Source organism: Mercenaria mercenaria, chromosome 1, assembly GCF_021730395.1.
Source record: "Mercenaria mercenaria strain notata chromosome 1, MADL_Memer_1, whole genome shotgun sequence".
Classification (NCBI taxonomy): Eukaryota; Metazoa; Mollusca; class Bivalvia; order Venerida; family Veneridae; genus Mercenaria; species Mercenaria mercenaria.
Window position 1 is genome coordinate 96998394 of NC_069361.1, and position 72089 is coordinate 97070482.

The 72089-nt window shown below is 35.6% G+C and overlaps 2 protein-coding genes across 2 annotated transcripts; both read right to left on the reverse strand.

Moving 5' to 3' along the window:
* Positions 1-31777: 31777 nt before the first annotated feature.
* On the reverse strand, positions 31778-35012 carry LOC123545380 (uncharacterized). The gene is made up of 2 exons (XM_045331701.2): positions 34898-35012; positions 31778-34533 (listed from the first exon to the last, which is right to left on the reverse strand). Exon 2 carries the CDS (start codon positions 32979-32981, stop codon positions 32187-32189), a length of 795 nt encoding a protein of 264 aa, XP_045187636.1. The 5' UTR covers positions 32982-34533; positions 34898-35012; the 3' UTR covers positions 31778-32186.
* A 1357-nt stretch (positions 35013-36369) lies between these two features.
* On the reverse strand, positions 36370-38001 carry LOC123564125 (uncharacterized). The gene is made up of 3 exons (XM_045357469.2): positions 37770-38001; positions 37040-37238; positions 36370-36869 (listed from the first exon to the last, which is right to left on the reverse strand). The coding sequence occupies exons 1-3, from the start codon at positions 37999-38001 to the stop codon at positions 36737-36739; spliced, it is 564 nt and encodes a 187-aa protein (XP_045213404.1). The 3' UTR covers positions 36370-36736.
* Between the last annotated feature and the right edge of the window lie 34088 nt (positions 38002-72089).

Here is a 72089-nt window from a genome sequence, read left to right on the forward strand (position 1 = left end):
CAATTGTTGAGTGAGGTTGGGTGCGCACCATAAACATGTTTAAGCTCCCCAGTGGTGTTTTTGCCACTGACCGTTCCAAGGCGGTGCCCCACTGTGTTCCTTTGTTTGTTCGTTTTGTCCTCTTGTGTAGGCTTTATGTGTGTGCGCGTGTATGTGTGTGTGTTCCTTTGTTTGTTCGTTTTGTCCTCGTGTGTTGGCTTTGTGTGTGTGCACGTGTATGTGTGTGTGTGTTTGTGGTGTGCACGTCTGCAGGCTGTAGGTTTCGTTTTGGGGAGGCTGCGATTTTGGTACGTGGCATTCCCTGTTTGATATTTGTCTTTGTTTTTGTAGTGCTCCAATCCTATCTATAGTGTGAGTAGGTAGGTAGGGATTTTTAAACAAAACTGTGTTTTTGTGTGCATACATGTAAACTTAGTATATTGCAACTCTATTGTTAGCATGTATCTGTGATACGTACCCATTGGCTGATAGCACTCCTCTGCATTATGCTAACCTGCTTTGTAACATATTTGATGGGTTGTGGTCTTCACATTACCATTTCAGACATTACCCGGACAAACACATTAAAATGGATCCAGGGGTTCAGGTTAGACACAGATAAGGCACTTTTAAAATACAATAAATACAAATTTAAAGGAACTCTCTTTTAATCACTATAGAAGCTAAAACTGTAACATAATTTTATGTAGCACTTTAAATACTATTAAAATAACTATCTTTTATTTTCACTGTTGAAGCTTAAATTGTAATATTTCTTCAGTTCAGAACTTCTATGACAACCAAAGTCACATTTATGTAGTGTCTTTGTAGGAAAAAGCTCTTTGGAAATAAAGAGTATTCTAAAAGAACTTTAACAATATGTCAAACTGTTCCAAAATCATCTGTAATATACAAAGACAAATCAATTTTTTCTTGGAAGCCTTTTTATAATTGGCTGCTTATCTGCATCCCTGCAACTAGCAATAAAACTCTGTGGGTCTTTTTGGTCTCTCTCTCTCTCTCTCTCTCTCTCTCTCTCTCTCAGCATCCTGTTCTCTTGCACTGCAACAACACATATCCTTTCCTCGCTACATGACTGGAAGCGTAATAGGTCACTTCGACTGGGCTGAAGCCTTACAAAGAATACACACTGGAGAGTATCACCTGAAAAACATTTAAGCAGAGAACATAAGTAATGCAATTTTCACTGTTTGCTTTGTTCTCGGTGCTTCCGAGGGATCTACTTTTCATATTTTATCTATATGTCATTATTGCAAAGTATTGACAAATGTTCAGTGTATTAATAACTACTTTCACATATTTTTGAGAGCATTACATGGAACCTTATCCGACAAGACTACCAGACTTATTCAACAGGATATAAAAATTACAACAATATTTAATACTTTTAGGCCTAAATCTTGCAAGTTGAAGTACAGATATTTTAGTTATTTTTCATCAGCAAAATATGAACAAGCTCAGTGTTTTGACTCAACTATTGAAAACATTTCAAATCATTTTACCGTCAGGAGTAATAACAGATCCACAAGTGTAACTGTACTTTTCTAACAACCTACGTAATGCTTTCTCATCCCTTAAAGACAGAGACTTCTTGCTGTATAATCATCGTGGTGTTTCACTTTCTTCAAAGGTCGCTGTGGCCCTTTCTGGGCGAGGAGTAGTCGATTTGGGCAACCCTGAAATTGGAAATCACTTGAAAATTTAAAAAAAAAAATGAACACATGTACCACATATCGTAAAACCTACATTTCATACACTGCCAGAAGGTATACTTAGTATGTGATTTTCTTACTTGTTTTCATTATATACCTGAATGTACCCGGCAAACTTAAAATTTCAAACTTCTAGAAATGTAAATTAAAGAGACCTTTTAAAATAGTTTATGTATTAAACTTGAATATTAATAAAGGTCCACGTTAGATCCATGAAACACCCTTTCAAATTCTAGGTAATATCCGACTCAGTCATGAAATATAATAACACTTTAGACCATGACTTTTGAATAATACTTTTGATGTGTCGAGGCATGTTTAAAACTCTTTTGTACTTTTTCATACCTGTTGTTCTTCAGCTACTTTGCTCAACGATGCAGTCTTCTGATGGCATATCACGCCGAGTTGTATTTGTATCGAGAGAATCTTCAAACAAAACTACAAACTTATTAAAGACTGAGATTTTAAACATGCATGTTTTTATGATAATTTTGTGGACATCTACTATTAGTCGCAATTCTTTCTGTCTGGCAAGAAGGAAGAATCAATTATGGGGTTAGCAAACTATAATATTCTGCCACCTTCACAAAAAATACTTACATTCCTTTAAAGTTCCTGTGAGTAATCAAGCATAATTCCTTTAATTTTAAATACTTTGTGTATAAATTTGATTTAATAAAGTACTATAATTTATATTATGAATTAATTAAGAATCTGAAAGAGAGAATCAGACATTCAAAGGTGTTGACATCAATTTTAAAATATGAAATGAATATAATGTACACAAATCTAACCAATTTTACACATACTTTAATAATGAGAAACATTAAAAAATGAGGGCAGTCAGTTTTGTATATTCTCTCATCTTTATAAATTAACGTAAATTCTATACTGTTTTATATATTTAACAGTTTGGTTCCACTTATAATACAGTATTAAAATAATGATTATCCAAGACTTTATACCTGGAAAATATAGTTCCTCTCACGACAATGTGTGTCTATGAAATTCTTGTACATATCATTACACTTCAGGTTATTCTTTGTATACTTCCCACGTGTTATATCTACGTGCGTTTGACTCATTTTCCCTTTAGCTGTACACGTTCAGTCCTTTCATTTAGTATATTTATTATTGGGTCTACAGCTTTCAACCAAGAATCGTCAAGATTTGATATTTTTTCTGCCTTTTTTCCTCATGTAACTCATAGAATTACAAGCTTTAAGTATTTATTCATAATGACTTTGGATTTCAGATCAATAAAACGCTACATTCTGGTAGATGGACGGACCAACTGAGAGATTTCTCACATATCTTAGACAAGGAAGAGATAAAACAGTTAACTAGGAGTCAAAAAATACTCTAAAAACACGGAAGAATATCCAACAGGGAAAGCCACGTTCTAAAAACGCAGCCTCCCCAAACGCACACCACGCACACGATAAACACACGCACACCACACACACAAAGCAAACACACAAGGACAAAATAAACAAATAAAGGAACACAATGGGGCACCGCCTTGGAACGTTCAGTGGCAAAACAACCACCACTGGGGAGCTTAAAACGGTTTATGGTGCACCTAACCTCACTCTTACCTCCACCATGTTCCAAAATCACAGGACAGTGCAAATAAAAGTTATCTAAGCCTAAACCAACATCAAATATGCTGGCCAGGCACTATCTACACTCATTTGTAACAACAGCCGTGGCCTTTAACTAAAACTCTAGGTTTTTACACTCCATAATTAAGGTGCCTAGGTAGTTCTAGAGAACCATAATCAGCTTTTAGAGAAAGTTTTGACGAGCTCTTCAATGAGAAATGGACCATTCAGTGGTTAATTATATGGCAAATCTTTGAATATATGTGGTCTATAAAATCTAGCTTTACACTTGCTGTGATCACGGGAAGATGCAATGTATTCATGATTTTCTCATTATATCCCCACATACTAGTATCCTTGGGCTATACTGGATTCCGGTCCATCCGTCAGTCCGTCGGTCCGAGCCCACATTTGGATACTTGGGTGGATATAGGAACAATAGGTAACTACTTTTTCTTTGATATCATTCATTCCGTAAGCTTTTATTTGGCTATTTTTCTTTTATGTGGCAAAAAGAACAATAGAGAGAACAAAAGAGTAGCCACTTAAATACCCATATATAGGACCGTCCATATGTAGAAGGAATTTGTCTGCGCTATTTCTCAGCATTTATTTGCCAGATTTCCATCAAACCTTATAATTATTATCAGTATCAAGCCTAGTTGTATATGTGCGACGAGAGACCCATTTGGATAATATTTCACTTAGCTATGACCCTTTATTAATTTTTTCTTTACATGTACGTATATGGAAAAAAAACACAAATGTCCGCGCTATTTCTCGGCCCTTATAGGCCAGACATTTTATCAAACCTTGTAATTATCATTGGTACCTAATCAAGTTGCGCATGTGCGAAGCGGGTTCCATTTGGATGTTTTGTCACTTAGTTATGGCCCTTTATTATTTTTTCTTTATATGTATATGGAAAAAATTGTCCGCTCTATTTCTCGGTCCTTATATGCCAGACTTTTATCAAACCTTGTAATTATCATTGGTACCAAGTCAAGTTGTGCATGTGCAAAACGCGTTCCATTTGAATGATTTTTCATATAGTTATGGAGCTTTATTATTTTTTTTTCTAAATACAGTCAAACTTGTGTTAAAGACCACCTCTGAACAGATACCACCTGACTCTAAAGACCGCATGTTTTGTTTCCCATTATAACATTTACAGTGTATTTTAACCTGTGAATAAAGACCCCATTTTTCTCTCCCAAGGGTGGTCTTTATAGACAGGTTTGACTGTATTTATATGAAAATATCAGTCCGCACTATTTCTCAGTCATTGTATGCCAGACTTTGTTGTCATCATCATCGGTACCAACTGTAGTGCGAAGTACTTTCAATTTGATGATTTTTCACGAAGTTATTATTGGTCACTGTTAAATCGTAACGGTCCTTTAAGTGTACAATAAAAGTGTTATCGCCGTCTCCCTTTATCACATTACCTGGCGTACCTGGTTTGTGCATTTGGTCACTCTGCTTCAGCCCTCGTTGACTCAGCTGATACTTTGATTCCATATGCCCAAGAATTCATGCCAGTTCTGTTCCTGTTCCACCTTTAGCGAAGAAGTTTTCATTTATGCTACTATGAGCTTTTGTTTTTTGTTTTGTTTTTTTAAATAAGATTACAAAATAATTAACCAACAAGGAAAATGGATACACAAAAAAAAACCTGTACATTGTGCATGATTAATTGAAATGCAATGTTATGAAAAATCTAAACGACGATGTTGAAAAGGAATGTCGAAACAACGATGTTGAACTATTGAAACAACGATGCTGCGACAGGAGACATATTTCTGTACACCAGCTATACTCTGGAGATTGTTTATAATTTAACAATAGATTTAATCAGAAGAAATCGTAGGAATTCTCTCCTTCCGTGCCATCAGTCTGTTTCATTGTGTGGTCATTTGTGTTTTTGTTTTTCATGGGGAACATGTGTAAATAGAACGGATACTATAGATACATGAGTAGCCGGTCAATGGTAAAAACTATGACCCTATGTCCAGTTGACCTGTCGGTCAATAGTCAAAATTGTTGCCCAAGTACTAAGCCATTCAATTAATCTATAATAACAAGTACAGACAAATATCTGTATGAGTGGATGCGATTTTTTTGTTGAAAGATGTAATTTTTTCTGTTTTTACTAAAACAATGTGTTGCTGTTACAGTAAGTCTCTAGAAACAAGGGAATACATTGCGATTAACCCTACTAAAAGGTACTTTCTCTAACTTAATTGTAGGTAAAATGATACGAAAATGTCTAAAACACATGGAATATGACAATGTAAATAATTGTATAAACTGATGGTGCTCGATAATAAAGACTATCTTTATGGACATAGGATACAACCAAACTATAATACAATAACATTTGTTTTATCTTTTCTCGATGGAAATTGAATTTAACCTCCGAGCACTGGCAGTAGATCTCGATCAAACATAATTTTCTAGTACTTAAGAATATATACTTAGCAGTGGGGCGGAGTCAATTAAATGTTTCCTACAGTGTAGTATTTGATTAACCCTAATTGTTTACAACTTCAGAATATACTAAGAAAATTCGGCAAATTAAAAGGAAAGGGGCGTGTGCTTGATTTTTTTTTGCTAGACTGTCCTGAAAAAATTTGGATCTCGATCTCGTACAAAGTTTCATAAAGTGCTCTACAGGATAATCACAATTGTTTGCGAACAGAAATTTTCTATAATTTAGATTATAAAGGTGAATAAATGTATGGTTAGCAATTAAGTGTATAGGTCCATAAGCTTCGCTTTGAGATATGTGCCCATCATCTATACATTATCGCTGATTTTAAGACATAATTTGGTATTACTGATCGTGTCAAACGTTTTAGAATTATAATTCATCTTTACAGAGATGATAATGTTGCCGTTTTCAATAAAATTACTCACGGGTTGCCATAAGTTCATAAAACGATTTTCATAACCGTATATTGAGACCTGGCTTTACTCTATGATGAGCAGTTTTTAAATCCTACCAGGACTGAACTGTTTTGATATTTGTCTTCTGACCTGTTTCGTCGGGCCCTTAAGGGTGTTTCTCTTGTTGCTCTGTCTTCTGAAAAGGCATTGAGTACATACGTTTTTGGTTCTTAAGGTTTGCTTTTGATATATTTATACACGAGCATTTTTGTGTTTTACATGCCATGCCTTTTTGTTTCCATTACGTGTGTTAGAGATTCACCTGGAGGGGATTACTTTTATTTACACTGTCCCATGTCTTTGGAACATGGTGTGGGTAAGAGTGAGGTTGGGTGCGCACCATAAACCAGTTTAAGCTCCCCAGTGGTGTTTTTGCCACTGACCGTTCCAAGGCGGTGCCCCACTGTGTTCCTTTGTTTGTTCGTTTTGTCCTTGTGTGTTGACCTTGTGTGCGCGCGTGTGTGTATGCTTATTGTTCGTCTTGTCCTTATGTGTTGGCTTTGAGTGTGTGTGTGTGTGTGTGTTGTTCGTTTTGTCCTGAGGTTTAAGCTTTGAGTGTGTGTGTGTGTGGTGCACGCGTTTGCGTGCTGGGGGGTTCGTTTTGAGGAGGCTGCGCTTTTGGTGCGTGGCATTCCCTGTTTGATATTTCTCTTTGTTTTTATTTTACCTTATCAGAATAAATGATGTTACGCCATTATTTCCGGTTCATTAAGCGTGCCAAAACTACCTTAATAGTAACTTGCATTCATTCAGGTTGATCTTACATCAGATAATCAGGAGTCAGATGGGTTTGGCCCGTCGTGCGTCGTCCGTCAACATTTGCCTTGTGAACACTCTAGAGGCTACAGCTGTGACCAATTATTAATGAAACTTGGTCCAAATGTTTGTCTTGATGATCTCTACTGGGTCATGTGGGGTCAAAAACTAGGTCAGTAGGCCAGATCATAGGAAAAGCTTGTGAACACTCTAGAGGCGACAGTTGTGAGATAATATTTATAAAACTTGGCCAGAATGTTTGTCTTGATGATCTCTAGGTCAAATTTGAATCTGGGTTATGTGGGGTATAAAACTAGGTCACCCGGTCAAATTAAATGAAAGGCTTGTGAACACTGTAGAGGCCAGTTGTTATCCAATTTTTATGAAACTTTGTCAGAATGTTTGTCTTGATGATGTCTAGGTCAATTTTGAAACTGGGTTATGTGGGTCACAAACTAGGTCACTAGACTAGATCAAAGGAAAATCTTGTTAACACTCTAGAGACCACAAATTAAGTTTGAAACTCATTAGAATTAGTCAGAATGTTTGTCTTGATGATCTCTAGGTCATGTTTGAATCTGGGTCATGTTGGTATAAAAACTATGCCACATAGTCAAATCAAAGGAACAGATTGTGAACACTATGGAGGCCACAGTTGTGAACCTATCTTTATGAAACTTTGTCAGAATGTTTGTCTTGATTATCTTTAGGTCAGCTTTAAAACTGGGTAATGTGGGATCAAAAACTAGGTGAAAAGGTCAGATCAAAGAAAAATCTTGTGAACACTCTAGAGGCCACATTTGTGACTCAATCTTTATGAAACTTGGTCAGAATGTTTGTCTTGATGATCTATAGGTCAAGTTCGAATCTGGGTTATGCAGGGTCTAAAACTAGGTCACCCGGTCAAGTCAAAGGAAAATCTGGTGAATACTGTAGAGACCACCACTGTTGTGACTCAATTTTTATGAAACTTGGTTGGTGCGTGGCACTCCCTGTTTGATATTTTTCTTTGTTTTTTTTTTTGGTTAGAATGTTTGTCTTGATGATCTCTATGTCAAGTTTGAAATTGGGTCTTGTGGAGTCACAAGCTAGGTCACTATACCAGATCAAAGGAACACTTTGTTAACACTCTAGAAACCACAGTTTAAGATGAAACTCATGAGAATTAGTCAGAATGTTTGTTTTGATGATCTCTAGGTCACGTTTGAATCTGGGTTATGTAGGGTCAAAACCTAGGTCACCCAGGCAAATCAAAAGAAAATATTGTGAACACTAGAGACCACAGTTGTGACCCTGTCTATATGAAACTTTGTCAGAATGTATGTATTGATGGTCTCTAGGTCAAGTTCGAAACTTGGTCATGTGGCATCAAAAACTAGGTCAGTAGGTAAGATCAAATGAAAATCTTGTGAACACAAGAGGCCACAGTTGTGACTCAATCATTATGAAACTTGGTCAGAATGTTTATCTTGATCTCTAGGTCAAGTTTAAATCTGGGTCATGTGGGATCAAAAATTAGGTCACCCAGTCAAATCAAAGGAAAATCTTGTGAACACTGTAGAGGCCATAACTCAGATTTAATCTTTATAAAATGTTTGTCTTGTTGATCTCTAGATCAAGTTCGAAACTGGGTCATGTGGATTCACAAACTAGGTCACTAGTTAACACTCTAGAGACCAAAATCTAAGTTTGAAACTCATGAGAATTAGTCAGAATGTTTGTCTTGATGATCTCTAGGTCAAGTTAATGGCTGGGGTAAAACACTAGGTCACCCAGTCAAGCCAAAGGAAAATCTTTTGAACACTCCAGAGGCCACAGTTGTGACTAGTGACTCAATCTTTATGAAACTTTGTCAGAATGTTTGTCTTGATGATCTCTAGGTCAAGATTGAAACTGGGTCATGTGGGGTCAAAAACTAGGTCAGTAGGCCAGATCAAGGGAAAATCTTGTTTACACGGTTTAAGTTTGAAACTCATGAGTATTGGTCAGAATGTTTGTCTTGATGACCCTTACTGGGTCACGTGGGGTCAAAAACTAGGCCAGTAGGCAGATCCAAGGAAAAGTTTGTGAACACTGTAGAGGCGACAGTTGTGACTTAATCTTTATCAAACTTAGTCAGAATGGTTGGCTTGATGATTTCTATGTCAACTTTTAATCTGGGTCATGTGTGGTCAAAAACAAATCAAAGGAAAAACTTGTTAACACTCTAGAGGCCACAGTTGTGACCCTATCTTTATGAATCTTAGTTAGAATGTTTGTCTTGATAATCTCTAGGTCAAGTTTGAAACTGGGTCATGTGGGATCAAAACTTGGTCAGTAGGCCAGATCAACTCTGGTGAGCAATAAAGGGCCATCATGGCCCTCTTGTTCTAGATGTGTGTTCATTTTTATCTGAAATCAGTTCATCTAAATGGGGATCTAAATAACCTTTTATACTGCTCTGTCAATCATCCATATGTTTATCAGATGTTAAAACGCTCTTTCCTTCCTGTGACACTCGCGTTCACAAGAGAGACACTGATTCTTACAAAATGCACATTTGTTAATGTAAATTTGCCCAATTAAGGCATAATCGGCACACTTCTAAAAATGAGAACATAACTTTCACACTTCAAAAAGAGCGAAATCGAAATCTGCACGCACTATTCCAATTTGTTGCTAGGCATTGTCATAAAACCCTTTTAAGACAAGAGGAAAAATCTGAATACAAGATAAGTTGTTTGATAAATGAAATAAGCATTTAAAAAGGAAAAGTTCATGCTTCATTCATGTTTGTCTCTCGATGCCAAGTGTTATTCCTAACGAACGTCTTCGGTGGAAGACAAATGTTTACTTCGGGGAGGGGTGGGGGGAGGCTCCGTGGCCGAGTGGTTAATGTCGTCCGACTTGGAATGAATTGCCAATCAGCAATGTTGGGGTTAAATTGTTTATTTAAGGAAGCCAGTTGACCGGTTGTCGGTGGTTCAACCCAGGTGCCAGCTCGTGATGAAATGATGCACGGATGGGCACCTCTACCATCAAAGCTTGAAAGTCACCATATGACTTATACTTGTGTCGGTGCGACGTTAAACCCGTCAAAAATGTTTACCTACAAAAAACATCATTAGCTCTTTAAAATGAAGAACACGCTTGTCATGAAACTTCCCCCAGTTATTAAATACATATCATCATTAGATACTCAGTATTGCTGTATTTTCTTGTTCTGTCGGATAACGGAGTATATTCAGTTATGCTATGAGGTGTGAGGTTTATTGCACATTTCATTATCTCTCATGAATAGACTCAGTCAAATTAATATTGCTATTGTTTGCTTACTTTTGTCCTATGCTTCTGAAGTACACTGTACAGCTGATTGTGGTATAAGTTCTAGTTCTAGTGTTCATTAGAGGTAGTGAGTTGAGCAACACCCTCGCGCCCCACTAGCCCCGGCTTAAGCGGCTTCTATGTAGGTAAATGAATGATCTGTGATCCAACAAGACCAGAAAATATAACAGTCAAGCAATATAATTTCTGCCGTTGGGCTGTATAGTAACTTTTTAGCAGAGATGCAGCGTCGGTAAAAAAGGCAGAAAAATAATATAATCTTTGTTTTGCCCCTTCAACTTATAAACAGTGCTCTTATTTGTCCACATTATATATATTATTTAGGGTAAAATGGGGTAACTGGGACACTTAAAGAATCACTGTTGAGTAATATTTTAGAAAGACAAAATATATACTTGATTTATTGATATTTCAGTATGCGCAACCTATATAATATATGACGAATATAAACTTTTTCAAATACCTGATAACCTGTGATTAACTATAAATTAATTAAACATTGGTCAAGTGTCCCAAGTTACCCCACCCAGTTGGGGTAACTTGGGACATTTTAGTTTTATTAGAATTTATGTATATTACAGTCGCATTTATGACAAATGAAACCATTCATGTCCACAGATCAAAAACGAATTCTAAACTGAAAATATAGCTCCGTATTAATTACAATTTATGACTGTTTTGTAAAACAAGGATGCATAAAGAAATCAATATGTCCAAGTTTTGCCTAAATTATGTCATTATTTGTTTCAATATATGCTTATTATATAAATCGTTTAAAATAGAAAAATGTTATAAGTGTAAATAACTATGTATGAATTAAACATAAACTTGACATAATCCATTATGTACTTATATATGTGATTTTTACACTTGAAACTGATCAAAATTTTAAACAGTCTTAAAACATAGATTTTATCAAATATTAACGGGACAATTAAAATGTGTGTCTTTTTTCACAAAGAAATAAGGACATTAACTAGCTTTTTGCATACAGGAAGACTCGGGGAGGAGGGGATGAAATGTGAGGGGAATGAAGGCAGGGTTAAGGAGATCTAGACGGACACATGGGCATACGCTCTCGGAAACTATTGGCAACTGTACCTAAAATGTGTTGTCTGGCCATTTAGCCTGAATATTTGACACAACGTCATCTTTTAAAGGAGTAATTAACTAAAAGAACTACTATGTTGGCTTGACTGTCTGTTGGTTCCTGTGCTTCACCTAGTATAAATACTACTTATTAATATAAGATTTGCCGACAGTTTCTTTAAACATGAAAGAAATATCAGTATTAGCCTATTAGACTATCAAAAATTCTAAACTCACCAGATTTTACGCGGAATGAGTGGGAGGGGTTCACGGAACGATATCCCTTTAAATAAACGTATGTGACTAAACAGTGACTTAGATCATGTTAACTTGGTATCGGGTAGAAAATTTAGTAGTTGCACCAGAGTTAAGCTAATATATATTATGACCACGCATGTGAACTAGTGGTATACTTACAAAACATCAGAGTTTCGTCATTACTAGACTTTCTTTCCTATTTTCATTTCATTTGTGGAAAAAGATTAAAAGTTGACAATTTATAGTGGTTATGTCCAGTTATGTACAACATTTTATGTACTGTCCATTGGAGCATATCCCCATTTTCTTCCAGCATCCAGTTCGTTCAAAAATAAAATCATGGAGAACTTTGTTCTTAACGACAGTGTCCAACTCGCCCCACTACATTAGGGTAAGTGGGACTCTTTTGAAAAGGAACGTTTAAAAATAAAGTATGTTGTAATTTCTCAAAAACAAATCCCATTGTATGAAATAGTAATGTGATACCTACAGTTTTGCAACTCTTCCCATAACTGAAGGTATCAACACATACTAATATAAATATTTTGGACATGCCATATTTCACAAACAAGCACCTGTTTTATAACGTCGTTGTCTGACGTCAACGCAACGGTTCATGACAGGCCACTTTATTATTCAAAATGAAAGTCAATAAAACAAAATCATTATACTTTTTTATAGAATTTTAAAAAAATAATGCCATGTCCTTGATTTGCAATGATACATAATACGCTTCAATATTTCAAACAAGTTAAATGCGATATTTTGTGTATACGAGAACCAGCTTCTTGCATCAAAATTGACGTCACATTTATGATCAAGCCGTTACGGTACCGAAATTAAATATCTTTAAGATCTTATTGATATACCGACCACATATAAGCAAATACATCTATAAAGTCAGACGACTATTTCTACTGTGCGTTTCACTTGACAGGAACATAACGAGAATATTTTAATGCACCATCTGAAAAAATAGGCATAATTATTTACAGCGTGTAATTTTATGTTTTCTTATTTTTATTTAATTAGTAATACTCTCGACATATGTCTAAGAAAATCGATTCTTAAAATATTTTCCAATCCATCGGCAGAAAAGTTTTGTCACATTAGGCTTCAACACTGAATGTCCTTTTTCAACATATGATCTTATTTAGGGAACGTAACCAATATTTACCCCAATTTACTGAAAAGTGTAAAGTGTCCCAGTTTCCCCATTGTCCCAGTTACCCCATTTTACCCTATAATTACTTACAGTATGATTGTCACATAATCTGAGCTTATTATTTTTAAATTGTAAGTCTTCATTGTCGGGAAACATTCAGGGCAAGCATGACATCTTTTCTGTGCTATTAGTTACTTTTACACAAAGCATCAAGAACTTATAGATTAGATTTCTGGTCGTATTTAACCAATAGACATGACACTGAGTCTGTAACATGCAAGTAATGTATTATGTATGTATGAACAAGCTGTTCGAAGACTGCTTTAAAGTGAATAATCGTAATAAACGTACATTCTGGTGCATGTTACATTTGTATACGCTGCAAGTAACTGGTGAGAATAATTATTTTTCTAAATGTAAATTTCGGTAATTAGAATAGATGTTTCATTTCTTCCACAATTATTGAAGTATAGATTCCCCCTCGTCCCCCACCCCCTTCGACGGAGGGGTATATTGTTTTGCAGATGTCGGTCGGTCGGTCCGTAGACCAATTGGTTTCCGGATGATAACTCAAGACCACTTGTACCTAGGATCGTGGGAGGTTGGTCATGACCAGTAAATGACTCTATTGATTTTGAGATCAGTAAGTCAAAGGTCAAGGTCGGTCACAGTGACCTGGAACAGTTAAACGGTTTCGGGATGATAACTCAAGAACGCTTGGGCCTAGGATCATGAAAATTGATAGAGTGCTTTGTCATGACCAGCAGATGAACCCTATTGATTTTGAGGTCAGTAGGACAAAGGTCAAATTCACTGTGACCCAGAACAGTAAAATGCTTTCCGGATGTTTACCCAAGAATGCTTGGGCCTATGATCATGAAAAATGACAGATAGGTTGGTCATGACTAGCAAATGATCCCTATTGATTTTGAGTCAGTAGGTCAAAGGTCAAGGTCATAGTGACCTGGAACAGTTAAACGGTTTCCAGATGATAACTCAAGAACGCTTGGGCCTAGGATCATAAAAGTTGAGGGAGGTTGGTCATGACCAGCAAATGACCCCTATTTATTTTGAGGTCAGTGGGTCAAAGGTCAAGGTCACAGTGACCGGGAACAGTTAAACCATTTCCAGACCATAACTTGAGAACGCTTGGGCCTAGGATCACGAAACTTAATAGGGAGGTTGAACATGACCAGCAGCTGACCTATATTGATTTTGAGGTCAGAGGTCAAGGCCACAGTGACATGGAACAGTTAAACGGTTTTCGGATGATAACTTGAGAACGCTTTAGCCTAGAATCATTGTACTTAATAGGGAGATTGATCATGACCAGCAGATGACCCTTGTTGATTTTGAGGTCAATAGGTCAAAGGTCAAGGTCACATTGACCCAGACAATTAAACAGTTTCTGGACGATAACTTGAGAACGTTTGGGCCTAGGATCACGAAACTTAATAGGGAGGTTGATCATGATTAGCAGATGACCACTGTTGATTTTGAGGTCAAAGGTCAAGGTCACATTGACCCAGAACAGTAGAACTTTTTTTGCCAAATAATTAGAGAATGCTTTGGTTTAAGATCACATTTAATACGGAGGTCACTTATGACTGGTAAATGACCCATGTGAGGTCAGTATGTCAATCATCCAAATAATTTCTGTTCTTTGTCCAGTTACTGAATGCATCAAGGGGGCATTTCGTGTTCTATGAGCTCTTGCTTCTGGTCCTTTTTTATCAAAGAGTCCATTCAATATCTATGTAATAGAATCCGCTTAAGCCGGTGCTTGGGGCGCACATTCCATTGCCTCTCACGAATAGATTCATTGAAACCGTGTCTGCTTTTATGTTTGCTTGGTTTTATTATATGCTTCCAAAGGATCTTCTCACAAATTCTATTCTTTGCAATATATGTGCTTAGTCAATAACTTTTGACTCGGCAGAAAATATATTGTTTTATTTGGCAACTGTAATGTTTTGTTGCTGAAGATGGCTGATTGCAGAATAGTCTGCCTTTAAAGTCTTTCGAGCCGTCAGTATAACTTGTGAGCCGATTTGATGTCATTTTATTTGGATTTTGATATTTCAGGGGCCGTTTCCGACTTTTTAAAGTCATTGACCTCCATATCGTACAACAACAAAAACAAAAAAAGAGTTTTAAAATCATTGCTAAATATATTTTTAAGAAGAACTTGAAACTATGTTACTGACATAAATAGTTATGGAAACACATAAGGGTTAATTGTTTTTTTACAATTTTTTCCATACAAAATTGAAAACCATTTGTAACGGGGTAACGGAGGTAAACTGCCTTAAATTATAAAGCTTAATATTGAACAACCGATAAGTACTTATTCCTCCATGGTGTACAGGAAAATGTTTATTGCTACGGCAACACGGGTTGATTCCCGACTAGGGCATGTTTTTTTTCTTGATTTGGCATTTTAAGATAGTTTAGAAACAAAACCTCATATTTCAATTTTGATAATATGACCAAACCTTGATTTTAGCCAGTTTTGGAGTTCAGAGCCTGCTCTCATTTACAAAATAATTGTAGGAAAGGTAAGGGTTCATGGTGGTGTATACAGAGTTAATTTTATTATTATGGAATTCAAAGTCAGTTTTATTCACTAAAGATTTAATGCGAAAACGAAATGGTTTGCTTGTTTTGTTATTGCTAAAAGATAATTTCATGAGCAGAATAACAAGGGTTTGCAGCTACCATCAAAATATACAGCAATAAGAGTTTTTTTTCTCTCGGCGTGTTAGAGAAGTTTGTTTGCTTCAAAATACAACTTTCAACTGACGATGTTCTAAATGTACCAAGAGCAATACGAAGACCTTGATTATTGATGGTCTCTAACATTTGGAACTACGATGTTTTGCTGAATCAGATACAAAACAGCTGCAACCTAGCTTGAAACTTATCAAAGCACTTAAGAATCTGAATAAAACCATTTAAAGTTTCAATGGCATAATCATTTGGCTTTCAGACATTTCATATGTAGTATAACAAATCGCTGCCGAATAGGTCAAACATGTTTGACTCATTCTGATCGTCTGAATAAAGACATTCAACCTGAATGTGTACAACATCAAGAATTACTTACTATTCAACATATTCTAATTCATAGTGTGGACTTCGCTCCACAGCACAGTACATACTTTGACGTAGTTGTTTGAAACAGTTTCTATCAACAATAGTTTATCCTTTTCAAAACAGACATGCCTCAATAATTAAATCTGAAAATGATCTTTTATTCACAGCTATTGCGATATTACTATGGTTGCAATTGATATTTATAACATTGTATTATGTTTTACATAAATATTTTTAGGGATGATTTACAGTTTACATTTCTAATATAACTTCTCAGCGATATCTTTTGGCAACTCATCATTACAATGTATTAAAAGGCTGAAAATTCCACCCGGCCTTAAAAACAAAACTGCAGGTTTAACTTTACCTGTAACTGATCATGAAACGTTCCCTAAGCGAATACATTGTTTTGTTTTATAAATGAAGTGTTAGATTCGGTTACAATGAAATATTGCGTGTTTGACATTTATACCCGAGATGGTTTTGGTATGAAAAGTTCGTTTCCAATTAAAGGTTGATGTTCAGACAAAGGGAATCAAATACGACAAAAGTGTCAACAAGATTTGGCGCTTAATTTTATTTCAGAATATAATGAAGAAAAGTTTATCATCTTTTCCGACTCACTTTCTGTATTACAATCAATACACAACCGTCATACAGAAAATCCTCTCATTCAAAATATTCTTGTCAAGGTTCATGAACTATCTTTTAAGAAGTCCATCATATTCTGTTGGATTCCTAGTCATGTTGGTATTCATGGAAATGAGGATGCTGATACCGCAGCAAAGAAATCACTTTCATTAAATCAATCTAAATTGAAATGACTATATACTGATTTTAGGTCAAATATCAACAAATATATTTTAACTAAATTGCAGTCTTCATGGAACAATGCTTCGTTCAATAAACTTCGTGAAATTAAACCTACTTTAGGTGAATGGCACCAGGGAAATAGATCTGTTCGCAGGGAGGAAGTTGTTCTTTCTCGTTGTCGAATAGGTCATAGTCGGTTAACTCATTCGTATCTTTTGAACAATGAAGATCAACCTGAATGTGTACCATGTCAAACACCGCTTTCTATTAAACATATTTTAATCAACTGTGTTGACTTCGATCCACAGCGCAATTCATACTTTAATGTAGAATCGTTAAAAGAGTTGTTTGAACAAAATCCTGAAGACAAAATTTTGCAATTTTTGAAAGAAATAGGCATATATCATAAAATCTGAACTTTATTTGATTTTTATTTACATGTTTTACATTTTTATGTCTGCAATTGTCTTTTTACGCTATATATGTATATACCTTTTTACTTTAATAGTTTTATAGATGCTTTACAATTAACGTAATTCATTTAACTTTTTCTCGGCGATATATGACCTTTTTGTGTCGATTCGCCGTAAAACCCAACTCATTCATTCATTCATTAGATAATGGTCTGTATAGCATATAACATGAACAGTGAGTGAGCGAGTTGGATTTTACGGAGAATCAACACCAAAAAGGTCCTCTATCGCCGAGAACCTAAATTGTAAAGTTTCTCTTAAAACATATATGTAAAAACGTTTATACATATAAAGGGTTAGAAATATCAGTTGCAAACAATAATATTGCAAAATATGTGACTAAAATATTTTATGTTCAGAATTTGTGATAAATGTCTTTCTGCTTTAAAAAGGATAAAATATTGTCGACTGAAACTTTTTCATAATAGAACGTCGTAGTATGTACTGCGCTGGGGAGCGAAGTCCACTGTCGATTAATAAAATTTGTAAAAAATCCTTTGAAAGCAAAGAATGCAACCAAGCAGCTCGGTTTGATTGAGCCTGCTCATGAGAGGTAATGAAAAATGCATCACCTCTCACGCCCCCTAGCACCGGCTTCAGCAAACTCTATTACACAATAATTAAGCGGAACTCTATGATTCCAAAGGACCAGAAAATATAACAACACTGAATCCAAGTACGGCGAGACTTTACAGTCGCCACACGGCACTTAAAGATTGCTGTTGTGATAGTTAATAAAATTTGTAAAAAGATCCTTTAGCAAAGATGCAGTCAAGCGTATTAGCAGACTCGGTAGCAGACGATCCCCGACCGCGTCATAACAAAGACGTGAAAATGGTACCAGTAGCTCCCTTGCTTGGCGCTGAGCATTAAAAGGGAAACTGGCCTCTTCTCTCATACCCTCGTGGCGATGGATTCCATCAGGAATGAGGTGTCGAGAGTGATTAATATAAGTTGTAGAACTTGCTTCACAATCGACCTAAAATAAATTATGTATAAACTAAAGCAGACTCGGTTTGATTGAGTCTGTTCATGAGAGGTAATGAAAAATGCAACACCTCTCACGCCCCCAAGCACCGGCTTCAGCAAACTCTATTACACATTAATTGAATGGATTCCATGATCCCAAAGGACCAGAAAATATAACAACACTGAATCCAAGAGAGACTTTTTACAGCCGCCCCACGGCACTTAAAGATTGATGTTTTGATAGTTAATAAAATTTGTAAAAAGATCCTTTGGAAGCAAAGAATGCAACCAAGCAGAATAATATCCGACTCGGTTTAATTGAGTCAGTTCATGAAAAGTAATGAAATATAAAACACGTTTAATAGTAAGTAGTGTTTGACATGGTACACATTCAGGTTGATCTTTATTCAGAAGATAAGAATGAGTCAAACGGGTATGAGCTACTCCACAACCAAAATGAACAACTTCCTCTCTGCGAACAGATCTGTTCCTTTGGTGCAATTCACCTAAGGTTTTATTAATGGCTGTTGAATTTCGATCTCCTCAGATCGTCCAGCACGACTTTTATGTCGTGTTATTGGTACTGTTTAGTTTCTAAGCTTGAACATTTGGGCCAGCGTCGTTCCAATATTCCCGCTTTCGTAGCTTTGGGTATTGTATAATCACCCCTTGGATACGGTGCCTGCTTTTTAATTACGTCTTTTGCCTGCTTTTTAGTTTTGACTTTTGGCAGTTCCTATGATATGAACGCTCCATAACCTCAGATCCGCTTTCTAAATTCCACTTTGTTTAGTACTGCCCATTGTTTTCTCGTTTAGGGCAAAGTCATTATTTTAACTGGCGACCATCTCTCACGGCCAGTAATTTATAAGTAAACGATCAGTAACTATTTTTCCATGACGATTGCCATTTTGATAAAATATATTTTAAAATCAGTATAATGGTAATTTCAAATTAGATTGTGGCAATGAACGTGATTTCTTTGATGCAGTATCTGCATCCTCGTTTTCATTAATACCAACATGATTTGGAATCCAACAAAATATGATAGACTTTGAAAGAGTGCATGAACCCTGAGAAGAATATTTTGAATCAAAGTATTAAAAAATACTCAAGAACAATATCATGCTGGTAATGATCAACTGCGTATTTGATTAAACGACACAATTTTTGAAAGCATGATGAATGCTGGCTTTACTTTGGCTTCTTGAAGTTAATTATACTGCAGGAAAAAATGTGAAGCTGTTATTGTTGTCTACAAATAGAATGTAGTTTGAAATCAGGGCTTATACACTAGTTACAATAGTAATGAAATAGGTAAATATTTCTGAAAGTATGTATTAATGTATATTTAAGAGATTTTTTTCCAAAATACTTACTCTGTACAGTATAAATTGTTGATTGTAAAATATCTACATACGTTAGCCCGTCGCCAATGCTGGTTTGATCGTGAGCCATTTGAGAAAGTCATCTAGGCCGTGCGGAGGACCATCGTTTCTACTCAACTACTCACCCGATCCTTTGATATTTTTTCACAGCTAACGCTAATACATCACCAAGTAATTTTGACTTTGTCAGTGTAATTTAAAACAAAACTGTATAAAAACAAGATTGGTCTAGAGGAGCTTGTATCTATCTATATGACTAATGTAATTTCATTTATGCACTGTTACTGTTTACAATAACCTAAGCAACGAGTTATTTATGTTGCAATCACACTGACCATAGCTTTATCAGATCAAGTGGTTCCAACATTGTTTGAGCGGTGAATTTTACGCCGATCAGATGGAGAAATATGGCCGATACTACAAATTTCCGGAATAGTAACTATGAGTTAAAGGAATTTCTACCCGTTAGATAACGAACCAAATGAAAACGATGGGTGCACCTGGAGCGCAAATGTGTCTATATTTTAGCACATGTGTCTATTTAGCTGAGATTTGTGCCGTTTATTTAAACACTTCTGTACAGTCCGGTGGGGGAAGGAGATTTTTGACAATATCGCCTCAAATTTAGTGTTTTTCGGGAGCAAGTAACTGTTAAAACACATTTTATGTAAAGGGCTACCTCTTAAAACAAAACGTGTGTATTTTCATAGAATTTTTCAGGGTTGATTCTGAACAATCCGCCGAAAACCTAATACAACGCCGTTTCGACTGGGTCGCTATGCAACGCAATCAAGTGGATACCGTTCTGTGTCTTACTTGCGAAGTCTTATTCGTCTCAAAAACAGTCATTATTTTCAAAGCCTAACAATGAATAAATAAATTTGGAGAGTTTTACATCATCATAATGATCCCGCCATTTCTAATATATTGTACTTTTACATTTTTATGCTCACTTAAACCCCCAACTGCCATATAAAAGCCAGAAGATGGCGCTGGGGCAGGTTTTTATATAAATTATGCATGCTTCACATCAGAGAGCCCTTTTTCAAAATTTTATATAAACTACTGAATAAAAAGTTATGAAAAATTGCATAAATACACATTGAAACATTCTTTATCAATTGGTGTTTTTATTTTTTAAAACAAAAAATTGTGAAGTATAGTTTCAAAAAATTATTTAAACCTAACTGCCAAAAATTTGAATTTGCCGGGAGGAGCTAATGAGGTCATGAACCCTAGAGAAACAGAGAATGTAAACAATTCCCACGTGGTTAATTTTATTAACAAACTTGATCAGCAGAAGGCTTGATGTATCAATGGAATTAACACCTAGTGTGCATTGTAAAACTTTTCCAGAAAAGTAATTTTGAATTTTTAAACTGAATAGAATATCATATTCAATCATTTCTGCAGTTATATTTTTATGTGTTATTTAAAAAATGTTTTAAAGATATAGGGAATTAAATAACAGACATATAGAGTGATAAATTATTTCAAATAGCTTATCATTTTTATTAGACCTTATCACAGCAACACTTGCTAATTTGTGTGCATTGTGCTACATCTCAGACTTAAATAGTTTATTATTTCTGCATTTATTGCTACATTATCTCAATTAATGGACCTGCCAGCAAAAGAAAAGTTAAGAATGTTTGATTTCAAGTTTCACTGTTCAATTTACATTAATAAGAAGTTTAAAAATCAGGAATGCTAGTCTCAGTTCAATTTTTCATTACAATGATATTGATATGGATGCACAAAATATGTATAATAATAATTTGTAATCATCAAAACATGTAAGTTCATATTTCTTCTTCAACTGACCATTGTTTACATTTGCTTGTGAATCATTGAAAGTGAGCTATTTTTAGCTGACAGACAGCCTAGAGTAGCCTTGTTATTTGATAGGCTCCTCCTACAAAACTTACTGCCAGGGTAGTAAAAGTTGGGGCTTTAACATTTCACATATTTTTGCGGACATTGTCAAAAAACATCAACACATTTATAAACATAAAGCAAGGATGAACATCGAACAATATCATTAAGTAAATAATAGTATTAGTTCGTTAAAACAAGAACCAGTTCACAGATATTTTTCTCCTCCACGAATGGCACTGAACAGCATGCCGAAATCGGGTTGACTCTTTAAATCTGTATAGTTACAGTTGGTCACTTTTAATCCCTCAAAACCAATACATTGTGATTTCATTACTGATTTGTTGTGCATTTAAGCTGTTCATACAAAATAAATAAAGTTTGGTCCATGATAAAAGTATTGATCAGTTGTTTGTATATATTTTCATTCATATTCCTGGTGAAACGTTCATTTATTTTCAGAGAGATAAATCACAGAGACCGTTAAAATTGGCCAGGGAAAAGGCAAGGTTTTATTTGTCCTCCATAAAACAGAAACGATGTAATAAAACTCTATGGCCGCCGTTTAAAAATGAAAATACAAATGAAATACAGACACCAACGAAAAAAAAAAGTTTTGTTGGAGGCAGTTAAATAGTACAACTGTAACACGTCTCTCTTAGTATTGCTAGTCCGTTTATTTTCTTTCATTGGTGTCTGTATTTCATTTGTACATTTATACATTGATACCACGCCCATTAAAATCCGTTCACTTTAGCTGTGTCTATCCCTCGCTAACATTGCCTACTCGTGTATACTAATACAAAAATGGTTGGAAGAAGGTCAGCGTACGCCGTTGAAATACGGTCCTATATTAAGAATCGTTGTACTCTTGGCATAGGATGTAAAGACATTTTTGATGATATATGTTCTGTTTATGGGCATAATGAAATATCTTTTTCGACAGTTATCCGTTGGTTTAAGAAATTTAAATGTGGGTTAGTTTCAACAGAAGATGAACCACATGGCCGTCAGCCGTAAACAGCAACGTTTGCCAAGATGGTTGCTAGAGTGAAAGAAATAATTGCTACTGATGCAAGACACTCCGCTAGGCAAATAGCTAGTATGATTGGCATCTCATAAGAGCAGCTCATACAATTCTGAAACGTAATTTGAAAATGATGAAGATTCCCCATCTGTTGACAGATGAGCAGAAAAAGGCACGCGTGCAATGCGCAAACTTGTTGCTTAAATAGTTTCCAAATTACAATGCACGATCTTTCGCAAATGTCGTCACTGGTGACGAGACATGAGTTCACTTTTTCGAGCCCAAACGAAAGATTCAGAACAAAAAATATGGGCAACAAAGTCTGGCAAAAGACCATGCATTGCAAAGCGGACCATGAGTGTCAAGAATGTAATGTATGCCATATTCTTCACAACTCTGGGCCCTGCCATTCAGGTTGCTGTTCCTAAAGGCAAATCCGTAAATTCGAAGTTTAACAAGACTAAAGTTTTTCGAAAACTGAAGAAATATTTCAAAACTCGAAGATGCGCAACTGGTTTGGCCAATGTCAGATTGCTACATGAAAATGCGTCATCGCACAAGGCGTCTATTGTACAAGACTTTCTGAAGCAGGAAAAGGTTGTTGTGCTCCCTTCATCACCCTCCTTATTCGCCTGACCTTGCCCCGTGTGGGTTTTTTTTGTTCCTAAGGCTCAAGAATACCTTTCTGGTCGAAACTTTGTGCAGCGCAAACACCTCGGTTCTGCAATATTCCAGTGTCTTCATAGTATACCTAGAAAATACTACGAGAAAGGCTTCAAGGATTGGATTAGAAGACTGTAATTTTGCAAATCTGTTGGAGGTGAATACTTCGAGGGGACCAAATAAAATTTTCATTGAAATCTATCAAGGATACATTTTTATGTGCTCAGATGCATTCATATTTGAACAATCCTCATAAAGAGTCAACCCGCTTTTGGCATGCTGTTCAGTATACCATTCGTGGAGGAGATAAATGTCCTTGAACTGGTTCTTGTTTTTACAAACTATTACTATCATTTACTTAATGATATTATTCGATGTTCACCCTTGCTTTATGTTTTTGTGTTGATGTTTTTGACAATGTCCGCAAAAATATGTTAAATGTTAAGCGAGCATAAAAATGTATTATATATATTTAGTACAAGATATTAGAAATGGCAAGATCATTATAATGATATAAAACTCTCTAAATTTATTCATTGTTAGGCTTTAATGACTGTTTTTGTGACGGATAAGACTTCGCAAGTAAGACACAGAACGGTATCCACTTGATTGCGTTGCATAGCGACCCACTCGAAACGGCGTTGCATTAGGTTTTCGGCCAATTGTTCAGAAACAACCCTGAAAAATTCTATGAAAATACACACGCTTTGTTTTAAGAGGTAGCCCTTTATATAAAAAGTGTTTTAACAGTTAATTGCTCCCGATAAACACTATATTTGAGGCGATATTGTCAAAAACTGTCAAAAATCTCCTTCCCCCGCCGGACTGTACAAAACTTTTTTTTTTCGTTGGTGTCTGTATTTCATTTGTATTTTCATTTTTAAACGGCGGCCATAGAGTTTTATTACATCGTTTCTGTTTTATGGAGGACAAATAAAACCTTGCCTTTTCCCTGGCCAATTTTAACGGTCTCTGTGATTTATCTCTCTGAAAATAAATGAACGTTTCACCAGGAATATGAATGAAAATATATACAAACAACTGATCAATACTTTTATCATGGACCAAACTTTATTTATTTTGTATGAACAGCTTAAATGCACAACAAATCAGTAATGAAATCACAATGTATTGGTTTTGAGGGATTAAAAGTGACCAACTGTAACTATACAGATTTAAAGAGTCAACCCGATTTCGGCATGCTGTTCAGTGCCATTCGTGGAGGAGAAAAATATCTGTGAACTGGTTCTTGTTTTAACGAACTAATACTGTTATTTACTTAATGATATTGTTCGATGTTCATCCTTGCTTTATGTTTATAAATGTGTTGATGTTTTTTGACAATGTCCGCAAAAATATGTGAAATGTTAAAGCCCCAACTTTTACTACCTTGGCAGTAAGTTTTGTAGGAGGAGCCTATCAAATAACAAGGCTACTCTAGGCTGTCTGTCAGCTAAAAATAGCTCACTTTCAATGATTCACAAGCAAATGTAAACAATGGTCAGTTGAAGAAGAAATATGAACTTACATGTTTTGATGATTACAAATTATTATTATACATATTTTGTGCATCCATATCAATATCATTGTAATGAAAAATTGAACTGAGACTAGCATTCCTGATTTTTAAACTTCTTATTAATGTAAATTGAACAGTGAAACTTGAAATCAAACATTCTTAACTTTTCTTTTGCTGGCAGGTCCATTAATTGAGATAATGTAGCAATAAATGCAGAAATAATAAACTATTTAAGTCTGAGATGTAGCACAATGCACACAAATTAGCAAGTGTTGCTGTGATAAGGTCTAATAAAAATGATAAGCTATTTGAAATAATTTATCACTCTATATGTCTGTTATTTAGTTCCCTATATCTTTAAAACATTTTTTAAATAACACATAAAAATATAACTGCAGAAATGATTGAATATGATATTCTATTCAGTTTAAAAATTCAAAATTACTTTTCTGGAAAAGTTTTACAATGCACACTAGGTGTTAATTCCATTGATACATCATGCCTTCTGCTGATCAAGTTTGTTAATAAAATTAACCACGTGGGAATTGTTTACATTCTCTGTTTCTCTAGGGTTCATGACCTCATTAGCTCCTCCCGGCAAATTCAAATTTTTGGCAGTTAGGTTTAAATAATTTTTTGAAACTATACTTCACAATTTTTTGTTTTAAAAAATAAAAACACCAATTGATAAAGAATGTTTCAATGTGTATTTATGCAATTTTTCATAACTTTTTATTCAGTAGTTTATATAAAATTTTGAAAAAGGGCTCTCTGATGTGAAGCATGCATAATTTATATAAAAACCTGCCCCAGCGCCATCTTCTGGCTTTTATATGGCAGTTGGGGGTTTAAGTGAGCATAAAAATGTAAAAGTACAATATATTAGAAATGGCGGGATCATTATGATGATGTAAAACTCTCCAAATTTATTTATTCATTGTTAGGCTTTGAAAATAATGACTGTTTTTGAGACGAATAAGACTTCGCAAGTAAGACACAGAACGGTATCCACTTGATTGCGTTGCATAGCGACCCACTCGAAACGGCGTTGTATTAGGTTTTCGGCGGATTGTTCAGAATCAACCCTGAAAAATTCTATGAAAATACACACGTTTTGTTTTAAGAGGTAGCCCTTTACATAAAAAGTGTTTTAACAGTTACTTGCTCCCGAAAAACACTAAATTTGAGGCGATATTGTCAAAAATCTCCTTCCCCCACCGGACTGTACAGAAGTGTTTAAATAAACGGCACAAATCTCAGCTAAATAGACACATGTGCTAAAATATAGACACATTTGCGCTCCAGGTGCACCCATCGGTTTCATTTGATTCGTTATTTAACGGGTAGAAATTCCTTTAAATCATACTTACAATTCCGGAAATTTGTAGTATCGGCCATATTTCTCCATCTGATCGGCGTAAAATTCATCGCTCAAACAATGTTGGAACCACTTGATCTGATAAAGCTATGGCCAGTGTGGCAATTGACTTTTTGCATAAAGCTAAAGTCGTTGCTATAGTAGCACCGAATGAGATAATTCCGGAGTTTTACTCCTCACAAGATTACAGTCGAACTTCAAATCTTCGTAAATCCAGCATTGTATGCATTAGCACGTACGTTTTTATTAATTCTGTCATATAGCATAATTGGATGATACGGGGTTTGATCATGTCAAATCTGATTGAAACATTTTAATCACGACAGCTTTGTAATGAGATGTAGGATTGCAGTGTAAATTGTTTTGCTTTGGATTTGAAAAAAATACATGAAACGTTGTATTATAACGGTCTGTTTTATAGAACACTTATTCTGTCTTATCATTTACAGATCGTCAAACGTAGTGGGACTCAATAATCACTTGATATTTAAAAGATCTAGAGAGAACTATATAGCCAAACAAGCAAGTAATGGATTAAGATATAAGAAAGTATAACAAGAGTATCGCAATGCGGAGCAATATACGCCCGAAGGCATGACATTTGACCCCCAAGTATGGCCTTGACCTTGAAGCGAGCCATCCAAAACATGCGCCCTGCACGTCGTCTCGATGTGGTGAACATGTGTACCAAGTTTCTTTAATATCCTTCAAGCAGTTCAATAGTTACAAAGCGGACACGAAACAAATCACGTCCTTTCAGACGTATAAAACTAGATGTAACATGCACAGAGCGGTATCGTCCGTGTGTTTGTTGTTTTGTTATGTTTTGAGAGAAAAAAACAACAAAAAAACAAGAATGAATATCCAACAGGGAAAGTCACGTTCTAAAAGCGCAAACCCAGCGCGCGGACTCGCACAGAACCAACACACACACTCACACAAAGCAAACACACAAGGACAAAATGAACAAATAAAGAAAATCGTGGAGTCACATCGGCACAAGTTATTGACGGATTTCCAACTTTTGATGGTGAAGGAAAACCTACGCTCCACATGGCATTATTTCAGGTATATGCAGACACCTGTGTAGAACACTGACCATATAAACCAAAACTACACCCCGAGAGAGGTTGGATGTCCCTTTGACAGATGATTGTTATAACAATTAAATACAGTTTGAATGCTTCATACCTAAATCTGGTTCACAGCAAAAGTAAAAGCATAATATTAAATAGATATAAGATTCGCACAGAGTAATGGTTTTTCCTTTATTTTAGCAGTATGTAAATAAATATCAGTTCAAAATATCGTTCAAAACAAAAGATTAAATCGATGTATGGCTTATTGGCACAGAAGATAAGTGGATAGAAATATGATCATTTTGTGGTGATACATTTGACGGTTTGAATCTTGCATCTGTCATTTTTTTATTTCTGCAACATTACATACTTTGTGTCAGTTGTTTTTCTCCAGCTTTGTTTTATTTTGTATAAAGCCAGACGTATCTTTTACAATAATCAATATTAAACTTATGGCCACGTAATGCTATTCTAAGTGAAGAATTAAACTAATTAAAAAACTACACGAGAGCTTCAAGAAGAATACTTTATATGTAAAGCGAATTGTATTTAAACATCAATACGTGTTAATAATGACATATTAAAGAGAATTCCTATAGTTTTTTTCCTTTCATAGAATTTTTTTTAAATTCACATATATGATGGGAAAATTTGTGCTGAAAACAATGAACAAATAAAAACAATAGGTCACAAGGCTTGTTTTTGTGAAAAATTGTTTTGAACACACCCACTGTTGCTGAAACAGCCAGCGATTTTTCAACATTTTCATAATTTTCTGGTTTTTTTTATAAATACCAACCAAAATTTACATCCAGGCAGCACAATACGGTTTTTTTCTTTTTACAGATTTTATTATATACTTATTTGATATCATAGTCATATTTGTAATACTCTATCCTTACAATAATGGGTACAAATGAAAAAAAAATATTGTTTCATATTTACTTTTGTGAACTTTTTTCAATGAAAAATACCCATAGAGAAGAATATTTTTTTTTTAATTTTGAAAAAACTCTTTCATAGAATTTTTTTGTTTTCTTCTTGTATATAGATAATTGTATTGTGAGCATAAAAATACCTAAAAATGTATGGGTCACCAGGCTAGATTTTATGTTAAGACCGCTAGAATACAACACCTGTTCGGACGGAAATGGCGCGAACCTGGCCAAATTGATTACATGTATGTCTGCTAAAAGTTTAAAAAAAGTTTAAAAAATTCTTAATTCCTTCTATAATTGAATACTAAATAATCTGAAAGGTGATATTGTCTTATCAGTACTAAGTCAATTATCTTACATTATATGAACAACACTGTCTTTGTACTAAAATGCGATGTGAAAACACAACCATAAAAATAGCAAGATACCTGTCAGGCATGATACTTGTCAATACAACATAAACCAGTATCAACATTTGATTACTGATATAACTTATCAAAAATGTTATTTCATTCAAAATTCCCCATATTTAAGATTGTCTGTAACATGTTTCAACGAATGTTGACTTCAGTTCAGTTTTCCATAGAAAGTGTCGGCTGCGCAGAAAGATGCACATAAAAAACTATAGGAATTCCCTTTAAGTAGGAGAAACTAACTTGAGTTGTTGTCATTGAACTTTGCCGTAAAAAAAAGAAATTAAAATAAATTTACCTGGGAATCGAACTCAAGACAAAAAATTACGAAACGGAGAGTGGTACCGCTCGGACAACGACGAATTAGTGTTCGCATCGGAAACGTAGTATATGGACTTAAACTTATATTATTCTTTGGTCAGTTTACATTCCAAAACGCCATAATACTATGTGATACTTATAAGTATTGTCAGTGAGTATTGACCTGGCACTTATGAATATTCCGTATTCTGTCATTTAAATTTCAATGTCCGATTCTAAATGGCAATTTAACTATTGCATATATATTTCTTGACTGACAATGTCGTATGTGCAGGTAGCTGTGCAGACAAAACGATTAATCTTGCAAACGCTCGTTGTTGTGGGTTCAAGTCCGACATTTCACATTTTATCTGCAAACTTAACATGAAGGAGAATTGCCACAGTTATTTGATCACACTTATCATGATTGTTCCGGTTAATTATTATTGTTATTTCGAACTCGTAACTTGCGTGGAAGTCAGACATCTTGTCTTTACGCCACTGTGGCATCGGTTAACTATATAGGTTATTTTAGTAAATAAATATAGATATTTTAAGGATACAAGTATTGCGTAAACTAACCAAAACGCCCGAAAATATTTGTGAAGATTAATGAGTGCCATGCCAATACTTACACATATAACTTCCCACACATTTCCCTTTGTGATACAAGTATTACCTATTATCTCTCTCTCTCCTAAGTCATAAATTTACATCTCACTGACGTCAGCTTGGCTCTAGGGAACAGCATTGACCACTAATAGGTGCGTACATTTGTAATATTAAAGCCGAATTAGATTTTATGTAATATTGTTACTATATGATGAAGTGTATGTAATATCGTTAGGTTGGAGCGAGTTATACGCGTAACATTTCGTTGTACATATTATATAGACTTTCTAAGGACTGATATTAACTGTATACCCGCTAAAACGTTCGGAATAAATTTATGTCACAACTATGGAAACTGAAAGCCCTGGAGGGACAATTGATTTCCGTACTTCCCACTTCTGACTTCTAACTTTTGCACTATTCTCACTTCCAACTTCTTGACTTCCTACTTCTAACTTCTGACTTCTAACTTCCACACTTCTGACTTCCAACTTCCTGACTTCCGACTTCTGATTTCCAACTTCCACACTTCTTACTTCCGACTTCTTGACTTCCTTCTTCTAACTTACGCACTTCTGACTTCTAACCTCCGCACTTCTGACTTCCGACTTCTTACTTTTGATTTCCAACTTCCACACGTCTTACTTCCGACTTCTTACTTCTAACTATCACACTTCTAACTTCCACACTTCTGACTTCCAACTTCCCGACTTCCACACTTCTTACTTCCGACTTCCAAAGAGGGAAAGTTTGAAGTCAGAAATGCGGAAGTTGGATGTCGGAAGTCAGGAAGTTAGAAGTCAGAAGTGTTGAAGTTAGAAGTACGGAAGTTAGAAGAGGGAAGTAAGAAGTCGGAAGTAAGAAGTCGGAAGTAAGAAGTGTGGAAGTTGGAAATCAGAAGTCGAAAGTCAGAAGTGTGTAAGTTAGAAGAGGGAAGTAAGAAGTCAAAAAGTCGGAAGTAAGAAGTGTGGAAGTTGGAAATCAGAAGTCGAAAGTCAGGAAGTTAGAAGTCAGAAGTGTGGAAGTTAGAAGTAGGAAGTCAAGAAGTTGGAAGTGCAAAAGTCAGAAGTGGGAAGTACGGAAATCAATTGTCCGTCCAGGGCTTCCATACTGGAGAGACATTTGACTTCCGTACTTCCTACTTCTAATTTCTGACTTCTGCACTTCTCACTTGCAAGTTCTCGACTTTTTCCTTCCAACTTCTAACTTTCGCACTTCTAACTTCCGACTTCCAACTTCTTAATTGCTTCCAGCTTCCGCATTTCTATGTTATAACTACCTCGCTTCCAATTTCTTCACTTCTAACTTCTAAGTTGCGAACTCCTCATTTCTTACTTACAGTTTCCACACTTATTGACTTCGAAGTTCGAAGTCAGAAGTGCGGAAGTTAGAAAAAAACTAAGAAATATTTAGTAAGAAGTGCAGAAGTTAGAGGTCAAGAGTGAAGTACGGAAGTCAAGTGTCCCTCCAGGGCTTCCATACACAACTGCATCACATCACGTACATACATTGTTATTTATGATGAGGCCTAAAAAAAGTGTTTGTTTCCAGTGACATGGCAAAAAAAAAAATAGAGTAGGTAGGTAGGAAAATATTTTTTTTTAACCTTACACCATACTAGTTTCAAACAGGGAGATTATAAACCTTGTAAATATGCGTCCTATTGTTATGTTTGATTTACACCTGAATGTACAATGACTGGTGATGTTTTAGCAATATAAAATGCAATTTGATTGTGTATTTAGATATTATGAAATAAATACTTGCTTTACATGTTTGCATTTTGTTGTCTTTTTTTTTTCATTTTCAGGTTAGCCAGTCCGATTAGCTCAATAGGTAGAGCAGTCGATCTATGGATCGAGTGGTCATAGGATCGTTGTGTCCTATATCATTCATTCTGCTAATTCATGTGGAGTAGTTAAAAAATACTTGCGGAGAACAGGGTTACTACTGGTATATTCGCGTTCTTGGTCTAGTGGTTAAAGTCGCTGACTTGTAATCACTTTGCCTCTCACCTCTGGAGGGTCGTGGATTCTAGCCCCACTACCGACCATGGCCCTTTATATAAGAACACTTAGTAGTTTGTGTCGGAGGATGGGATTCTAGTACTGGTACTTTCCAGGAACGTTGGTTAGGAAACTACCCGCCTGCACATGACTTGTTGAGAACTGGGGCGTAAACACTCAAACAAACACACAAAAGTACTGGTATACTTTCAAGGAACACTGGTTTAATTAACTGCCGCCGGTACATATTAAACTGAAATACTGTTTAACATATATGCTGGGTTTCTTCACAGTACACACCAACTTCTTGTTAGTAACCAGCAACTACCCTTCTTGAATCACTTGCCTATCAAACAACTGCTGAAAACAGTTTTATCAGACTTTAATAACTGACTACTTCAGAAATTCAAAACACCAGGTCACAAAGACACAGTTCTTCATTTTTTCATAGGGTCGTAATACAATCGGCTTCAGGCCATTCAATTTACACAAGTTACATAATGGAAGGACAGTTTTATAGTTTAACTTTAGGTCTTGATCAATTTCTCCTCCACCATTCCCACACAATGCACATACATCATTTGGCCCTAATGCACTCCCGTAATATGGGATTTCTACAGGTGATGCACATTCACATGGTCTGCAACTGACTGCTAGTTTACTTGAGGGACTTGTAATCGGAGATCCACAAACAAAATCAATTTCACTCAATGCTAGAGCTAAAGACAGTTTGCTTCGTTCTGTTAGCCTTTGCTTGCTGTAGATAACACGAGGTTTTCTTCATTCCACACAAGTGACGATAGCCCGAGCATTCTGGGTTGTGTACAGAGATTTGTCCTGACTATTCCCTGGATTCTGTATGTCATGCTGAGGGGTTCCTTCAGTCTGCAATTCATCACCATGTGTGCTGTCATTCATGGTTTGTCTTTTACTTACACTGGGCCTTGTCTGTTTTGTCTGTTTGTTCAGCTTCAGTGATGGCCTGTAGGCTTCTGAGGTTTCCATTGTTTTTGCGACGTCATACTTGTAGTAATGATCACCTGTCTCATCTAACATTGGATCAGGAAGCCAAGGCATATCTTCTCCAGGAATACAGCAATCTGCATCTTCACATTTCTTTATTTGGAAGATGTAATGGCTTTGACGGCAATGTCTGGACATCCAGTCTGCATACTCTGGAACTTTACTGGTATGAACCTTTTGAAGTTTATCTGTATCCAGTGTAGGAAACAGATCCCGAAGATGCCTCTTTATTACATCGATATCTTCGTATGTCATTGGGTCCACTGCTTGAAACCGTTCATCCTTTAACTTGAGACGTAAGAATCTATTTCTGATGGTTGACTGAACAGGCTCAATTGATTCCTGCCATTGTGTTTTCACTTCTGATTTCTTTGCAGCCATTTCTCTTAGCTGTGCCATAGAATCACACTTTTGGAATTCTTTCTCGGCTTCTTCAGACATTCTCACCCTCTCCAGTGAACAGTTCTGTAGAGCTAAATTCAAAACAGACATTACTCTCTCTGCGGGATTTGTCCAACTGTGCCCAGGGGCACATCTGGCATGAATTAACATGTCTAGATAAGTTCTTTAAATATACAGATATTAGCACATTTGACTGACTCTAAGTTATTCCTTTGGTCTGTTCCTCCATCTGTATACTTCATCATGATCTTCGGCTGTTCATTTCCGAGCATTTAACTTATAGTTCCTGCATGTCTGAACGGACTTGAGGTCTGAAATACAGAGTCATTAGTGACAGTTGTAACAACACCTTGCACAAATGATTTTTCAGCACTGTCCGGAACATTGAATCTCAAATAGACAGAAGGAGTGATTGATGCTTTAGTCATGTCATGATCTAGTGTAGATAATGTTGTGTCTGTTGGTGCAATGGTCTTTTTTCCCCTAACACCTGTGGATACAGGTGCATCAGGCTCACCTACTGGCACTTTAGCCTTGTCATTACAAAATAAGACTACTGGTTTAGCTTCTTTTTGTTCAACAGCCATATGTTTGAAATACTTCAAAATTGCAGAACAGTAATGTTTGTCTTGATGGCTTATGCGGAGCTGCCTTCGCTGCACTTTATACTGAACATTTAACCTACCTGTGAAGCTGAGAGCTCTACGAGTGTATGGGTTTCTAGGAGCAAACTGTAGTCTAACAGAGCTAGGGGATGGTATCGCTGTACCTTCAGGCAACCGCTTTGGTACTCTCTATCAGTTCTTCAACAGAAATCCATTGACTAAGATGTGTTATGTTATGTCGGCGTTCATCTGCTGCTGTAACCTCCTCGATAACTTCTTCAAGTTTGTCAAAGAAAGGCTCAAAAGCCTTTGGTCTACCACTATTCAGTTGCCTTAGATCCTCAACAATTTCTGTGTTTCCCAAGGAAATTAAACGTAACCTTTCCTGCATTTCAGGGTTACTAGATGCTGACCCATCAGATGTTAAATGACTGTATATGAAGTCCCTTACAGCCGGAGTCATGGCTGTGATCAGATTAACTTTCTCCTTAAAGACTCGCTTTTGTGTTCTAGTGTGAACTTCTTCAAGTCTTGACTGAATTTTCTGTAACAAACGAGCTCCCTCTATTAATAACTGTGCTTCTGGTGGATTATTTGAATAAGCAGAAAGTTGTGATTCTTGATCCACCTGGGCAGTAACGAATTACATACACTGGAACAGTCAAATACAAGTGCTCAAAGTATCTTGCTCTCTGTTTTGAGTCTTCAAACTGATGCTCAAGATGTACAGACTCATCAAAAAATACAGGTGACAAATCATCTGCTTCCCTCATAACTTGATCAATATGTGAATATCTGCTTGCAACAAAGTCCACTTTCTTCTTGTGCTCGACAGTAGCATATTCTGATATAGGTTTACATGGGTGAGTTTGTTTCTGATTTTCTGTTTGAGTCTCCAGTTTTTTTCTTTAAGTAGTTCTTGTACGAGTCCATACAATCAGCTAAATCCTTGATGTTCATGAAGGCTTGGTTCCATGCAGGTGTACTTTTACAAACTGGTTTTAACAAAATGCTGTACAGCGCCTGACTATGACTGGCGAGATCTGACTGTGACATCTGTTGACCCTTCATTTTCTTCCTTTTTAAATCGTTGTAACCTGAAAAACAGTGCACATGCCTAAATTTTAAAGGATTACTTTAATATTAATACTATTACAAATGTACAAGCAAGCAGTTTAGAGTATACCCCTTGTGCTGTACTTAAATATATGAGTTGTCTTAGCTGAACATGTTTGTGATTAAATGGTTTTAAATGTTAGGGTCACCTGAGAGCCAAAGTCATCCAAGAATATACCACTTTAAAAATCATAAAAAGGAATATTTTGTGTGAAAATGAACTAAATCCAACAGTGACAATAGCTCTTTTTTTTCAGATAAAAAGTAGATGTAACAGAATGTGTTTCAAACTTGACAACATTTCTAGAACAAAACTTATTCAGGATACAGATTGATACAACTTACCTGAATAACAGCTGAAAACATCTGGAATGTGTTTAACGTCTTGGCTTTGGTGGGCTGTATCATTTATCACTTCATGATGACTTGTTATGTACCACAGCACATTTGTCATGACCTGTTTTTAAAAAAACATCTTTAACAAGGTGTCTGATTTCTTGTCTAGTAAATATTCAGTCCAAAGAATGATTTACAAGATTAGAATACAACTAGTATCAGTCTGACAAATATGTTAGAATAAATTCTGTTAATAGTCAAAGGTGATAACAAAAATTACAAAGGCATTTTTATATAGTGTCATGTCTTGATCACTGAAACAGATCATGAACAAGAGTGCCAAACTGTCACAAAAAAAAACGCCCGTTAAATAGCCAGATTTTACATTGTACTTATACAGTTCAAGGGCAAATAACTGTGAAACCTGTACAGGCTGTATATTTGTTTGAGGTTTTTATGCTGCTTTCAATATTATTTCAGTCATATGGCAGCAGCCTGATATGTAAACTGACGCGTTTCCTGGGTTTCTAACCGGTACACATCAACTCCTTGTTAGTATTAAACCATTGTGCATGCTGACCAGGCTCTTTGCTATTAAATTTTTATCCTGGAATTCCTCAAATAACAATGAAAAGCTCAGAAAAAGCTGTAAAGGACTAAAACGATTTTGAAAATTTAGCAGTACATTTGGTAAAGCTACTTTCCATCTAACATCTACAATCATAGCAAATGAAAGAAGAGCTGTACACCAAAACCACAGATGTTAGTGCATACTTTTAATAGTAAAACTACATTATAGCTATACAGAAATATAGAAACACCAAGGGAGTATATAGGAAGGTGTCTTAAAAGTAAGGTGAAAGAAACATCAAGGAAAGTGAAGTCCATACACCAAATTATATTAAAAGCCATCTATATGTAGTCCAACCAAATATAGTCTTATACAGTCGTTTTCAAATTAGTATATTAAATTTATGAAATGCCAAGAGTTTGTCTTTTTATTTATGTCTGACAATCGCTTGTTGTCAGCATTTGAAATAAATTCTTAATTTATTTTCAAAACAGATTAAAATTTTATACTTTCAAATATTAAATAATTCTTCCCCATGTACAGTTGTATGTAGGTTTAATTTTGAGACCTGTACGCTACATATAAAATTCTGACACTTCATGACATTCAAGATTCAGAACAGCAAGGGTTAGAGATATAATTATTTAGTTTGTGAAAATACTTAATAATGTCATGGCTCTAAAAATATCAATGAGGTGTGAATATAGTATACTTTAAAAATTAATACTAAAAACATAGGAAAGAAATTTTGCTCAAGGAGACTTGGTTTTAATATTTAATATGAAGTTTTCATCTGTGTTGGATTTTATATTTTTTATTCCTATAAAAAATCATTCCGTGTTAGACTGATTTCCTTTCAAAGTATTTTAATACCCATTTTTTGTACCAAAGTATGCCCCCAACAAAAGTATTCAAAAGCACACAAACACTACTTTGTATGATTGATTTTGTGTCACCATGAAGAGCTCAAAAGTCTCAATACACTTCTACCTGGTGACTTCAAGTGTTGTCAACTGAGGTGGTTTATGGTTTACATAAGAACTGAAGCTAAGATGATACCAGGGTGCACAGACACAGATACCAGATAAATCTGGTGGTCTCCTAGCGCAACTGCATGCATAGTTGCTTTACATCTAACTTGCAATTCACCATAAACCTACTTTAAAAGACAATGTGAAATAAAAACATCTATAAAATTGTTTCTTTTGATCGAAAAAAGTCTGACAATGAATACATTTATACCTTTTTTTCAATATTTTAAAATGTTGAACATTAGTTTATACCTGAATAAAGTAAGCTCCATCTGTGGATGCTTGATTAGCTGGCCAGTCTAGCTGTTGGTCTTGAAACTGGCCGACCAAGTCATTGAACAACTCATCCTTCCTGGACAGACCATCTTTCATACCAGAACTGTGAAAGAAGTTTAAGTTTTAATTTTACTTGAACAAATTCCTGTAGCAAAATTGAAAAAAGCTTAACAAGTATGAAGCATTTCAGTGTTGTTTTAACTACATCTGTATTAAATTGAATATAAAAAATATTTATACACTTAAATTTTACCTGTGTCAGATGAAAATTACCTTGAAGTTTTTCTTTTTGTAAACTCTCGTCTGCCACCCGCCATTAATATCTTGAAAGCATCAACTGCCTTGCGATTTGTCTCCTTCAAGATGCCCTCAGCAACACTTTTTTCATCTTCAGCATCTCCACTCGGTATACATGTGAACTCAAGGCACTTTATAGTGAAACGTTCAGTTAAGGTTCCAACAGACATTCCACCTGAAGCAAGACAGACAAAGCCTGACTGACCATATATGTACAAAACGTTTTGCGAAAAATACAGTCACTAGAATGAATTCTTGCTGTGGATTCTCCATCTATCTATCTATCTTCCGTAACCGTCAAACCCTTGGCGGGGAGATACTAGACGTTTTAAATAATACATAGTCATTTAATACCATCACCCCCTACCCCAGTCTAAAATTCTGGATTATTTATATTAAAAGCTGCAATTGGTTGTTCAATGTCTTATTTCTATAAATGCCATCAAAAAACTGACTTTTCATGACTGTCATGCACAGCAGTGTTGTGGTTGCTAATATAATTATGTGTGCGCTGTAACATTTAGTACTGCTTAGTCTAGTTGTGAGATTTAGCGGGTGGGGTATGTAGACGCTGGTGGCTGCCTTAGCTTCCGAAAAGCACATGCAATTCAATACAGATACATATCTTTCTTCAATACAATACTATTTATTAAATTCATTATTAAATATATAAATACTGTCAAATTGATATGTTTTCAATGTATACCTTGTATTTCGAAATTCTCCGTTGTATTAATGTTCGTCTTGCATTTGGCAAGAAACGTTAGAGTTTTCCGATGGTCACCCGTCGCCTGGTGTTCTTCGTGTTCTTCGTAAAAAATATCACTTAGAAGCTTGGTGTGTGGAATGCTTTTAATCACCTTTCGAGTATCCTTTATGTGACGGCATTCTCGAAACGTAACTTCTACAACAGCTGACGGAATTCGGGCCGCCGCCATATTGTTATATTTGATGTTTAGTGTGCGGATAAAGTTTAACATACGGCCCGATTTTTATTTCGCGGCGTCGCAAAAATATGCGGCCCGATTTTACCGCTAAAAAAGTTTAGAGTCGGCGGCAAAAAAATAGGGTAGATCGGGCCACCGGAAACAAACAATTTTTTTTACGCCTGAATGACCTGTGTAAGTGTAGTGAGTTTAATTAAGAATCAAGTGTTACTTCTTTTGCGTTTATACGGGTATAAACCACATTGGGACCTAATCACTCTACACAAAAATGAGTGGCTTGCTTTCCATGAGTTCCAGAAAATCGAAATGTCAGGATTACGATCTTTTTCAATATCTAAATGCAACAGCCAATGTTCAATTGTAATTGGCCTGCCGATAGAAAGACAGTTCCTGTTTTTTTTAACTGTAATATTGTTAAATCCACTATGATCAGTCGTGTCGATTCACTTTAGATCTTTACCGTCTGAAAAATAATTTAATATATAATTCAATGTTCTTAATGAAATTTTGGCGTCCAATTTTGAAACAGTTTTTCAATATAGATAGTTACACACCTCAAGTCACCCCATCACGACTCACCCACCTTTATCAATAATACTTTGAATAGTTCTGAAGTGGTGCACAAGAATAAAAGTACAAAGGATTAATTTGTGACCTTGAACTTTGACATGCTGACCAAGTTCATGTGGTATGCATGTCGTCTTATTGCCACCCACCTACATGCCAAGTTCAAAGTACAGTATGAATAACTATTAAGTTATGCTCTGGACACAAACTATGACGGAAATATTTGACCTTGCTGTAACCTTGACATTCGACGTACCAACCTGGTTCATGCGCTTGAATACTAAGACACAAAATATAAAAGCAATAAAGTGCAGCTTCCGATAAACTGAACTCGTCTTCATTGCATATATATGTAAAAAGTCAACAGTCCCAGACACTGTCAGGAATATTAGGAACTTAGCAAAAAATTTAATCCAACGTTTTCCGTAGAAATAACTACGTTTCAAGAACACAGCCTTTCCAAAAGTGTATGTATGAAGGTATAAATGACCCAGTGGTCACTATCTTTCACATGAAAGTATCATTTCACTTTATTCATAAAATACTGGGAACATAGTCGATGTAGGATGATATTGGGCCTGCGCCTGAAGATAATGCATCTGGCTCAGCACAATTATATGTCATCACAGATAATTCAATGTTAAATAGAAGACCAGATGTTGTAATGAAATTGACGAAGATAAATGCGATCATTTGATGTGGTTAATTGTTTTCCTGGACGTCACGTCGATACCGACCGACTTAATTAAAGACATTTTAACTACCAATTAACCACGTCAGCTGGACGAAAATAGATGCAAGAATATATATGATCCTGCTGATGTGTTCACGTATCAGAAGAAGGCATTTAAAAGACAAAAATAGATGCGAACGACTTGTGTGTCTAGGACAATGATGCAGCAAGTTCTATTTTGGTGACGTGACTTTATTGTCACAAATTGACATACGGGCCTTATTTTATCTGTAGTGTAAATGCAGGTATTGCATCATCTTTTTGTAAATTTTTGAGTTATTGAGGTAAATGTTAGATTTCACGCATGAAATACCTTTAATGTTTTTCTGTATTTCATAACTTAAATTTCCATGTAAATTTCATTAAATTCGGTTCAGTAATAAGAAAGTTGTAGTTAGATTCCCCGGCTATATCGTGAATCCCGTGAAAATGACAATAGTCATAGCACACGGATTATCCGTGAATCCCATGAAATTTAGTATTTGGCGGGACATTACCCTTTAAATAGACTGGACTAGATATGCCTTGCGCACACCACCTTCCGACATTATAGACGAATCTATGTCTGAATTATTTTCTTGCTAGAAATTTATGCTCGATCGAGTTTCTTCCGCCAGACGATTTTACCTGGTGATGTCATAACCCGGAAGTACAATGCCCGAGGTTCACTTGTCTTCACTCGCCTGGATGTGATATTCCCAGCGCAGAGCTTTCGTCCCATGGTTGTGCCGTAAACCGCAAAGACGATGATTTTTGTTATCCTCTGAAGTCAGCTCAGGGATGCAATCACTACCACCATAGGGAGCCAACACGGAATCAACGTATTCACGGTTTAAAGGGACTGGATTTAGAGATAGGTTTTGTTTGTGCTACTTAAAGTTCGCAATTAAATTAAAGAACTGTACCACGTCACGTTAGAATGGAACTATACGAACTTTGTATCTGGTGATACTGAACGTTTATTTTTTTTTCTTATAATCAGTTTTTTTTCTTCATATCATCTATTCATTGTAAATAATCATCTTATGTAAATAAATTTGTAAATATTGTAAAGGGTGTTGATTTGTTCTGATGGTTACTGTCGCCGGTACGGCCTTTCCTGTCACATTGGTGTCAGAATTTGGGATTGGTCGACCAGACACAGTAGCTATTCGAACAGTATTAACACCCATTTAACTGCAGCAATAATTTGTGAAGATTCCTCTTGTTTTGTTCTATTAGTACACATAATAGTTTTATTCATTTTTCAGAGTGTCGTCTTACCTCAGACAAGACAAGGACAGATCCATAGCTTCAGCTAACCAGCTTTAGTGGTCACAGACTGATAGACAGTTGCATACGACACTTGGATTCTGGGGTGAGTTCGTTCCTTTTATTTTTCTTTTGGGTTTATTTTGTGTCAATCTGTGATTAAGCCACCATATATCTGTGCTGAGAGTGACCGCCCTTGGCAAGGAGAGTTATCCTACTCACTCTTACTTGTGCGTTGCCCTACTTCTCCCAGTGATCCTATTATGTATTAGTGTACTGTATACATACTAGATACAGTATTTCTTTTTTAATTTGTGTGTGTTAGCAAGCTTTTTTACTTGCACATACTTTTACCTACTTTTAAGTTTTAGTGCTACACAGTTGTGTTATACCTATACTTTATCTTAGGATAAAACACTTTGATTTATATTTGTTTTATTTGTTACACTAAAGTGTTAACACCAGTTACCGTTGATTGATATTTGATAAGGCTAGGGTATTGTTGCAGCCTACGGTCACTGTACATTGTTGATTGTTGCCTATGCAACCTCGATTGACACATAGTACTGTTGCGCAACTTAGTGTATTATTATTTTAGTGAGGACGTTTTGTGTAGTATATACGTAGTGTATAGTACTTTGTTTTGGCTTCAGTGGTAACTGTAGAGCCTTAGTGTAAACTAGTGTAGTCTAGTATTCCCTCACGATTGTTTAACTAGTGTCTCAGGTTGTTATAGTAGCCGTTGTACTGTAGTGTTATATAGTGTTAACGTAGTGTAATCATTTAAACATGACTAGTGTAGTAGAGTTAACGAAGGTAGGAAAGGAGTTAGGTTATGAAGGAGAGGAGTTACGTAACTTTGTTAAGGAAGAGCAGGCTAGGGAATGTGAGGAAAGACATAGTAGATTAGAGGCAGAGAAAGATAGATTAGAGGCAGAGAAATTAAGAGCAGAGGCAGAGAAAGATAGGTTAGAAAGAGAAAGATAGATAAGAGTTAGAGGCTAGGTTGCAGAAAGAAAAGATAGAATATGAAAAACAAAGTAGTTTAGAAGCAGAGAGATTAAGAGTGGAAGCAGAAAAGAATAGATTAGAAGCAGATAGGGAAAGATTAGGGTTAGAGGCTAGGTTGCAGAAAGAAAAGATAGAATATGAACGACGTAGTAGTTTAGAAGCTGAAAAAGAAAGGTTAGAGTTAGAACGTAAGTTAGAGCTAGATAAGTTAGAATACGGACGTAAGTTAGAACAGGATAAGTTAGATATGGAAAAGGAGAAGTTAATGTTAGCTAGGAAGTTAGAAACAGAGAAGGAGGAAGCAGAAAGTAGGAAATTAGAAACGGAGCATAAGTTTAAGACAGACTTAGAAAAGATGAGTAAGAAAAAAGTAAAGGTTAAGATGTCTCCCTTTGATGAGAAAATTGATTCCATGGATGCGTATTTGAATGTGTACGAAACGTACGCTGTTGCGCAGGATTGGGATAAAGAGATATGGTCACTAAACTTACCGTTCCTTCTAAAGGGTACGGCAAGAGAGGTTTTTGATAGGCTTCCGTTGGAAGATAGGAAGGATTATGATAAACTAAAAGCCGCTTTGCTACGTCAGTTCGAACTCACTGACGATGGCTATAAGAAAAAGTTTAGAACTGAAAGGCCTCGTGATAATGAGACCTTTGTGATGTTTCTAGCCAGAATAAGTAGATATTTAGATAGTTGGCTTAGACCGAGTAAGGTAGAGAAAACGTACGAAGGATTATTAGATTTTATACTTAGGGACCAATATTAGATGTATGTAATAGAGAACTATACCAGAATTTGAGTAGTAAGAGGTTAGTTAAAGCTAAGGATGTAGCAGAAGATGCAGATTTGTTTGCAAAGACTCGTGGAGGTCCCAAGTATGTCGTGAATCGAACCAATAAGGACCGGAACCATAAACCATATGAAATACCTCAGAGACAGTATCCTAGTAGTCGTAATGTAGGCACTAGTAATAGAGGTAGTAGCAATGTTGCTAATAGAGGTAGAGGTTATCAACCCTTTGGTGTACTGAAGTGTACTAATTGTGGTCGTATAGGACATAGCTCATATTACTGTAGGAGTGGAAAGTACGGTAATAGTGCTAATGCAGCAGCAGAGGTAGAGGTAGAGCAGGAAAGTAGTAAAGGGGAGAATAGAAATAGTAAGGAAAATAGAAATAGAGGTAGAGGCCGTGACCGATCTAGGAGTAGAGGTAGAGGAAGAAATAGAGATAGGAGTAAGTCAAGTAGGCCAGAGAGTGGAAATAGTATTATAGAACTAAGTGATGTAGAGGAGTTAGGTATGCTTGGTGTAAGTACATGTCCTACAAAACCCGGTACTTGTAATGGTAGGGATGTAATCGCTATGCGAGATACAGGTTGTACATGTGTGATAGTGAAACGGGACTTAGTAGAAGCAAGTCAGTTTTTAGAGAAAACACGTAGATGTAAGTACATAGATGGGAGTGAACATAGGCTAGATGTAGCTAGAATAGATATTGATTGTCCGTATTTCAAGGGTACAGTAGAGGCGTTGGTTGTAGATAATCCTACCAATGATGTTATAATTGGTAATGTAGAGGGAGCTGTAGAACCTCAGTTTAGTAGCTTAGCGTCAGCAGTAGAAACTAGGGCGCAAGCCAAAGTTAAGAAGCAAGTAAAGCTAAAAGTTCCGTCTCAGATTTTAGATGTATCTAGAGAGGAATTCTTAGAAAAGCAACAGAAAGATAGCACTTTAGATTTGTGTAGAAAGAAGGCTGAGGAAGGTACGATTAAGCAGTGTAGAGGTAAAGGTTCAGTTAGGTTTGAGATTGGGAATAGATTGTTATATAGAGAGTATACCGCCCAGAATTTAGACAGAAGTAGACAGTTGATTGTACCTTAATGTCTTAGAGAAACTATGATGAAAGTTGCACATGATTCGTTACTGTCAGGCCATTTAGGTATAAGGAAAACTAGTGATAGGGTATTAGGCGAATTTTACTGGCCAGGAGTAATGGCGGAGGTTAGGAGGTACTGTCAGTCATGTAGTATTTGTCAACGTACTATAGCTAAGGGTAGAGTAAGTAAAGTTCCGTTAGGAAAAATGCCTTTGATTGATACTCCGTTTAAGAGAGTTGCCGTCGATATCGTTGGTCCGATCGAACCTATGACTGATAGGAAAAACAGATACATTTTGACTATGGTAGATTATGTTACTAGATATCCAGAAGCCATAGCACTACCTAGTATTGAAACTGAGAGAGTAGCAGAGGCATTAGTAGATATGTACAGTAGATTAGGAGTGCCAGAGGAAATGCTTACGGACTGTGGATCGCAGTTTACGTCAGACCTTATGGCAGAAGTTAGTAGATTATTGTCATTAAGGCAGTTAACTACAACACCGTATCACCCTATGTGTAATGGGTTAGTAGAGAAGTTTAACGGTAGTTTGAAGCAAATGTTGAAGCGTATGTGTAGTGAGAGACCTAGAGATTGGGATAGGTATTTGAATGCTATGTTGTTTGCTTACCGTGAAGTTCCGCAAGAAAGTTTGGGATTTTCTCCCTTTGAATTACTTTACGGTAGAACAATCCGTGGACCGATAACTGTGCTAAGAGAGTTATGGGCTGGTAAGACGGAGAATGATGAGGTTAAAACCACTTACCAGTATGTTATGGATTTGCAAGAAAAGTTGGAGGATACGTGTAAGATAGCTCAGCAACAGTTAGCAAAAAGTAGTTCTAGATACAAGAAGTATTACAATAGGAAGGCTAGAGATAGGAGGTTTAAGGCAGGTAGTAAGGTACTTGTATTGTTACCTACGAAACATAATAAGTTGTTGTTACATTGGAAGGGTCCTTACGTAGTAGTAGAGGTAGTAAATAGACTAGATTACAGGACAGATGTAGACGGAAAGTTGAAAACTTTTCACGCAAACATGCTAAAACAGTACTGTGAAAGGAAGGATGATAGTAAGTCTATACCAGATAAGGGTATATTAAGTAAGGTTGGAGCAGCTATTGTAGAGGAGGATCAGAGAGATTATGACAAATTAGATCCGAATGAAAGTAGTGACGAGTTTTCGAGTAGAGTAGAAAAGGATATAGTTTTGTGTCCTATAAAGTAGGGTACAGAAACGTACAAAGATGTAGAGATAAATCCGGAGTTACCAGTAGAATATAAGCAGGAAGTAGTAGGCTTGTTAGAAAATTTCTCAGATGTACTGACAGATATTCCTGAAAATACTAACTTAGTTGAACATGATATTCAGTTGTCAACTACAGATCCGATAAGAGTAAAGGGTTATCCTATTCCTTTTCATTCGCAGCCAGTTGTGAAAGAGGAAGTAGATAAAATGTTGGAGTTGGGAGTAATCGAACCATCAAATGCTCCATTTTCCTCACCTATTGTCCTCATAAGGAAAAAAGATAATAGTATAAGGTTCTGTATAGATTTTCGCCAGGTCAACAAACTGACGGTTTTCGATGCGGAACCTATACCAAACATGGAGGAGATGTTTTCAAAGCTATCTAAGTATAGATATTATTCTAAACTAGACTTGAGCAAAGGTTACTGGCAGGTTCCTTTGTCTGAAAAGGCTAAACCCATGACTGCTTTTGAAACCCCGAAAGGTTTGTTTCAATTCCGTAAGATGCCCTTTGGATTAGTTAACGCACCAGCAACGTTTTGTAGACTGATGCGGAAGGTTTTGAAGGACCTTGGGCACTCAGATAGCTTCATTGATGATATCCTGGTGTATACAATCACATGGCCAGAACATGTAATAGCTCTTTCTGAGTTGTTAACCAGACTAAGAGAAGCTAAGTTAACCGCAAAACCGACTAAGTGTTTTATAGGTTTTCAGAAGTTAGAATGTTTAGGGCACATGATAGGAGATGTCCAGACCCTTGAAGCAGTTCCAAATAAGGTACAGGCCATACAGAATGCCGAAAACCAAGAAGGCAATACGTTCATTCTTAGGTGTAGTTGGATTTTACAGAAAGTTTATCCCCTATTTTGCCGCCATTGCAGTTCCACTCACAGATTTGACGAAAAAGGGTCAGCCAAATCTTGTAGAGTGGGGTGAAAGTCAAGAAAAGGCTTTCCAGACTTTGAAGGCTAGCTTAATGGGTCCGCCTATTTTGAAGTTGCCAGATTTAGATCAGACTTTTATATTGAGAGTAGCTGCTTCAGATTTAGGTTTAGGCTCAGTATTGCTTCAGGAAAGTGATGGAGAGAAATTACCTGTAGCGTATGCTAGTAGAAAATTGCTACCTAGGGAACAAAAGTACTCAGTGATACAGAAGGAATGTTTAGCGATAGTATGGGCAGTAGCTAAGTTTCACCGGTATTTGTTCGGTAAGGATTTTGTATTAGAAACGGATCATCAGCCGCTCACTTATTTGAATAAAGCGAAACTTAGCAATTCCAGGCTGATGAGATGGGCATTGGCATTACAGCCATATAGGATCAGTATTAGAGCAATTCCTGGTAGAGAAAATGTAGGCGCAGATTATTTGAGTAGAGTGTAGACAGGTGGCTATATTATATGGTGTACAGATAGTGACACTGTGTTTTTTTTTTTTTTGTTGTGTTTGCTATTTTCAGTATGTCATTTTGTTTTCATTTAAGAAAATTATAAATTTTCTTTTTAAGGGGGGACGTGTGTCACAAATTGACATACGGGCCTTATTTTATCTGTAGTGTAAATGCAGGTATTGCATCATCTTTTTGTAAATTTTTGAGTTATTGAGGTAAATGTTAGATTTCACACATGAAATACCTTTAATGTTTTTCTGTATTTCATAACTTGAATTTCCATGTAAATTTCATTAAATTCGGTTCAGTAATAAGAAAGTTGATATTTTATAAACTTCAGTAATTTATGTTTTTATCCCCAAAACCACTATAATGGGCCTCAAATTGTCAATTAAATCCGCACCAAAGTAGTTAGATTCCCCGGCTATATCGTGAATCCCGTGAAAATGACAATAGTCATAGCACACGGATTATCCGTGAATCCCATGAAATTTAGTATTTGGCGGGACATTACCCTTTAAATAGACTGGACTAGATATGCCTTGCGCACACCACCTTCCGACATTATAGACGAATCTATGTCTGAATTATTTTCTTGCTAGAAATTTATGCTCGATCGAGCTTCTTCCGCCAGACGATTTTACCTGGTGATGTCATAACCCGGAAGTACAATGCCCGAGGTTCACTTGTCTTCACTCGCCTGGATGTGATATTCCCAGCGCAGAGCTTTCGTCCCATGGTTGTGCCGTAAACCGCAAAGACGATGATTTTTGTTATCCTCTGAAGTCAGCTCAGGGATGCAATCACCTACCACCATAGGGAGCCAACACGGAATCAACGTATTCACGGTTTAAAGGGACTGGATTTAGAGATAGGTTTTGTTTGTGCTACTTAAAGTTCACAATTAAATTAAAGAACTGTACCACGTCACGTTAGAATGGAACTATACGAACTTTGATCCGTTTTTTTTCTTCATATCATTTATTCATTGTAAATAATCATCTTATGTAAATAAATTTGTAAATATTGTAAAGGGTGTTGATTTGTTCTGATGGTTACTGTCGCCGGTACGGCCTTTCCTGTCACATTTATTCACTTGATATGTTTAGAGAAGAACTTTTTAATATCTTTAAATTTTATTAAACATTAATTAGATTATGAAATATCACATTATACATGAGCACTTATATCAACAGTTTCTGACAGACTGAGTGCTGCTTGTTGATGGTCAGCATATTAACCTCTGACAGCGCTGCTTGTTGATGGTCAGCGTATTAACCTCTGACAGCGCTGCTTGTTGATGGTCAGCGTATTAATCTCTGACAGCGCTGCTTGTTGATGGTCAGAGTATTAACCTCTGACAGTAGTAATTAGCCAAAGCAATCGTTTTTAAAAGCTTTACACCTCAAATGCAGACACATAAACATTTAATTTTTACACAATACATTGTAAAAGGGACACAAAGGGTATCAAAGCTTATCATTAAAGATTAAGATGTATTATACCCAAATTTTATATTAGATTATATGGAAAATATCCACACAGTTTATATGTAAACATACATGTATGTGTATGTAACAATACTGTTTGTTATACAGTACGAATATGTAGTGTCAACAAAAAAAACAACTAAGGGTCTTAAGAAAGACTGATATAACTTCTTATTTAGATTGCAGGTTTACGTACAAAGTTAGTTTCCGTATTAAGCCAAACTAATTATATATGAAGTGGTTTGTCTAGATTTTAATCATTATCTGATACTTAAATAATTTATTCTGTAAACGATGAGAATGATACAACTTTAAAAATACATAGTTGTTATTGGTATCAAATATACGTTAAGTAATATCATCAGAGTTTTAGCTTCAACATAATCATTGAAAGAGTTTTGAATTAGAACGAGAGTAAATTCCTCTCTTCTGATACAATTTACAAAACTTATATTGATGCATCTGGAAGGAACACGATGGTGTAAAAACATGCCATGTAATTTATTGGACAACTGGTTAAACAATTGTCGAATATACTGTATAAGCAAAAGTGTGCATATAGTATTCAAATTTTTAAAGCTAAATGAATCTCTCTGCAGGTTGCCCGAAGAAATACATTTTAAAAAAGAGAAGACGATAGGCTTTAAAAAGGTTACCAATGAGACGTAAAACAGTTTCGAATTCCGCAAGTGTCCTTGATATACTAAATGTAAAGTTTGCTGAACTAAATTAGCTGTAGCAATAGAATGAATTATGTTGTTTTTAGTGAAACGTCTTTTCTTCAAAAGCTACAGTTGTTTTTGCAATGTAGATATGAAAAGGTTTACATACAGTACAATATGGAACAACAGAAGATAAAAGCGTAAAAGTGAGATTTCACAAGGCTTGTCATTACTAATAAAAATACAGCTTGAAGTACAGCCTGAACGTGAACCATATCAAACAATATTTACTATAAGGACAGAAACAGAAGTCTAAAGACGAAGACGTTATTACAAAAATGTATTTATATCATTTCTAAAATTACACGGTTTACAGTTGTTATTTGAGCAGTAAACACGTTTTACGAGTATTACAGCGTTTCTAAGTTTGACATATTTTCTGCTAAATATGACCTCCTTGTGCCGAATAGCCGTAGATATCATTCGCTCATTGTAAAGGAGATGCACTCGTCAAAAAACATACATTCCCTCCAAAGTTTTAATGAGACACCTCATAATTCATGAACCTATTCTCCGGCTTACTGGCCGCCAGCCACAGCCATTCCGGAGGAGTCATTACGCTCTGCAGGTAGAAACAGTCTAGAGTTTCTATCCCCTCAAGGGGGTATCGTTTGTTGATGATTAGTTTCTACATGTACACCTATTTATAGTGCAGTTATACGGGGAATATTTAGAAAGTTTTGAGACTGTCCATATAAAATATAGAAAAAACCTGTATTTGAGCATACTGCTTACACATCCATCCGGTCTATCCAGGACCTGAAAGCCGTAGAGCAGTCTGCCCTTGTTATACTCGGCATACACTAGTTATCACATTGCGCTATCAAGGGTGCATCTGGAATTGTAGCATCCCCAGCCGACATTTATTTCAGCAATGGAAAGATACGAAAATCGCAGGGACTTAGGTCGGGCAAATATGGAGGGTGCGGCAATTGCTTGACTTGCTGATCAGGTACATAGTGCTGTACAGTATTGCTTTAATGTGCAGATGCATTGTCATGAATAAGGCAGGTGCTTTGTAAGCCAGTTTGTGGGGGATGTTTAACGTTATGCTTTCTAACAGATTACAGAACCTTGTCCCTGTAAAAATTTCCTGTAATAGACCTACTGGGTGCACTAGGTGTTTGCAAAGCAGGGCATATTGAATTGAAGAACATTGCAACTTTGATATCTTTTTGCAATAACTGGTTGTTCTTGCCCTTTCCAACGCCACTGTTTGTTAAATATGCGCCTTTTAGGTTCAAAATGATATACCCATGTCTCATCCCCAGAATTTTGCAACTTTGGGCTTTTTGCTCTTTGGTCAATACAGGATATTCACCTTGTATATACCTATAATTTCAAGTGTTTTGTTTGAATCTCATGAACATTTCCGGATGAAATGCCCATTGATGCAACTATTTGGGAAAATCTCAAGACTTCTGCTACAATTAATGCTATAGCAGCTATGTCATGAGAATAAAGGGCGCACTAGACAAAGCAGATCTTAGACTCTAGATCCTCCTTTATTAAATAATTTCCCTTACCCACCTTTAAGCTGAGACTTTGGATGGGGAGGAATCACGGTGAACAGTTTTAAAGTCTTGCAGAATCTGCTTGACTGGTATATTTACAAAAGCAATGCATCTTTATGTAGGGTCTAATTTCCCTCCAACCTGGAGCCTATGTGCTTACGATTTAAAAGCACCAATGTAAACGAGTGTGATGTGTTAAAACGTTTGTAACTCAGCCAGAACAAAACCAATTTTGTCGGAATTTTACATGTACATGGCTGTTGAAATCCCCTAGAAGTCCACGAAATAAATCGTGCATGTACCTTACCTTTGATACTTTCTGCAGAAGCGCGTTAGCCTCAACATTTTCTGAATTCACCCGTACAAAGTGACCTATAAAAACGGACCCTTAAAGCAGATATTTGTCTCGATATTCTGCCTCCATATATATTTAATCATGCGAAATGTTAGGTTGTTGGTTTTTTTTCTCTATTCATCCTGTTAACTAGGCTCCGTTTCTGGCTCTACATGTTAAGACCTACTAGAAAGGAAAGAAATGTCTTGACGCACATTTGCGCATCAATTGCTATGGCAGTGAATATTGATTCAAAATTCGTTTCATTGTAAACTTAATCGTGGGCTGAGCGCGAAACTATTGTAACTTTATATGAATAAAGAACAAGATACAATAGTTTCGCGCTCAGCCCTCAAATTGTTCATTACCTGCCATATTATAGCTGTAATTATATTGTTCATTATTCTTGCTCATGATTTCTCATACATTCATAGCTCCATACGCACACTTTCTGATATCTTTATTGTATTAATTCTTATCTACAAATTTTCTTTCAGCTGTTAATTACTAAATTGTTACTAAATTGTTATTAATAAAATGCTTTGTTTTCTACCGCCTCGGTAGCCTAGTTGAAGAGTGCCCACTTTTAGTGCGGGAGGTCATGGGTTCGCTCCCTGGCCGCGTTATCCCAAATACTTGTAAAATAGTACTTGTAGCTCATTCGCTTAGTCCTAAGCATTAAGAACATAGTTTTACGACTAGTCAGTCCTTGTCAGTATGAGGTGGCCGGGTGGCGTATCTTGTCACGTGTCTACGATGTGGTATTGTGCTCACTTCTGCAAGTTTTTGGTGTTACACATAATTTCAACTTACGGTATTGCCTACTTCATAATTTTTCTGTAATTTCATAATCAAAATTTTAAATATATTTTCGTCTTCTTAGAATTAATTGTTCACAAATACGCTATTTGAATTCATGTTTTTCATTTTACCATATATAATTGAATTTTACAAAAATATTCATTTTCTAAAGCTCCATTAAATGTCTCTTACTACATAAGTTAGCATTTTATTTTCGTATAATATGGATTTTAACGTTTTATAGACGTCTTTAGTGTCTTTAACAATTTAAGAAGCTGTCAGTGAAGTTAATCTTGTATGTATTCACCCTATCACTTAGAAAGTGAAGTTAATATGCAAGGATCATGCTTACAGCGTGAAGTGAAAATGGAAATTGAATCAAAATATATTTGAAAACTGTTTAGGCAGACGCAAAGATTCCTCATAATAACTCCGTAGGTTGCGTAAAGATATACACCTACAGCTAAAATGGATATATTTTCTACAAACTTGGAAGAGTTACTTTCTAAAAAAGTAAATGATAACTAGGAGAACCTCTAGCACAAGCTACGGGTATCATGTTTGTTCTTGTACAATACCTGTATATTTAGTCCAAAGATATGGTAACGTTATAACATGGACTTTAGATCAGAACGCAAAACAAAATGGTATTTTATTCAAAACAAGTTAGCTACTTACTGAGTTTTGATGAAAACATATTTGTGAAAAAAATACCTTTAAGGTTTAAACATGTCAAACAAGAGTATTCGCTGGACATATCGGTCAGGTTATGAAAACTAAAAATATTAAACAAGTTGCGTTCTGTGCTTGCAAAGGATTAAATCGTTGTAAACATTCACTTTAAAAGTCGACCACGTGTCCAGTGAAAAACAGCATATGTTTTATGTGACAGACATTGTAAGTTAAAATGTATGTTCTAAAAAACAATTAAAGAATTGTTAATAGTTTTCTTTTGGAATATCAACTCTATTGTGCATTATTAATAGATTGTGGTTAGTACAGATTGAAACTTTATAAAGTAAATTCTCCTTCTACGCTAAATGCAGAAGCAGTGAGGTCTTTACAATGATCATGTTCTTGTCAACAATTTCAAAAACCGTGAACAATTTCTTAATGGATTGGATTTATCATCTTGACATATAAATCTTTTATAGCACTTAGAGAACCATCAGAATCTATATCATTTATCTCGCTATAATCAATAACCTCAAGGTTGAGATTGCAGAACCCGGCGGTTTGCGATCCGAAATATATTTTTGGTAAATTCACAAGATAATGTAAACAGACGAGGGAAAAATAATTTTGTTTATATAGCAAAAATGGATGTTGATAGTTAATCCTACTTATTTCTTTAAAATAATTTCTTATTTAATAGGAGTCGCATGCCACATGGCCTCTACACATGAAATACATTAAATTGCCGTTATTACTTTGACGGTGTAACCAAAATATATTTAGTGATCTGTATTCTTATGCTGGGAAAATCCGTCACAGTGTTCTATATCGATGCTCTGGATAAAAAAAAGAAACTCTTTAGCGCATCATTTCAGCAATTCAGTATTTGCTTTTCTGCAGGAATCACTATTTCTCCAGCTGTCTGGATCAATGGCTGTTAAATTCAGTCTTGTTTTTTCATACCTTACATATGTTTGAATGATTGAATGGCTATAATTATCATTACAATCTATACATTTGTGTTTATTCTACATGATAATAAATTTACGGATCACAAAAAGGTGTTCAGAAGCAAAGAAAAATAATAGCAATAAAGCAAATTATCAATGTGAGTTTGATTTTACGGCTAACTGACAAAAAATAGTCATATATCGAGAAAAAAGATGTTGAATAGGAAACGTAGATTGAAACAAAATATCTAAAATATTTTTATCGAAGAAAATATACAGTGTTTAAAATATCACAGTCGATTTACATGTAATTAGTGTAATGAAATGTATAACAATCCTCACGCCTTATAGCACGAGCTATACCAGGACTGTAATATAATAGGGTTATTATAACAGTAGCTTGATCTGGGACTCTGTATTCGGCTCTCGTGGATTTTGCCAGATCGGATCTCATGAGGCGCGCAAGCGCCGAGTGTGATCCGACCTTGCAAAATCCACGAGAGCAGAATACAAAGTCCCAGATCTAGCTACTGTTATAATGACCCTTTTATTATATATCTTTACCACTTTGATTCTTGTTTTGTTTTTGAACGAAATCTTCAATGTTTATCGATATTAAATGGAACTTAGTGAAGTTTTTATGTGCGCTATTTATAGAAATGTGTCGGGTCATGCAAATTTATGAAAATAGTCCGGCAGCATGCATTACGGAAGGTACAATACGGAGTTTAAAAGGTACAATACGGAATTTTTGTCTGTCTGTTCATATTTACTAGTGAAATACAAGTCAATTGTTTACAGAATTTATAAAGGTATATAATAAATTATTTTAGCCGGTGTTACCGTAGTAACAACAAACTGGATTAATGTAGATTTAACGTAACCACCAAACCCCAAATAGATCAACATAAGTACTAATACGGCTGATTAACATGTACAAGCTAATGTATATAAAACTTTTTTTCAGTAAGTGACCTTAAGGAAAAGCGCATTTTGGCTCTCCCAAGGGTGGTCTTTATAGACAGGTTTGACTATAATACAAAAAACATTTAGAAACAATACATGAACGTTCCGGGGTTCAATATTTACTAGTCATCCGTAGGTTTATTACAACAAATCCGGCTATAACAGTAAGAATACAGATCAGCCTTAAATACGGAGCCAGATAAAAATTATATAATATCAGTTAAAGGTATATAATATAACAACAGTTAAAGGTATATGTTGTAGCGTTTTATGAACGCTGATATATATTACTAGATAATATAGTTTGATTGTAAAATAGGCAATACCGTAAATAATGTGAATATATCTTAATAAAAAAATGTTTTTTGTGCACATTGATTGTCCTGTATATATGTATAAAACGCATAATGAGCTCAGCGTTTGCGTGACGATAACGTCATCATTGGTGCATCACGATATTTAGATTACCAATCAATATACTTAAAATCTACCGTGAAGACCCCCTTTTTATTTCCTTTTCTTGTTGGGAAATGATTAAAGAACACTTTTTGAAAATCAGGAAATTTGATTTATATCGGCTAAACGTCCATGAAATAGATTGGATTTTTTCGCTATTTTCCCCTACCCCTACTACGGATATCTCTTTATCTAAGCCCTTTCCAATTGGAATAATTCACTAAATGCAACGTATAAACATTCTTGTTATACTTGCCTATATCCAGGTGTTTGAAAATTTTTATCACGATACTTTTAACGCGACTGTGACAGAAAAACGGTGATTTCCCTCAAGAAATATATGATCCGCTAGGAGGCGTTCCTCAAAGGAAATGTGGACTCGGAACGATTTTACTTTTTCGCCAGACGGAAGACAAGAGATGTTAGCACATACAAAACTGATATCAGTCTTATATCTCATACTTGGAAAATTTCGCAGAACCTTGCTTGCTTCTGACTTCTAAGACGGATATATTATATTAGAAATAATGTCTTATAATAATCACCTTAAACTAATTCCAAATTAAAGTTTTACTGATGATTTATAATCTTTAGTTACTTGAGCAATACAGGAAAACAGTCCTCAAATGAAATCCAAGCCAACCTCTGAAAATTTGATTATATTTAAGAGCTGTTTCCTTTAGATTTTATTCATAACCAAAGTATTGCAAATGTATCTAAAATGAAATCAATTAAATGAAATATAAGTATTGTTTCTTATAATAAAGCAGTTCAAGAAACATTTCATAAATAATTGCCATAACTGTTTATAAATTTCGTGCAAGTACTGATGTTATCAAGTACCCGTACCACCTGCATACATTTTTGTTTTACGAATCCCTTATGAATGTTTCTTTTCCATGTGTCTGACTTTGACACATACTCCAAATGCCGACATTTTTCGGCGACGCCGTCTAAATTCGTTTTCGTTACCTATGCCACGTGACTTCAGTTTGCAAATCAAACTACTTGATAACGCATTATAGATAATTTATCAAAATGGAAGATTTATGCAACACTCTGCCTGATTGGACGAGAGTGTCAATTTCTTTCACTCTGTTGATTGTGCTACGCTGAGTGAAATGTAGACAAAGCGCTTTTCACAGTTTTAAAGCTAACTTTGGCTCAGTATATTTAGCAAGAATATTGATGTATCTCAAAATGATAAGTAAGTTTAATAAATATGATAAAAACCTGTTCAAATACCAACATATATCAAATTAAAGAAAGAGCTGAATACAGTCTGCGTATCACATGAATAAGGGTGTGATAAGAGTCTTTTATGTAGAGAAGTGCTTTTAAAAAAGATTTTTCTTGTTACAATTGTCGTCTGTATATGAAAAGGTTTCTTGTTTTTGTGACTTATTCAGATTGCATATTAAAATGAGTACTTTTTTGCTTTGATGTATTTGTTATAAATTATTTAACTGATTTATTATATATGAATATTTTTCTTTAGTATGGTATGCAAATATTGAACTCAGTTGAAATCTGTTTTATTATGTATATGCTATATAATGACTGAATCTCATTACTGTGAAATGAAGGTACGCTGCATACAGTTTATCTATGTGATATGACTACGGTCAAACTTTGCTTATGAAAAAGAAATATTGAAATAATTACAGTTGTATGTTTTGCTTGACCTTCACTTTTTTATAGGTGTGACGTCATTGTCCAAAGATTCATGAATAGCGAATATGCATTTGTTAAAGCGATCAGTTGGCCTATTTTAGAAATAATTAAAAATAATAAATAAAAAAATCCTTTAATTGATTTTTTCTCATGTATTCTAATCAAACTTGATTTGTAGCATCTTTATTAGGCCCGCAGCCAACTTTGTTCAGCTGGGACATTTAACCCTTTTTAGGGGCTGCTAGAGCTAAAACTAGAAATGCCTTTATACAGCGTCTCATGAACAGCTTGGTGGATCTTTTTCATACTTGGTCTGGAGCATCATTATAAGGTCCTCTTCCAAATTTATTTATATAGGAACTTGGGCCCTATTAGGGACCACTATAGCTAAAAGTAGATATGCCTTTCTTCGCATTAACCACTAAAATGTAATGGATTTTTATCAAACTCGATGTGTAATAATATCGTAAGGTCTCTTGCTATTTTGTTACAAATGGGGATAGGGACCAATTTAGCTAAAAATATAAACACGTTTAATGACCTCTTCTCATGAACCGCTTCATGAATCTTCATCAAACTACTGCTGTAATTATTCGTCTAAGGATAAACAAAACAAAATTGCAACCCTACGAAACCTTTGCGAAAAATTAAAAGAGAACCATTGAAATTGTTAAAGTGCGGTGTTCAGTTCTGGAATTTGAAAAATGTTAGATGAAAGATGAATGTTAGATGAAAAATTCATAAACTTCTTTCCTTATTACAATTCGCCGACCATCATTTTTAAAGATATTTCTTGTTTATAAGTGTGTACGTATAAATTTGGTCAGAAATTCTGTTCTGAATATTGACATATATGTTCTGAATTTTGACATCTCGAGGCTTTTTGACAAAGATAGTAAAATACTAAACGTAACCTAACAGCATTTGCTAAAAATCTCAAAATACATTTTTTCCAAGTATTCAAAGCAAACATTATGCTACAATATACCTGTAGTAGAACAATACAGCAAATGATCCACAGTAACGGTCACAGTACGTATTAGACGTTACTTCAGAATTCCAGATGCAATATCGCAAAAATGTGTTATGATATTTTGACGACTTTTTTCTGTGTTTGATTTCCTTACATACTACATATTCCACACCAAAATGTTCATGTTGGAATTATTTCTACCCCAACAGTTAAAATAACCAGCCTATTCATGGTGTTTGAAAACAAGATTATAATTTTCTTCGGACCGCAAGTATTTTTTTCCGCAAAGGTGTTGAGAACATGCGTATATGGTTCCAAAGCTGAATTTAAATTTACAGTTACATTTTTATGCTTCGCATAGTATGCCTTCTGTTTACCATTACGTGTGTAATGGAGTATATACACTTTCCTCAACACAATTTAACAGACTTGTATTGTATTCCATACTTAAGTCTGTTTGATTGGGGGAAGGGGTACATATAAAATTGGCTTCTGGATGAATTCTGGATCAAATGTGTAACTTCTTTAGCAAATATATTTAGAGAAATTGTCGATTTGATGAACAAAAACGGCCCGAATTGATTTATTTTGAACATTGGTTATAGCTTCTCTCAAAAAAATCCCATTGCTTCTGGTTAACTACAGCCTACATTAATTTAAACATCAAGGAAATACAAAAATATAAATGATTTCTAGGAAGTGAAAGCTAAAAGCAAGCACGACTGATTCTCCAATTCAAAAGAACAATTACATTAGATATTCCCTTTTCTCGTTTAATATGATTGTTCGAATGGAAAACTAAGTATTGATTTTACAAAGAGAACATGAGGTTCGACCCATGGTTTGCTATTCAATATTAATTAAGATACTAAGGCACAAGAAAGTGTGGGGATACGTGACAGTAAGACGGGGAGTAATAAGAGTCACTGCATTCCACACGTCGTCTCATCACCTACTTATATTCTAAGTTTCAAGTCCACCTGCTGTATTTATAAACTAATTTTAAAATAAACACTTTCAGTGAGATTTAAGTTTTAAATATGGCAGGCAGACAGACGGCTGGACATATGCGCCATCACATCTTACGTCCCGGTTTTCCAAAACAGACGTTCAAAAAGACAATGAAGTTCACTTTGTACCGAAAATTTGTGCATGAAATATATATTTTTTTTTGGGCCATCGCCGACCCTTAATTCCCCTACAGTTCTTTTTTATATCAAAACTGCCCTTGGAAAGTCTTAAACAAACCCTGAAATATTCAAGTCCAAATATCATGAAATCAAGTCAGCTTACAAGGACTATTTTGCAATCTACACAGACGGTTCAAAAGATGAATCAAAGTTTGGGTGTGCTGCTGTCAGCCTCCTTCACCAATCAAAATTACGTTTGCCAAATAATGCAACAATATTTTCAGCCGAGGCAAAGGCTATTGATTAAGTATTAAATTTTATATCAAAATATAGTGAAGAAAAATTTATTATCTTTTCTGACTCGCTTTCTGTTTTACAGTCAATTCATAACCGAAATCTGGAAAGTCCTTTCATTCAAAATATTCTTCTCAGGGTTCATGAACTATCTTTAAAAAAGTCTATCATATTTTGTTGGATTCCCAGTCATGTTGGTATTTATGGAAACGAGGAGTAAAGAAATCTCTTTCATTATCACAATCTAATTTGAAATTACCACATACCGATTTAGGCCTAATATAAACAAATACATTTTATCTAAATGGCAATCGTCATGGAACAATGCTTCATTCAATAAACTTCATGATATTAAACCTACCCTAAGGGAATGGCACCAAGGGAACAGATCTGTTCGCAGGGAGGAAGTTGTTCTTTCTCGTTGTCGAATAGGACATACCCGTTTGACTCATTCTTATCTTTTGAATAAAGAAGATCAATCCGAATGTGTACCATGTCAAACACCGCTAACTATTAAACATGTTTTAATCAACTGTGTGGACTTTGCTCCACAACGCAGTGCATTAAATGACGTTCAATCTTTGAAAGAGTTACTTGAAAAAGTTTCAGTCGGAAATATTTTATCGTTTTTAAAGTGGCATTATGCGCATCTAATACTGCATATAGTGTGTTTTGGGTGAGTGTTCTATAAAAGCAATCTTCGGTTGCTGTGCATTTAGATGTGTTAAATTAACGATAATGCCCCATTAGTATTTGAAGTTGATGCTTTAAAAATAAAGAAATCGGACGGATAAAATAATAGATATTTTTTCAATCTTCTGCGCAATTATCTCCCTTACCTGAAAATGGAAATTTCTGAAGTAGAAGGGAAGCAACTCCTGCTTGCAGTTTGACGTTTTTTAAAAAGACTGCCCCAGTCAAAATAAGAAAAGTCATATTTGGAAACTTATTATTTTGTACTGGTAACAGGAAAAGTTTGGTATGTTGGGTTGAAAGCTATAATGTTCTCCATCCTTTATACATGTACATCTATTTAAGCTTGATTTTTACTTGAGAAATGCATATAATTCCACTTTAAAGCAGATAGGAATTTATAAAAAAAATCTGAACATTTCATATTTTTATTCACATCTTTTGCAATATTATTATGATTGCAGCTGATATTTAACATATACGTACATACATTTTTACATAAATGATTTTAGATATGCTTTACATTTTTACATAAATGATTTTAGATACGCATTACATTTTAACATAAATGATTTAAGGTATGCTTTGCAATTGGCGTTTTCAATATAACTTCTTCTCGGCGATGTATGACCATTTTGTGTCGATTCGCCGTAAAACCCAACTCTCTCACGACCATTTTTATGTCTATTCATCGTAAAATCCAACTCACGTCTAAGATAGCTGACTCCAATTTCCTTACGCCTGGCCATCGCTTGGGATTTAAAACTATCACGTTATGTTAAAGCCTATGAAGGTCGGTTTTTTTCCTCCAAGGTGCCCACCCATGCCTAAAATAATGCTCGTGGTCCACTTTTACCTTCAGAAGCTAGACAGCTGCCACATCACATAAAACTTGGTGTGGCTTAAAACGCAAGAAGAACTGTTACATGTATTGACTTTTGAGCGGCGCAGTATGTAACCGGCACTAGAAGAAAAGCCCATAAAACTGACATCAGCTACAGCAAGGTCACAGTACAAGTCTCATCGGATTGCAAAGGTAAATGTACAAATCACACAACTGAAAACTCTATTTTGTCATTCTGTCAGATTAAACTGGTACGTAGTTTTAATGTCTATATTAACACAAAGATTGTTTCAAGAACATGTGCAAATAAAACATATTACTTCAGGAGGAGATACGAGTTCAACGAAACTGCTTGATGCAATTCATGCTGTATAAGGTTAATTACTAACTACAAAACGATTGGTTGCATTCTTTGCTTCCAAAGGATCTTTTCTCAGATTTTATTAACTATCACAACAGCAATCTTTAAGCGCCCTGTGGCGGCTGTAAAACGTCTCCCCGTACTTGGATTCAGTGTTGTTATATTTTCTAGTCCTTTTGGGATCATGGAGTCCATTCAACATATGTGTAATAGAATTCTACTTTAGCCGGTGCTAGGGGGGCGCGAGAGGTGTTGCACATTTCATTACCTCTCATGAACAGACTCAATCAAACCGAGTCTGCTATTATTTATCGTGGTTGCATTCTTTGCTTCCAAAGGATCTTTTCACAGATATTATTATTTCATATGCCATCGTAAGGAACAAGGATTTTTGATAGTATAAACTAATTAACTGGATTTCATATTTATCCTCCTTTTATTCTGTAAATAGCTTAGTGTCCAATATAAAAGCATTTTCAGGAGAACGGAAATCAAAATCTTAAATAATTATGTTTCACGTCTTAAAATGCGTTGCGCCCGCCCGCTTAGCTCAGTAGGTAAGAGCGTTGGTCTACGGATCGCGGGGTCGCGAGTTCGATCCTCGGGCGGGGCGTATGTTCTCCGTGACTATTTGATAAACGACATTATGTCTGAAATCATTAGTCCTCCACCTCTGATTCATGTGGGGAAGTCGGCAGTTACTTGCGGAGAACAGGTTTGTACTGGTACAGAATCCAGGAACACTGGTTAGGTTAACTGCCCGCCGTTACATGACTGAAATACTGTTGAAAAACGGCGTTAAACCCAAAACAAACAAACAAATAAAATGCGTTGCTTTTTGCGGACGACATATGAATTCCTTTGGTGTTTCATTTGTTTGCTGTCTTGTCGGACCACGGGAACTGGTACGATTAATGTTTAATTTAAAACAGTTTGCATTTCAGTTAAATGAACCGCACCCTGTACAAATTACAGTATATAAGCAAATAAATTTCATTGTTTTTATTTATCCCTTAGGCGACAAGCAGCGTCATTTAAATATCAAAAGGTTTTACATACTATCTCACTAGTATTGGACCACATTATGAAATGAATGTGTTTTTATACACTGATTCTGAACAGTTTCAACAAGGTCGGATCTATATTTAATGCCAGTTGAAAGAACGGCGAATGATATGCTAAAACAGTAATAACCTGACGAGTAGAAGTACTTTCTTCACACTCTGGGTGTTGCTATCTAAGTCTATATTTAGCTTGTTTATTAGGTTTGTACATAATTCATGTTATCAGAAAGGAAATAGAAGCTGAGAATAGCACACTATTTTAACTTTTTGTCCTTACGAAAATGCTTAATTGGGTTTGTTATAAGTTTTCGATCTGTTTGAATATGTTGAGCACATTGCTGGTGTCAGTCGAAAGCAGCATCTCAGCTGTAACTTGGACTTTCCTTGCTCTTACATGTTTTGGAAAGGCTAATGCTAGGTGTCACAGGATGGTGGAGGATGGACATAACAGATTACAATAGATCATATGAACGAACCAACAAAAAATAATTATAAAAAACAAAAAAGAAAAACGAACAAACGTGCAACAGGTAAAAAGTCGCTTTCAAAGAAGGCAGCCGCTCTTACAGTTTAACAATGCAGTTCAATATTTGCAAGTTAATTACAAAACAAATAATGTATTATTTATTAATAAAATTAAATAAGAACTACATGCGTGTCCAAAGGCCATTGGTGCTCCAACTTACTATCGTTGTATTGTCATATTTTACTTGTTGACAGCGCATCAAAGTTACCTTTTGGATATAATCTTTGATAAAAATCTGGAAAGTTGTAGATGATATGACCAAAGGATAAAAAAGAAAAAAGACAAGACATTGGAGAGGAGATACCGATGGGATAGTATTGAAATTCTGAGATACGTGCGGCACAAATATTTACCCTCTATGCATTCTCCAATTTGGATACATGCACTTTGCTTGTTTTGTCACCAAATAGTGTCAGTATCTCTTCAAAGAGAAATAAGCGTAATTTGGCCATTATGTGTTCATTGGAAGATACAGTCTCGAAGAAAGGTAGCATCCGACACATCATAATACCACGTCTGAGAAATAAAAGTCAAGGTGAACAATTACGTTTGGAGAGTTATTTATGCAATAAAATCTATCTTAGCGAAAATTAATGTTTACAACTTTTCTCACCCACATGCAGATTCTGTTGCTGTCGTTATACTTTTTGATGCAACTATAATGACGCCGCGTCCATTTTATCTTATGAATTGCTTCCCTTGTCTGCAAAATGCTGGCATTTTCTTCTGTATTGTATTTAATTATTATGTAACAGAAGTCGCTTAAAATTCTTAAATAAATGCAGAGGGTAGTACAAAATTGTGAAACACATTTTTACGTCAGTTTTGATCAACTAAGAAAAAGAGTCGTCTACAACAGGCAGAATTGTTTTCTTATTAAATTAGTACCTCGACGCACCTGAAATAACTGGCGTGCGCTGTATGTCGTCATCCCCCACGACACACAATTTTTACTTTAAGCGGTGCGGATATTTGAAGGTAATTTTCTCTGGAAATACTTACAATTACACACTGTTGTTGACAAATGGTCATCAAAGCGTTCGTCTGCGTCGATCATTTTCATTCCAGTAAAAAATCACGATCGTAAAGCGGTTTTCAAAGGTGTCCGAATTATTAAGCAGCACTGAACCAGTATGGGCCGTAAGTTGTCATTCTCAAGCTATTAAATGAAAATAGTTTTTGTATCTACAGTCACTGTGACCTGAACATTTGACCCCAAATTCAATAGGGCTCATCTTCTGCATATTGACAGTATCACTGTCAAGATAATGGATCGTAGGATAAGAGTTTTTTCTCTTCAGATATTGAACAGAAACGGTTTTGGCGCTAAATAAAAGTCACAGTGACCTAGACCTTTGACCCTTAGACTGCAAAATCAATAAGGGTCATCCACTGCCCACTGGCAGTGTTTCTGACAAGTCAGATGATGTAGGTGTGTCTCAAAATGTCGAGCGGAAAAGGTAGTCTGTCCCACCTAATTTTGGACCTAAACTTTGGGCTGATATCAACGGGATCAAAGAACATAAAACATGTTTTTGTGAATAAAAAAAAGTCACCCTCGAGAATTTCAAGGATTTTTGAAACAATCGTCTGGTTTTCCCGTGCGACTAAATTTCAGTTTCTCTATGGGAATTCGCTGTTGTTTTTTTCTGGTCGCCATTGCCAAATATTCTCTATTTTGGAGATTTTCGGGAAATTTCACGTGTTATTCCGTGGGGACGTTTCACACTTATTTTTTACACGTAGCTATTTTTTCTTCCCGTAAGAAACAGAATGGGTTTGAAATAGAATTTACAATTTAGATCTAGTATACTGGTACTGATGATAAACCCGAACAGAAGATGAGGTTTTTTACCTGTAACTTTTTATTTCTACAAGTTGAAATCAATGGTCGGTATCAAAATAAAGCTTAACCTTTGCTGAAAACTTTACATAATTCAAATATATATTTTTTAAAGTAAGCAAACTCGCACGAAGTGAGGGCCTGAAAGGGGTATGTAAAAAGGGGACTTTATGAACGTTGACTGATGATAAATTCGAACCCTTTGTCATTTACAAAATTTTCTTGGTATTATTATATTGAAACTTTTCCCAAAAAGCTGCAACAGTCATTCCTGATCAAGTTATGAAAAGTAAACAAATGTCAGGCCTTCATGTTTTGACAGTGAACATGCGCAAAAAAACACCCTCTTCCCCAGTAATTTTGGATAAATATTTTTTATACAGATTTATGTAAGTCATTTATTTATACAGAATATTTACCAATTTTGTTTTTGTTTACACCAGTTGATGTTGTAAGTGGAAACTATTAGATGGTGTGTTCAATTTTATAATTAACCGATTGCAATCGAATATTTCCAAGGTGTTCGACTTTATCATCTGTCCGGGTTTATCATCAGTACCAGTACAAACGAAATTTTGAAAAATGTAAAAATGAAAAATAGAAAAAGAACTTACTTTGCACGAAAGAATCCGGCCAATAAGTAATGTATTCAGTTATAAATTCCTTTAATCATTATTCCATTTATCCTTAAATCCTTTCAAACGATGTCCAGTTCAATGCACAATCTTCAAAGTCAGAAGTTTTACACTGAAAATCCATCATCCGAAAATTGATCCAGTCAATCTGCGGCAGTCTTTCGAAGAATTTCAGGCAAATAACTGAACTATGCATTTGAAACAATATCTTTAATCACAGTATTTTCCAAATGCATAATCCAGGAAGAACCTGTACGATACAAATACGTCAACTGCTTCAGCCTCCTTAGAATATAACCTTCTACACATTTAACAAGCTCGCCATGACACAATAACTTTTCAAACGCTAAATTCCAATTATGTCATACAATATATGACGTCACTACTGTAAATATCTCGAGCGATCAAGTGCATAGGCGGCACATGTCGGCTCTCTTACGCATAGCTACCCCAATAGTAATTAAGTAAGTAAATATTAAAGCTGAGTCCGGAATTTAAAGAGGATAAAACAAATTAGCTGTCGACTGAGCCAGTCTGACTACGTGGATAAAATTTAAATCAAAGGCGGGAATGATTCAGTTTGCTTTAAGTTTGAGCCGAGACCTAAATCTTAGACTAATTTAGTTAATTTGTTTCTTTTATAACGTACCGATACAGCTACTTTAAAAGAAAACGTGTAAAAAGGGATTTTTCTATCACCGACAAAAACAAACAACCTTGATGTTACCGGTTACAGAAGGTGCGCAGGCCCGGATCATGGGCCGGGCCGAGGGGGGGCGTCCCCCCCCCCCCCCCCCTCAGTTGGCTAAGAAGTGACCTTTACTCATTAAAGATTCACCCTAGTGACCCTACTACAGATAACTCGCCAATAGCGGGTCATTATCTAAACTTTTAGCATATAGTGAAGAATGTTTAGACTTTCATGATATCTAAACCTACTAACACTTGAAACAATTGCTCACATTTATATCAATGTTTGATTTATTTGAAACATTCTTTTACGTCTGAAGTTATGATGAAATATTTATGCCTGTCTGATTCACCAATAGGGGGTCACTTTTGCCAATAGGGGGTCACCTAGTTTATCATATTTTCTATCCATCTAAAATAGCCTTTTTCTGACAAAACATGACTGTGGTATTAGAAATGAACATTTCAAGACAGAATATAATGAGAGACAGTATGTTTACATTTCAAACAGGAGATATTAAGTCAAAGAATATAGCACTAGTTTTCGCAGATGTATTTCTATGCATAATTAGCACCACCTATATCTAAAACTAAAATCAAAATATTGATTCAGAGAACCTTATTCATTTATTAAGATTTGCCAGTTCAAACCAGTACAACATCAAATCAACCTTTTATTTGTATTTTTAAGCAAAATAAACAACCTTTTGATTGTCCCTGAAATGGGTGATTCTCTATTGGCTGAATGGCCGCCTCTGTTTGATGGCACTCTTTTCATCGAAGTCAATCTAAAATTCAAAATCATATTATTCCCATGAAAGTGTGAGTTTCACTCTTCAAAATGGTACCAAATTTGTGTGGTTTTATCTAAGAAATTGTGAGGTATGCTCAAAAATATTCTACTTTGAAGAATTCAAGAGTGCTAAAATCCAAGTCAGGAAGCATGGTTGCAAGAGTATCTACTCATGGAACTCAAACTCATTAGATTAGATCCATCATCTTTTGTCTATTAATTGCAAAATGATAAGTTTATATAACTGGAAACTTAAACAGTGTATACTCTAATATGTTTAAGAGAGATTCACATTTTATTTTCAAGTGACCCGCTATTGGCAGTGATTCTCTATTGGCGAGTTGACTGTACTAGTATTTTGGCAAAGGAATAATTATTTCTCAAAATTCGGACCCAAAGACGCATCAGAGGTCACCATTTCATACCTGTATATCAAATTAAATTGAGGGGAGTACACCCACTAATAAATGCACAAGAGGACACCATTTCATACCCACAAAGAAAACAGAAATAAATATGTTAAGGGGGTATATGTGCGAACGGGCTCATCATGTATTCAGATTAAAAACCATCCTAGATAATGTAGATTCCTATGAAAAAGTCAACAAAATGAATCTGGCCATTGAATTACTGGATAGGCGTATTAGTTTAAACATAATTTTATTTCAAACAATGGTACAACATATACAAATTTACATAACGCAGTACAAAAGATAAATGTATGAAAAAGGATTAGATCCGAAAGCTAAAGCTTATAGAGGTCTTCTCCTATAACTAAGTACTATAATAAATACGCTATGGCAGTGCTTATTATCTTGTCTGAAATAACACATTTTAATATGGAAAACAAAAAAGCACAGGAGTAGTAGAGCAATAACTTATGAACGAAATATTCGAACATACGTTTTTAAAGTATTTAAGAGTGATGATCATATATATACACATATATTAAATTAATAGATAAATTAAATGAGGTTAACATAGGAGAGGAAATGAACGAAAAAAAGTGAATAGAAAAATATATTCATTCGGATCGCCAATGGAGCAGTATAGCATATAGCATTCAGTGAACAGATGCTCATGAAAATCGTCTGCTTTCCCGGATGTAGTTTTGGACTGCTTGGAATATTTTAACATTTATTTCATCGCTGAGATTTCGGTCTCCATTCAGTAGAGTGTGAAGTGTTATAGTGCAATAGTCGGAAGTAGTTTCAAGAAGACGAACTCTGATATTATCATAGTGGTGACACTCAAGGAAGAAATGATGGTTACTCTCTGGAAGACCACATTGACAAAGAGGTGTTGGAGAAATGTTTTTTCTGAACAAATGCTGATTTAGGGAGCTGCATTCAGTACGGAGCCGAGCATGGTATACTTGCCATTTTCTGTCGCCTACGTAAAAATAATCAGGGCATTTCGGGGCGCTAGTTTTTAACTGCGATTTGAAGGAAGCTAATGAAGTTGAATTTTGCAATTCTCTTGAAAGTGTGTTCCAATCTCTAAGTGCCGATGGAAGAAAGGCATTGTAGTAAAGAGAAGTTCTGGTACGTATAGGCGGAATGTCAGTGGCGTTACGTAAATTATACCTAGACGTTTCCCCTACAGATGGTGGGACAAGAGAAGAAAGATAGTCAGGAGTAAGGCCGTTTTTCATTTTGTAGAGTAGAATAAGCTTATGGTGAAGTCGTCGACTTTCAAGAGATTCCCATGGAACTTCTCTATGAAGTTCATGAAGAGATACAAGTTTGGTAGCCCCAGAAACAATGCGGGAAGCTTCATCCTGAATTTTGTTGAGTTCGAGTTTCTCGTATTGCGTGCAGTTGATATAAACTACATCAGCATATTCAATAAGAGGTCTGATGAAAGATAAGTATATTACTTCTAAGGATCTTCTGTCAAGTTGAAACTTGAGTTTTCTCATGATATTTATTCTTTTTCATGCCCGTTCTTTGATAGAGTTAATGTGAGAATGCCAAGAACCATCGTCAGAAAAGTAGACACCAATATGTTTGTGAGAGGATACCGAGGAAATGAGTTGGTCATGCATTAGAAGATGCGGGTGAAAAGGTTTAGATGATTTACGTGAGATGGTCATCGTTTCTGTCTTGGAAGGATTAAATGTAACTAACCATTTATCAGCCCAAATGCATATCTTGTCGATGTCAGATTGAAGAGTTACCGCAGCAGAAAAAGGATGGTCAACAATAATATGCAAACTGGTGTCATCAACAAAAAGATGTACATGAGAGCCTAAGTCATCAACAATATCATTAATAAACACTAAGAATAAAAGAGGGCCTAGAATAGAACCCTGAGGGACTCCTGCATCAACTGATGACCAGTTGGATTGGGTGCCAGGTAAGACAACGCATTGACGTCTGTTAGAGAGATAGTCAGAAAACCAATTCAACAACCGTCCGTCCAGTCCGGCATTTTTCAACTTGAAGAGAAGACCTTTATGCCAAACTTTATCAAAGGCCTTGCTAATATCAAAGAAGACAGTTCTTACTTCAAGTCCATCATCAAGAGCTTTACAGAAGGTATTGTACAAATAAGTGAGCTGATTCACGGTCGAGTCCCCTGGAGTAAATCCAGATTGTAGAGAAGATAGGAAGTTATTATCACGATGAAAGTTAAAAAGATGCTTAAATAAAATGCGCTCGAATACCTTTTCAGTGCAGCATAGCAGCGAAATCGGTCGGTAGTTGTTAGGTAAAGACGGGTCACCTTTTTTGAAGACAGCACAGACATTAGCATCTTTCCAAATTTGAAAGGCGTATTAGTTATTGTAACAGAGAATTAGCAGCATGTAAATTGTCGAATAATGGTATAGTACACAACTTCACAAAGTTATATATTTATAACAACTTAACTAAAATAAAAATTATTTGGCATGTGACTATATCACGCCTTATGTACATGACCGCAGTGATATTCTGTGTAGACTATGTTGCATTAGTTACAAGTTGCGGCAATTGATACCGCCATTTTTGCCAGAGAATACTTTTGTAATGAACTTGATGGGTAGGTGTATTTGATAATCTAGTTATACACAGTACGGTAAAGTTCATGCAAGTACGAATTTTTCGACTGAATATCTATATAAAGTTTGAATTGCTACAAATCATTTTTTAAGAAATAACTGTGTGTGTGTGTGTGTGTGTGTGTGTGTGTGTGTGTGTGTGTGTGTGTTTTGTTGTTGTTGTTGTTGTTGTTTTGCGTTCAACGTGTTTTCGGTTGAATTTTCAATATAGCTATGTACTGCCCCGTTTGTAATAGAAGTAAATGTTTCGTATACATACTTCTTGGTGAAAAAAAAACACACAAAAAACACGTGTTTTATATCATCTTAAATGAAAGTAACTGACGCGCTTGAACATGCTTCTTTTATCTAGCTGAAGAACAAAATACCCCTTCAAAAGGCCATATGAGCCGCACCATGAGAAAACCAACATGGTACATTTGCAACCAGCATCCGCGCAATCTAGTCATGATCCATGCTGTTCGGTAACGGTTTCTCCAAGTGCAGTAGGCAGTTGATCAGACTGCGCGAATGCTGGTCGCAAATGCACTATGTTGGATTTCCCATGGCGCGGCTCACATTTTTATTTTGTCTATAGGTCTACCATAACTATCAATAGAACAAAAATGTTTTAACATTGCAATTTGGATTTCACTGAACGGCCGAGCATGAGAAATAAAGACGCGAGGATGGAATTGAAAAACTGGTATTATGTTATTATAAAGAATAAAGGCAATTATTAATTAGTTTAACGTAGTCCGTTATATAGGCGGTTGTCTCAAATTGAAATATGTAGATTTTAAATCATGAATTGCATTAAGGAGTAATGTTTTACCTTGATCGAACGGTCACTAAAAATAGTGAGCACCAGTCAGTACACAAACATGTATTCATGCTATTTAAAAAACAACTTTTAACAGACTGTTATATCCGAACCTTTGATACGATTATAAACAACAGTAACCAATAAAGAAAATGAGTTAAATGGGTTGCGCGCATCTCCGCTGTCCCAACCTCTATTATGATATCTACAGCTGAAACAATGATACGCACTTGACTTGAGACATGTATTTATTTTACGTCAATGCTAACGAGTAAGTACAAATATATTTTCAGAAAAAAGCTGAAAACCTGAAACGGAAATAACTTTAATTTGAAGTAAAATGTTAATTCAGGGTCTTCCGTACAAGAAAATACTACACGTTTTCCATGTCTGTTATTCAACAATAAATATATCTGACGTCGCTAACTGTGAGCAAACCCCCAAATGACGTTTGTATGGACTCCGCCATCTTGAAATGGACGTCGCGTCATTTTACAATGCAAGTCTATGGGGAAAAACATAAAATCTTGATTTTTACCTTCATTTTACATTTTTTCAAAAAAAAATGAAAAAGGTGCCTAGAGATATTAACCGTCTGGTACTAACGATGTCATTTTTGACATTTTTATATACAGTATAAATAAATTATCGGAGGTCCAAAATTAGGTGGGACAGACTATAGTCACTGTGACCCTGACATTAAACCACTAACATTTACTATGAATTTTTATTATAGCAAGTATTATTGCATTTACAACATCACAGCGACTTTCACAAATCTCTAATTAGCAATTAATGAACTAGTCTTATCTTGCGAACTAATCAATGTTTTACATCCATAACCGTGAGAGTATTGATCATTATCTACATTATCACATGCAGATATGGAAAAGCACTTTATGTTATTGCTAATTCTTCCGTAAATAAACATGAAAGTAATGAACATCAACATGCGGAAACATCTGGTACATTACAACTAAGCTACTGCATAAAGTACACTTTGGCAGTCCATTTTGTTGATAACAAGTCAAGCTCTATTTTTTTTTTACAAATACATTAAAATCCAAAATAATGAAACCAAAGTATCGGGTACCGGGTACTTACTTTAATTCATCTGATACAATTTCAAAACAGGCTGTATTTTGGTTCACTTTGAATATCTAGCTAAATTGTATACACTTTGCTGATTCTACCAAGTTGCTACAGTATTTCTAATCAACTTGCTACAGCTTTTCAGAAAATAAAAATACATACAGAATTGGTTTAAGTATATGTAGTGCTAGACATATGATAATATTGTCCCTTTTTTCGTCAATTTGATAAAAATAAAAAAAACAACTGCAGAGCTCGATAGATCATAAACCAACTTTACTTGATAAAACTCTCAGCTCTTCAAAGTCTAGAAAACTTACTGCCTTCTCAGCGTTATAAGATTTACATTACCTCATTTATATTCCAATAGTCATTTATTTGAAGCCATCTCAGAGCTATGAACATATTCAGACGTCAGAGACACGAGTGTGTTATTCCGTCTGCTACAAAATTGCCTGTAGTGTGTCATTCCGTCTGCTACAAAATTGCCTGTAGTGTGTCATTCCGTCTGCTACAAAATTACCTATAGTGTGTCATCCCGTCTGCTACAAAATTGCCTGTAGTGTGTCATTCCGTCTGCTACAAAATTACCTATAGTGTGTCATCCCGTCTGCTACAAAATTGCCTGTAGTGTGCATTCCGTCTGCTACAAAATTGACTGTAGTGTGTCATTCCGTCTGCTACAAAATTGCCTGTAGTGTGTCATTCCGTCTGCGAATATATTTTTCTCTCTTACTGATAAGTCCATACTGATCATCTTACCCTAAAAGCTCACTAGAATTAAGCTTTTGAAATATTCTGAAAAATTGAACATTTAATAATCATTCGGAAAACTACACCCGGATAACCATACCTTAAAATATAATACTGTGTATAAACTATCTGATTCAGGGTGCACTTAACTTACCAACCTGAAAAACGGCAAGTATACATTTTTAAAGGCCTAAAATTCAGATCTCAGAGCATCTTAGAAGAAATTTTCTGCCCGCTCTCCTCGCTAATCTGGCATCAGTTATATTAATATTTTCTATTATATTAGCTAAACCTAGGTTAGTGTCTGTAGAACAACTCAACAACAGTCACACAGGCAAATAATTAGTAATTAAGAGGCCAGTTTATTCATCAATCAATGAGTGCTGCAAAACGATTCATTTATTTGTATCAATAAACATGGCAGTATCGATCAAAGTTCCTCCATATTATCATATGCAATTACAGGCAGCCTTTTTTATGTTATTGCTGATAATAAACAAAGCAAATAGCGGAAGTTTATTAAAATGAGCATGAAAACATCCAGACAAATATTGTACATTTAGTGCTGGGAATTCCGCACATACAGTATATCAGTCTTCGTTTCGCGGAAGTTCAGCTCAAAACAATATTTAGCATTCAATATTCGTGAATTTGTTTTCCCACCGACTATGTGTGTCAAAACACCCTGAAGAAGTCGATATTACTTAAGGAAACGTTCACTTCCTCTTTCCTTTTCACCAACTGCCTACATATGTGTATATGTCAGTTTATCACAGAAGACGTAGTGTCATTTGGTGGCCTTCTGTTCGTTTCGCATGACAGTGTCAAAGACCTTTGCATAAGAAAAGAGGCATATTGTTTTTGCTATAATAGTCTCTG

Excerpts from the sequence above, each read along its gene's own strand:
- LOC123564125 (XM_045357469.2), bottom strand. The coding sequence starts at position 38,001 with ATGGCGGCGGCCCGAATTCCGTCAGCTGTTGTAGAAGTTACGTTTCGA. Across the intron at positions 37,239-37,769 it reads GGAGAATTTCGAAATACAAG|GTGGAATGTCTGTTGGAACC; the intron begins GTATACATTGAA and ends GTCTTGCTTCAG. Across the intron at positions 36,870-37,039 it reads ACAAAAAGAAAAACTTCAAG|TTCTGGTATGAAAGATGGTC; the intron begins GTAATTTTCATC and ends CTTCTTTCACAG.
- LOC123545380 (XM_045331701.2), bottom strand. The coding sequence starts at position 32,981 with ATGTTAATTCATGCCAGATGTGCCCCTGGGCACAGTTGGACAAATCCC.